The following is a 72,089-nucleotide window of genomic DNA, read 5'->3' as shown; positions in this document are numbered from 1 at the left end:
ATAAAGTACATTTACAGAATAAATGGACAGAATAACTAACATATTGACTTAGATTAATGAATACAATAACTTCAAGGTTAACTGATATAATAACTAATATTGACTAATATAGGAGCAATTAGAACAGATCTTTAGGGAATGTATTAAATAAATCAATACTCATGTTTATGTGGAGAGCTGACAGCTCCAGCCGGCAGAGCTGAAAACTTTCAGATCAAAAGAATCAATCAGCCCTTCAGGCTTTTTACTGAGCTGATCATTCTGTGATGTTTCCCATAATTGCTTCACTAACTTGTTCTGAAGAATGGTCTGGAATCTTCAAGGGTTTTCTTAACTGTAATGCCACAAGAACTCCCTCAGAAATCAATGACTAACCAAGCTCTTCATTACTCGCAAAGTGCTTTTTACTTGTATTTTACCTGGAATGGGAATTGACTCCACACATCCTGTTCTATCCCCAGCCTTTTCATGACATTGTGCTGTCCGTAAACATTACGTAAAAGTCTTTCGGATCATTGATTCCAAAGGCTGTATTTGGTATCCCTTCAGATGAACAGATGCTGTCCAGGGTCACTGATGATGGCACATGCCCTACTGAGGCAGTGGTGAGTGGCTAAAGATTCAATGGAGGGAAGAGCAGTGCCAGTCATTTTTCTGTAGCGTATGATTTTTTCAAGGGTGTTTCTTTTCTTTTTTAGTAGCATTTCCAAACCACATGTTTTCAAAGTACAAAACAAGATGGGATATTGATCTTTGACTATTCCATTTACTACATGGGAGAGCTCAACCCATGATAGACAAAAGGAGGCCACATACAAACACCAAATGTGATTAAATGAAGACAGAGTAAACATATTTACAGTTTTTGTTGTGTAATTGCTGGGTAGCCGATTGAGGAATTGAATACACCATCCAGAAAACTCAATCAATCCAAAAGATTTAGCTTTAGAGATCTTCCCATACCACATTCCTTAATGTGACTGTTGGTAAATTAATGTTTGTTGAACCCCAACGACATCATACGTTTGTGACCATAATGACACTGCATGCTAATGTTACTTCCTTTGGTAACTCTTTACAACAAGGTTCCTTAGTAACTTCGAAACTATGCACCAACAGGTCATGAACCAACATGGAATTTCAGGAAGTCTTCTTAACTGAAGTACCACTTATATTTGCTTGACTATCTGAGCTATTCATTACTCACCAAGTGCTTTTTATTTGTGTTTCACCTGCAGGTCTGCAAGAAGCCAGATTTTGCAAATTTTAGTGGAAAACTACAAACAAACAAAGGCTACAAGTTTACATGAGATTCCTTAATTCCCTTTTGCAAGTGTACCATCTCAGAAAAAAAGATACATCTTCAATATCTTTAGTTAGGCAATATAATTGTATTATAATCCATTGCAATTCTATTTTTTTAAACTGTACTGATTCCCCACATTCTGTTTTATCCCTAGCCTTTTTATAATATTGTACTGTTTGTAAACTTTGGTGAAAGACTTTCAGGCCGTTGACTCAAAAAGCTCTGGTAGCGTTGAGTGGCTGAAGACTCAATGGAGGGAAGAGCAGTGCCAGTCATTTTTTCTGTACAGTGTACAATTTTTTCAAGGGTGTTTCTTTCCTTAGTAGCATTTCCAAACCATACTGACATGAGAATCATGTGTATAGAGTGAAATTATGTGTATAGAGTGAGAAGACTTTGGGGCTCAGGTAGCAGCCCTGAGGAGATCCAGTGCTGACAGCCATTTGAGCAGAGACTCCACTCCCCACTCTCTAAATCTGTGATCTGTTGGTTAGAACGTCCAAGATCCAACTACAAATGGGAGTGAGTAAACCACTGCCATCTAGACTCCTGATGAGGAAGTCTTGTGTTGAAGGCCAGGCAGTAATCTGCACCTAGTTATTCCTTTTGTCCAGATGCTCAAGGACAGAATGGAGAGCAACAGCCCCCTCATCGTCCATGGACCTGTTAGGGCTATAGGCGAGCTGCAGGAGGTCAGTGGACTTCTGAATAATATTACAATATGTCCAAGCACAATGGAGGTTGAAAACGCATGGTACTTTAATAAAGAAGAATTTCAGAAAAAGTTTTACTGAACATTATTTAAAGCATGTTAATGAAGTAGTTTTGGGAAAAACTCCCTACTGTCAATTTGAGTTCAACATCCATTGAAAGTCTGAACTCTTTCATGCCTGTACATAATCCTCCATCAGTATGCTGACCTTAGAGAGGTCTCCAGTAAGAGCAAGGCTATTAAATTACCACCTCACAGGGAATATGATTGCGCTATCAAGATGTTGGAGAATGAGATACCCCCCAAATCTAGTGTATATCCTTCAACACAAACTGAGGAGAAAGCTATGGAGGAATGTGTACAGGAAGCCCTAGCTCCAGGTTTCATTAGTTCGTCTATATCGCCTGCTGACACTGGGTTTTTCTTTGTTGGAAAAAAGATTGTGCATAGATTATAAAGGGTTGAATAAAATAACCAAACCCTGCCCTTATGTTATCATTGGTACCTGTAGCTTTAGAGCAGCTTAAAGGAACTACTGTTTTCACCAAATTGGATATTCATAGTGCCCACAATTTGTTTACAATCAAGGAGGAAGACCGCTTTTCTCACCGCTAAAGCGCACTATGAGTACTTGGTCATGCCATGCGGATTACATAATGCTCCATCAGTTTTTCAAACATTCATCAGTGACGTCATCAGGGACATGCTTGGTCGTTTTGTTATTGCCTATATTGATGATATACTTGTACACTCTCCAGATTTGGAGACTCACATTCAACATGTCCGTCAAGTGTAGTCTCACTTGTTGGAACATCAATTGTTCATTAAAGGAGAAAAGTGTGAGTTTTATTCATCATCTGTCTCATTCTTGAGGATTTTATTAGCACTGAGGGAGGAGTCAGGTAGCTAGTACGGTTGATGCAGTAGTTAATTGACCAATTCCCACCTCAGTGAAAAAGTTGCAGTGTTTGTTAGGATTCGCAAATTTCTATTGCCACTTTATTCATAATTACAGCAGAATCACGGCAGCTTTAACCTCATTGTTAAAAGGAGGCACCAAGAAACTAACTTGGACACAGCAGGCTGACTCTGCTTTCTGTTTGCTCAAGCAGATCTGCACATTCTCAGATCTGCCACTATTCTCAAATGTCCCAGTCTGTCTGAACACCTTGGAAGCTTCATCCCATCATTTTTTTCTCACAACCTATCCCTGCAGAACATAAGTATGGAATAGGTCATTGTAACTTGCAGTCAAATTGGCTTTTGAAGAATGGCGCCACTGGTTTGAAGAATTTGTGCATCCCTTTGTGGTCTTAACTGACCATAAAAATCTGGACTACCCATGCTTCGCTAAATGTCTTAACCCTTGTCAGGCACGTTGGTCATTGTTGTTCTCCAAGTTTCAGTTCGAAACACCTATTGCCCTGATACGTGCAATACCAAAGCTGATGCCTTATCTCGCATGTTCCCCAAAGAAACTAATCACAGTGACCCATCCAGCGCTGAGATTATCATGACCCAGTCTGTTATATAGTTGCCCCAGTTAGGTGGGATATTGACACTGAGATTGATCAATAGCAACTCGTCTCCTCCTGAGACTTATCCCTGCTGATAAGACGTATGTTCCTATTCAGTGTGAAGACCATCTCATAACTTGGGCCCACAGATCACTTACCTCTGGACATCAGGATGAGACTCATACTTGTCAGTTATCAGCCAGCAGATACTGGTGGGAGAACATGTTCACCATGTTGGCTGATATAAATCGCTTTGTAGCTTCTAGTACCATTTTTTCTCAATGCAAAAATCCTAGAGCCCTACCAGCTGGAAAGTTGCCTCTACCTGTACCATCTCTCCCCTGGTCACACTTAGCTATTGATTTCGTTACAGGTCTACCTCAGGGAAATGCGGTAATTCTGACTGTCACTGATGATTGCGTCTCTAGAGCTGTCCGCTTTGTTTCTTTTCCACAATTACCTAGTACTTTTTAAAACTGCTAAGAGTTTGTTTAATCATGTTTTGTTTTTATGGTGTACCTGAAAATTTTGTTTCTGATCGAGGTTCACAATTTATTTCACAAGTTTAGTCAGCCTTTATGTAATTTTTGGGTATTTCTGTTCTGTTCTTCAGTCTTATATATGGTTACCATCCACAATCTAAATGACAGTGTGAAAGGATGAACCAGGAATTGATACATTTCTACATGTTTATTGTCATAATAATCAACATGATTGGGCACAATACATACCCTGGGTTGATATTGCCCTAAACTCCTTGACCAGTTCCACCACGGGTAAGACTCTGTTTCAATGTATATTAGGTTATCAACCCCCATTAATCCATACACATCAGACAGTCAAGTCATGCATGAATTACATTATTGGAGCTTATCTGTTAAAACTAATCCAGCTCCAATAGGTTTTTAGTTACTGTATCAGTTAATGTTAGTGAGTATATTAGTTAATCTGTTCGTTCATTCTGTAAATGTACTTTATCCAATGATAACTGATTCCTCCTCATGTTTTTTCATTAGTAACGAAGCATAACACATTATCAGGTCTGGCTCATCTTTTTTTATGGGTGCATGTCCACGACTCTGAGCCACTAGGGGGCCCCATCGAGCATTTATGACACATTGTCCTAACAGCAAGTGACACAAGCAAGAACAGCAAAACCAAAATGCTTCCATTATAATCAGTGAGAATGTCTACACCAGCTGCAGGCGGCAGAGCATGATACAGTGTAATGCGATGCACCGTTTTTGACAGATGCCCTGCTTTTTATGGATGCCTCGTTTCTGATTATGACATTGTGTGTGTGTCTCAAAACCTAGTGAGCTCTCTAAGTAGCCACTGTCTACATAGGCAGCTGTCTAAGTAGGCAGCGTTCCAACCGTCATCTATCCTTATAAGGTAGATAAATGAGACGCTCTAGTTAGACAGCAGTGACGTCGCCGCTTGTTCCCTGCCCACTGCACGAGACCAGCGTTTACTGACCTCAGCCGTCAGAATCACATTTAGCCAACATGGATCCTGCTCTGACAGTTTATATAGCGATTTTAATTGTATTTCCTCTGAATGAAACAGCAAAATAGACAATAGTTGTGGTCAAACGTGGAAAGTATAGGCTATTTGTGCACCTTTATGACTAGAAAACAGATAAATACCGCAGAAAATCAGAATAACTTACATTTGAAGATGACGTTGCAGCTTGGTGAAGCGCTTCTGCCCGCCATCTTCGAACAAAAGTTGCGCCGCGCTGCATCGCGGGATTGCCTCGGCTGAGGAAACATCCGATGCTCTTTTGATATTCGGCCAAAATGAGAGACCTCAGTAGGCAGCATGTTTGGGATATCTAAGAATTGGGACAGCCTTCTTGTCGGGAGCGCGCATATTGTGACATAAAATGCTGTCTATGTAGAGCTCACTAGGTTTTGAGACACACCCATTGTGTTGCTCTGCAATTCTACCTTAAAATAAATGGTAAGAAAGTCTTACGTAAAGCGAAGAAGAGAGGGATCTCTATGACCCTTAGCCATGTGCTTGTGTTTTAGTTTCCCTCTCCCAGGTGTTCCACATTTGTTGAAGCCTTTATCAAGCGCTTTGTTTCAGTCAGTGTTTGTCTGGTCTACTTGTCACATGTAGTGTTTGCGTGCCTACCTCATGTTTTGCTTGCTTTGTTTAGACCTTGTAGTTTATTACCTTGTGCTTTGTATGTTTGCTAGTTTTGTTTATTTGTTATTAAAGTCTGCTCGCACATTTATCCAGCCGCCTTGCTCATTCCATCTGAATTCCCCAACCTGCCCAAGGCCTCTGTGTCTCCTGATCTATTTACCCCTGTGTGTCATGTGTCGGCTCCGCGGTGTGTTCCAGTGCCAGCATCCTGGCGTGTTCCAGTGCCGGCTTCCAGAGTTTCAGTGACCCGGATGCCTCCTGTTCCTGTTCCCCATGCCCCAGCCGCCCTTGCAGTCCACTGCCCAACCTAAGAACTTTCAGTCTGTGTTTTTTCCTTTTACCCCAGGTTTTGTTTCCATTCCTGTTTCTGTTAGAAAGTTTGTGCCTGTTACCGTTACTGTTTTTGTACCCATTTCTAGATTTGTATCTGTCCCTGTTCCAGTCACTATCCCTGTCCTTGTTACTTTCATTGTCTCTGTTCCTGGTTGTTATTCAGTCCCCTATCTAGTCTCTGGTCCTAGTTTGGTGTCCTGTCCCCTGTCTAGTTTCATGTTTTTCTGGTGCCTCCTCTTACCTGGCTCCCTCCATATATGCCTTTTGTATTTGTGCCTTGGGAGCTGTGCGTTAGGAGAGGGATTCTGTCACGATCTCCTCTGGCCCTGTCTTCATCTGTTTTTTTTTTGCCCTGTGTTTTAGCCATGTGCTCTTTAGCCATGTGCTTGTGTTTTTGTTTTGGTTCTTGAGCTCCGCCTTTTCCACCGCCTTCCATATTAGTATTGTCACCTGTCTGTAGTCTCTGTCTCCTCCCTCTCCCAGGTGTTACCCATTTGTTGTAGCCTTTATCAAGCCCTTTGTTTCAGTCAGTGCTTGTCTGGTCTACTTGTCACTATGTCACATCTAGTGTTTGCGTGCCTACCTCGAGTTTTGTTTGCTTTGTTTAGACCTTGTAGGTTGTTAAGTTGTACTTTGTATTTTGCTAGTTTGTTTCAGTTATTAAAGTCTGCTCGCACATATATCCAGCCGCCTTGCTCGTTCCACACATAACCCACAGCTGACAGCTCTGTCTGTAAAGCAGCTATCTTTTGATAGGTCCATGGTATGTTTACATTGTGACCTGACGCGCACTTGAAGTTTCCAGTATAGACATCCTGCAGGCCTTGCGATGCAATGTGATATTACAATTGAGCAGTTGGTGATTTGTGGGCAATCTTAGGTGATCTATGAGTGACCTGTGGGTGATCTTTAGATGATTTACAGGCAATCTTGGGTGATCTGTGGGTGACATTGTATATGGTTGATCTATGGGTAATCTAGGGGCTATGTGAGGTCATTTCTGAGTAATCATGGGTGCTATGGGTGACCATATGTGACTTGTTAGCAGGGTTTGTATAGAACAGAATACAAGTATTGTAAATACATTTTCAGGATACAAAATTAGTTACAGTTTTAACATTTTAAGGAGAACAACTTTACAATACATACCCACTAAATGTAAAATATTTATACCATCTTTAAGAGAGACATCATCAGTGACTGTTTATTACAGACCCCCTCCAGTGAGAATTAAGTTTTAAACGTGTTAGCATGTCCATGTGGTGTCTTATGTGACACATCAGCAAGATAAGTAGTCAACACCATGGCTGAGTATTTCCGCTTTGAAACTGCAGTGCACCAGTGACAAAAAGGCAGATTCAAAAGGCCAGGGTTTCAAACGTCACAAACTTAAAGAACTAATCCTGTACACCGGCGGGCTGAGGTGTATCAGAGTCAGGTGTAGCTATGTGTCATATTTTACAAGCTAAGTTTTGCTTTTTTTTCAACACAATGACAGATGTGTTCTGTTTTCATATGTTGCCAAAGGATCTGAAAGTCAAAGAAAAATGGGTGCAGTTTATTTGGAAAAATCGGACTGTCCCAGCCAAACTTGGGTTTGCAGTAGCCATTTTTCAGCAGACTGTTTCATGAATTTTACTCAGAAACATATGGGGTTAGATGATGGCTATGTTCATTACGTTAATGCAGCCAAAAAAAATTCAAGACTTTGGGGTTGTTGTAACAGGACAGAATAAGTTAGACATGTGCGGATTGTGAAAACAGAAAAGGCTTTACTTGAATCAGGGAGTTCCAAAGTCGTGGTCAAAAAACAGGCCAGGCCAGTTCCAAAACAGTCCAACGCCAGAAAAACACAGTCATAATCAAACCAAGGGAAGAAAGCAAAACTTCAATACACAAGAAAACAAACCAGATTGCACACAGAAACACCCAGTAGCTCTGTAAACTGCAGCAATACCTCTCAAAGCCCCTACTCTAACGCCAGGCCTTATAAGGCTAACAAATCAGGTCACATGTCGGACAAAACAGGTGCAAATAATCAGTATTTAGGTCAGGCTGATCTATGACAAGTTGTGTGTGGTGGAGACAGAGTCACATGACCACCCAAGGGATTCTGGGAAATGGAGTCTATGCTAATAAAGGTCATCCTCATAACCTGCATGTATAGCATCAGCAAGATAAGATTAGCTAATTCAAGTGCGTATGGAATGTTGAGAAAGCTGCATTGCCCTGCAGGCAAACTCCTATTTACACATTCAAAGATCTGGACACACTGAATAAAGACAAATGTGTAGAGTTACCTCTAAGCAACCTTTAAGGCTTTAAGGCTTTTTTCTTGCAAATAACTTCTAAATATGTCATTTTGATGAAAAGAGATGAGTTTTAGGGGTTTCACTGATGTCTGGAGAGGGTCTTTGACCATTTTAAAATCAGCATAACGCTGTATGGTGTGTAAAGACATACATTAAAGAAAATTTCCTAAAGCCTGAGTAGAATCACCTGAGTAGAATCACTGTGATGAGCCAGTGCAAGATTTTGTTGTTGGGATTTGGCAAATCGTTTGCTTAGATCATGAGACAGCAGTGGGATTGTGGGAGCAGCAGTGGACTGACGCAGGCGATGATGATAAAGTTAAGAATTTTGTGGTTAATTTCTATGAAACATTAGTCATCATTCATACAGTATTCAACCGTACGTACTTTTTCAAATTATTCTGCCCAACCCTGCATGTGAGCAATTTGTTTTTTATCTATGGATGATCTTTGGGTGATCTGTAGGTGATCTTTGGGCATCTTTGGTGATGTATGAGTGATCTGTGGGTGATCTGTGAGTGATTGTGGGTAATCCATTTAATGATCTCTAGGTAATCTATTGGTGATCTACAGGTGTCATTCAGTGATCTTTGGATGATCCATGGGCTATGTGTGATCTATGGATGATCATTTTTTGTGATCTTTGAGTTAAACTGGAATTAGTTTTGCACCTGTCTAGATAGAGTGTAAAAAGCGCGTGAGATGGCATAGAAAACAGTGATGTCACAGAGTTGTGAGAAAAATGATATTATGAAAAAAATACTGGGGTACTACTCACTTACTTTATGAAGAAAACCTTAAACTGTAGTCACACTGCGTTTTATACTGAATCTTGATAGCCAGATGTCTGAATATCACAGTCTGTTTGTGTCTCTCTCTCTCTCTCTCTCTCTCTCTCTCTCTCTCTCTCTCTTTCTATAGACCTGCTTACCCAGTTTTCTTGTTGTTTAATAAACACAATCTCTTCTTCCTGATCTGACCTGCAGCTCATTCACTCCAGTTCCAGTTGGACTGGTCTTTACCCGAACACAGCAAGACCTCCATACCTTGAGGAGACGCAAACATCTCTGAGTGATTAATCATTTCCCAGTGTAATTTATCTGGAGTGCCATCACGCTTTATCAGTGAAAGGATTCTTTCAACAAACCACAAGAACCTGCAAAAATGCTCTGCAAATATCTTTAACTGGAAAAGCCTGTTTGGTGTGCCGGTACATTTTTTTGAAGTCTCCTCAGTCTTCCTTCCTCAATCAGGAAAAGCGCAGAATAATTATTAAAGCAATATATCCTTGATAAAAACAAATAGCACAATTGAGTGGCCAAGACATGTTTGGTGTCTAAAGTTTGCTTCTTTACTTTTTGCATTGGAGCTACGAATAATCAAAAGCGAATGCAGCATTTTATGGAAGATTACGCTAACAGCAACTAGCACAGCACTTACAGCACTTCAGTGAGCACTGAGTTAAGTATTCATTGTAGTGTATTGTACTGCACTTATTGAAATGTATTGTATTGCTTTGTGTTTAACTCTGTTTCTTTTCTCTGGGTGTCAACATGGGTTTCTGTTTCTAGCAGTATCTGAGCTCAGGACTGGCTTTCTCTCTAACCTATCTGTAACTAGCAAAGATACTTTCTCTAGATAGACAAAGCACTTTTTCTAAGTCACTCTGGATAAGAGCGTCTGCTTAATGCTGTAAATGTAAATGTACATGTAAACTAGCATGGTGCTACCTGCACGCCTAAATCATTCTACATTATCCTCAAACTTTGACTCGATTATGTGGTTTCTGACACTGTATAATTTATAAACATGGGCTAAATTGCAGATGGCTGCTTGGGTTTTTAACTATGCTATAGGACTTTCATGTTTCGCACACAACCACCTCCAAAAATGCCTTGGCTGATTGGCTACCCCATCGATTAGCATTGCGCAAATGGCATGCCAAAATCATTACAAACCAAAAGTACAAAAAATGATAAAATATAAAGCTCCAGGTCAGAGATATAACCAATCATAAAGCAGTACAAATATTGCCACCAACAAAACAAACTGAAATTAAACACAAAAAAGGAATTAATTTATTAATGTGAGTGACTAAAATGTAACGGAGTAAAAGATTCCTTTACTCACTAATATATTATAGTAGAAGTAAAAGTATCATGATTCGAAAAACTCAAGAGAGTAAAAACCTTTCAGTATTTTAGGTAGGTACATGGAACTGTAAATATAACTAGTTACTACTCACCTCTGAGTTGGTTTATAAAGACGTGTCATTAGCATGACATGAAAGGTCATTTTAGTCATCACTCAGCCAGATGTTTTTTTGTAAAATAATGTGATTTGACCCACCACATTTGGAGGTGATGGTGGTCAGTTTATCACTTTAAAGAAGCATTGCAAAACACAAACCAGTAAGGAAGAGCTGTTTCACCAGAATGTAAACATTTAATTGTTCGATAGTGAAATCTCAATAGTTAATACAACTTTACCCAGCTTAACTTTACACAGCTTGAACATAAAACTTTCTCCACATTTTAATGCACAAGATCCATTTATTTGCTGGCTTTAACATATTTAAAAAATAGAAAACCTGAAATATTTCATTTTATGGTTTGAATTCATTTACTATTAATTATAAATTATACAACAGTCAGTTTCAGCCACACAAGCTGATTGGTTGAGAGGTGTTCTAACCGTGCTGTTATTTTGCCATAACATCACAGGTTTTTCACAAACACTGTATCACTCCACTGAGACACCGTTTCTAAGCAACGACTTTGACAGCTGTAGGAGACGCTCAAGCTATCTGAACGTTTTTACTTCTTACTTTGCCCGACAGCCGATTTGGTCAGACTCTGAAGATGAGACGACAGTAAATTCCCAAACTGTCAGTTCGTCTGTGTGGAGCTGGAGAACGAACTGCCGGCTGTGCAGCGAGTGGGCGGAGCTCGTTACTCTGACGGAGCAACAAGCTGCTTGTTAAGGAACTATAATTTGGTGAAGGAACTGCGAACATTAAAACATATTAAACGCCGCGTTCACGGCCCAGTTTATTAATTTATTACTTTATTTATTTTATATAACTGTTGTATAAAAGCAACAGAACACTCGAGGAGTGTGTTATCACCAATAACATCACGGCTGTGATTTGGTCGCAGGCACAAGCCGAAGGCGTGTTAACGACATGTAATTTGACCAGGTGGTGTTCAGACTTACAATCATATGTGAATTTGTGTAATGTATGTCTGCAAACCTGTATATTAGCTTAGCATTATTGATTGTGTCTTTAGATATTCTTTAGGAAGAATTTAAATTACACTGCAGGCCTTTAACATAAAACTACTTAAGCACATTATAGACAGTCATCTGTGAATGCATACTGAGGAAAAAAAAACTTGAAAACTACATTTAGTGAAGTCATCAAATCAGTATAAAACACATTTAAAACATATTGGCTGTTGTCCAAAAAGAAATTTACTAACAATAAATATAAAGAATAAAAAACACAAGTAACACAAACAAAGTAACAGGAAGACAACACATACGCCACAGAGAACAAAATGGGTTTTTAACCCCTTAAAATCAATTTTTGGGCTTATTACATACTAAGGCTTATTATTCAGTAACTACAGGGACTTCAATGCAAACTGGTCGAGCTATTCTTATTACATCGAAGTGTGTTGGCCCACCAACAGGCCCTGGCTGTTTAAGGGGTTAAATAGGATTTTATAATGTCAGACTTAGATGAAGACCCAATAAAACATGTCAGACTCTTCCACAGTTTAGGAGCAACCACAGAAAAGCCACACTTAAACGGGACTGTGGAACAATCAGAAGCAATTTATCAGAAGATATTCACGTTCTGGGGTTAGAACAGTGCTTAAAGGGGTCAGTAATATAATGCTGCTACAGACATGTACAGCTTTGAAAACTAACAAAAGAACTACAGAGATGTGGTCTTTCTTTCTACTTGCAGTCAGAAAACTGGCCGCTGCTTTTTGCACAAGCTGCAAACAAGATACATTTGATTGTGAAACCCCCACATAAAGGGGCTTACAGTAGTCAAGTTATGAAAAAATGTACTCAAATCACAAAAAGAGAGAGCTGGTTTTAAGTGGTGTCTGTAAGGAGCAGTCATCCACAGGGTTCAGTGGTAAATAAAACTGTATCATTCGTATAAGAGTGATTAGAGATATGTCTTTGGAAGATGAAGCCCAGGTGAAACATAAACAGCAAAAATAAAGAAGGACCTAAAATTGAGCCTTGAGGAACACCATAGGTGATAAGAGTATTTTTTTTTCGCCTAAGACATGAGGCGGACCAGCCTAATGCTGTATCCTAAACACACTCCATGCATTTAATGATACATGATGTCCACTAACCATTTTTAGTGTGAAAAATGACCAGTCTTCTGTTTGCTGTCCATCTTTCAGAAGAAGATGAAGGATTTCCTTCTATTCTGAGTGCTCTTTCTGGGTGGACAGAGTGTAGAGGATCACTGTGTAAACTGTCTCATCATCATCTGTAATGGGACAAACTGAAGGTTATAATAATCAAAGAAATAAGTAAATGAGTAAAGAAACACTTGTTGATTGCAGCAGTACTACACCCTTTTAATACAATTAATTATGTTTTCAAAAAGAATATTTATGACTAGCACATCTGTTTATGCTCCTTTGTTACGTGATTGAAGGAAAATCAAATTAATTAATTAAACCTATTTGGATGAACTCACTGGACAACGTGCAGATCCAGATGGTCAGTCCAATCAGTAGAAGTCCAGCAGCACTGACACACAGTACTACAGGCCGCCACACTGAGATAGAGAATATTTTAAATGAGACTTCTGTAACTGAAACTACAGTGATTCTGTAGAACTGTGAGCTGCTCTCATGAGAATAAAATAATTTCACAGTACTGGCCACTGAGGACCTGAAAAGACATCCTGACCATAATTACAGCACAGCTTCAATATAAAATGTAAATATTAGTATCAGTTGTGGAAAGAAAGTAACTCACTCAGAGTCATTTTCTCTTCTGCTATGAATGGCTGAGCTGATAAAGAAGGGACATTGTGAGAAACATGGAGCCACAGCTGCTTTGGTGTTACTTGTTACTAGTTTATGTCAGCAGAAGGAAGGGCTGAGTCAGACACTCACAGCTTGTAGAGGGCAGTGTGGTCTCACTGTGAAGTGTAGGGACTGCAGACAAAGCTGCTGAGAAGGAAAAACATCCACATAAACACACCAGGGGTATAACCCTATAAATAAGGCAATACTAGCTTTTCTCCTCAGTAATGTAGACCATGCATAAACTGAAAAAATCATTTTTTTCTCAACCTTGTTACTTTTATTATAATTTAATAGCATAATTTAGCATAAAAAAGTAAAGTAATAACTCATGAGGTGGAGCATTCAGACAGCATACAGACAAACCTTAAAAACATGATAAACAAGTGCTGAAACTTCATTAAACACCACAGAGAAATGTTTAGTGATAAATATCACAGTGCCTGATTTATGATGAAGGAAATGTGTGTTAGAGTGTTTCTAGGCTTTAAAGTGCTACATTAAAAACCTTCTGTTACTCACTATTTGTTGACTGTGTTGTGGTGATGAAGTGTGTAGAGGAACCTGCACCATAAAGATCCACAATCAGACGATGCAGAGAGAATCAGACAGTAGATCATAAAGAGCAGCTCTGATATTCTAACTGAGTTCTACAGTGAGAGAGAGAAGAATAAACTGACCTGCAGTAGATTTCTCTACTGTTGTGGGGGGCAGTGTTGGTGCTGGAAGGAAATCCAAATAAACAAATAGATAAATAAAATAAATAAAAACAAAACAAATAAAAACAAATGTCCAAATATATTCAGTCTGCATGTATTCAGTAAGCCCATATGTGTAGTTATGAGCTTATTGTATTACATTTAAATCAATTAGTTGAATCAAATAAACACACTTTAAATGTATAAAGAAGGAGGATGCAGAATATGTTAGTTCCATTCCTGTTCATCATTTCAATCCATATGTTGGTGGGAGTGGGTTTTACATATACAAGAAATATCTGTTACATCTGCTGTAATGTTATATTGTAATTAATGTTTAATACTATTTTAAAGAAATAAAATTGTGTTATTTGACAGTGCTTTGTTCTTCTGTTATAAATGTATACACACATTTTGAAATGTAATTCATGTATAAATAAGGGATTATTGTTTTTATGCACAGAGAATGTGTGTGTGTGAAAGTCTTTATTTGTAATATTTTAAAAGCACCTGCAAAGTATTTTTGTAGAGAGTGTGTTCACTTATTACACTTAAAATAATTAATTTGATTAGGGGCGTCTAAATAATGCTGGGTTTCTAACAACTGTTATATTGCCTGTAAAATTGTCTCTAGGATTGAGAAAAAAAATGAATTTGTGATGTTACTCACCAGTCGTTGTCTCTGTCATGGTGATGAACCGAGTGGAGGAAACTGGAGAAGCTGCAGAGAGAATCAGACAGTAGATTATAAAGAGCAGCTCTGATATTCTAACTGAGTTCTACAGTGAGAGAGATGGAAGAATAAACTGACCTGCAGCAGATTTCTCTTCTGTTATGGACAGCTGTGTTGGTGTAGGAATCAAACCTTACAACAAATAAACAAATAAACACAAATATTTAATTACAGAATTGTTAAGTAGTACTACTACAAGAAGACAGTTCTGGAATCAACCACTCTGTGTGTTCAATCAGCATCAGTTTAAGTATTTGACTATCGAAAAAAGAAACTTTGGCCTTGTTGCTTGCTTTGCAGCATTTTGAAGTTTATGTAGGCACCAGCTCACTGCCTGTTCAGGTGTTTACAGATCACAGTCCACTTGTGTTTCTGTCTCGAATGTATAATACTTATCAAAGGCTGATGCGGTGGGCTTTGCGTTTTTCAGGTTTTGACATAATTTGAAAAAGCCTGTTGGCTTTTACATTGTATGTAAATTTCATGATGAATGGACCAACAGAAATAATCCAAAATGACTTGGAAAAAAGTCTGGTTCCATTTGACTTACATTAAAAGTAAAGTAGGTTTTTTCCTTCTCCTGTAAAGCGATATGATGAACTAAACAACACAGTACAGCTTGTGAACACACACTGTGTCTGCAATCCTGTTTTGCAAATCACGTCTTTCTGTCGTGCCGTAGCATGTAAAAAACACTCATTACTCATTCACACGCATGCAATTAAGCTAGCAATTTGTGCTTATCGCATCTCGCCAAGAAAAGAAGAGAAAAGGTGGCGTGGAGAGGGAAAGGATAAAAAAAAGAAAAGCACTCGAAGAAGAAGCTGCTCAGTGTTCAGAAATTACTGATTTATTCAGCAAAGGAGCAGCAGGTCAGCCATGCAAGGACTATTTTGGTAGTTTAGGTTGCTTTGGTTGTGTTTCATATCTTGACGTTAGCTAGCTAACTAGCAGTTAATTATTCTCATTTGAATAACTACAGCAGTTTCATTTGTGACTCTCCAGAAGATACATCTTGATGCTTGTGATTAGCATGAAAAAGTGTGCTTTTCAGCTGAGGTACATTTGTGGCTCATTCGTGGATGTTTCAAAAGCATACGTTATATGAAACATGTGTGGATCTGATTTAGAGGCATTTTTTTTCAGTAAATCATACAGTATTTTTTTTATCCTGGCATGATGTAAAGCTTGAGCCACATAGTGTACATTGCATACATAGAAAGCATAGTAACTTGTGTTTTCAGCCTGTTAAAAGTTGGGTTCTTAGAGAGCTTTAAAACTTCATATATCCAAGTGTTTCAAGTACTGTATGATCAAAGCATTATTTACATCATGAAGTGTATCAAAAAATCTGGAACACTTTATGTGACTAAGCTGGTAATTGAGGAGTGAGCAGTTATGGAGGGTGTTTTGTGCTATAATAAACACCTATTCATGCTTTCATGTGTAACACCTCTCTTTTATAGGGCGGAGTGTTACATCCCTAGAACGTATGTTTTTATTTTGCTTGTTTCTCTCTTGTTCTCTAGTTCTCTCATTCTTGTTCTTGTTCTCGTTCTCTCGCTCTCTCTCTCTCTCTCTCTCTTTCTTTCTCTCTCTCTCTCTCTCTCTCTCTCACTCTCGCTTATTAGGAACCCGCCCACTGGTGCGTGTGATGATGGCATCTGATTGGCTGGCTGCGAGTGCATGGGGTATTTCTTTCACAGCTGTGCCTGATGTCCTCGAGGCTTACCTCTATGGCGGCTTGAAGCAAATGTTTTAGATCAGAACTGCAACTCAGCTAGATGTTTATTTTATGGCTAGTGTACAGTCTCTGTCTCTTTCTCAAAGCTATTAGGTTAGCTCAACTATGTCCTCTGCCCAATTACTTGTACTGTTTAGCAGTAAACTCATGATCTTTCTCTGTAACTTTCATTTTTATGCCAACCAGGGTGCAGGAGTGGGTGCCATTTCTTTTTAATCTAATATTTTCTCCTGTTTTAGGTATAGTCGGGGAGTTAGGGAGGACAGTCTGTATTTTTGTTTCTTTATTTTGGTGTAGGTAAGTTAGTTTTCTAAAATCCCAAGCTAGCCTGGTTATGTTTGTTGTTCTGGTGCATGCCCACTCTGAGGTTTGTCCTGTATTGTGCACACAAAAGAGCAGTAAAAAAAAAGAACGTAACATGATTTGATCTGTTGAAACGTTAAATGTTATGACCATCACAAACCCCTAGGACAGGTCATAAGAAGAATACATATACAACATTATAATGGTAAATGTTATTTATATATATATATATATATATATGCATGCAGTATAAAAGTATAAATAATGCACATATAAGCTGATGTACTTACTCAATATATCATATGTGTGACTCATTGGAGAGCGGGCGGACGGGTCAGAGTTTAGTGAATAATCACAGCTCACTTCTCTGCTCATTACTGACTGCAGACGATTCAACAGATCAGTTTCAGATGCTGTAAAAATGCAGCTCCACTTCCCAGAGTTCCCTCTTCTAGATTCTCCCTTTAGGTACAGCAGGTGTCCAGTGTAGACATTACATCTAAAATCAGCTCTTACTGACCCTGACAGCGGTGTTTCACACGCAGCTGTTAACTCTTCATACTGACTGTCATAACGGACACTCATTTCTGGTTTCTTATCTGCAAAGCAATAAATAACACCATTGTACTTTTTAACAAGTGAACAACTAACAAAAATATCCACTGTGTTAATAGTAAGCCATTTGATTTATATGAGAATTCCAATGATTTTTAAAAATTTCTGATGTAAGATTTGTCATTCAGAGTGGGTTGGTGTGAAATGCTCCGTTCTACACTGTAAGCCTGTAAAATAAGTTGAATTTACTTTTAAAATTTGAGGAAACCGGTTGCCTTAAAAAAAAATTAAGTAATATGTAATGAAAGCTTGAGTTAGAATAAGTATGATTTTTGAGTTAGGCTAACATAAACATACGTGTGCGCAACTCGTAAATTCTAATTATTTTAATTTAACGTCTTGAAATTGAAATTTAACTATATGTTTCATTAGGCAATTGATCATTTTCTATTTAAGTGATATTAACCACTTTGCTAAACACTGAAGCGTTAACCTTTACTGTGAACACGGTCACTGACCAACACAAACGCCACTCATCAGCAAAGAGTAACAATAACCTTCACTCTTAGCCAACAACACAATGTCAGGCAGCTAAATAAAGCATATATAAAAAACATTCGGCTGAGGAAAGGCAGCCTGGGTGGAATGAAAGCACACTGACGGTGAGTAAAACAAGGGGAAAGAAACACTCGTTATGCAAATAGATGGAGCCAGGAGCCAATGGGAGAGAAATATATGTTTTATCTAATAAGATCGTGTTAACAAAACAAACATGTAATTGCATTTCAAAGCTTACTTAGTTTCACTCAGTTTCACACATTTGTTCAGCAACCTTTTGAATGTGGGTTTTGCCATAGCAACAAACTAAACTAAATAGCAATAAGTTAATTCAACTTAAAAATGTCATTTGGGTGTAAAAATTGTTGAGCAATGTGTGGGATATACTGAGTTTTATGTACAACTGACTTCATTTATTTCAGTTAAAACAAAATGCTGGATTACAGTGTAGAGAAACTTACAGAGACAGAATTGTTCAGATGTCTACTTCTAAAAAACTCCTTCACAGAAAGTCATAACATGAAATGGTTATGAATACACTGCCTAATATCTGACACATTATTTTGTGATAGTTTTGTGAAGGTTTTGACCTAAAACATATTTGTTTAAACCTATTTATGATAGAAATGAGGAATACACAGTATTAGAAGGCAAAACATTACCCAAAGAAAACTTATTATAGTATTTTTATTTATTTATTTATTTATTTATTTATTTTTTGATTCATCATCATGATTCAATATATAAACCTCAGAAGACTCGTGTAGGTTCACTGGTGGTTTTGGATAATAAATAAAATGTCTATATTTGTGTTGTAGTCATGGCGACCCCTGGTTCCTATCACCACCACTGTAAAGACATCTGAGTGTCTACAATCAACCATTTCACACTAAACCACTCTGAATAACTCTACATTGCAAACACTGAATGAGGCAAGAATTTTGAAAAATTAATAGAACTCCACTTTAAGGAGATAGTAATACATACATTACAAAACTGAGTCAGTATCTTACCCAGGACTGTGACTGGAGCTGGTAGAGAGTGAGGAGAAGATTTAGGAAGTCCAGATTTACTCACAGTGTAGAAACAAATAACACTGACTGGTTCAGGTGATCTGTAACTGCGTCCTGTCCACCTGGTCAGTTCAGAGTCAGTGAGTGAGAGCTGACAGGATGGTGAGTGTTTTATATTTGTCTCGTCTCTCTCTGGATAGAAATAACACTGAGATACTCCAGCATACAGAGTCTTACAGTCCAGCTGTACTGACCCTCTCTGTGAGAGAACTGCAGGAGACACTGAGAGCTGAGGAGCCTCTGCAGCAGAAACAGACAGATCCACCATCAGAAATACACACTGGAAAAATCACTGGAGATAATATAAAAGCTGATACCAAACTCTCACACTGAAAAGCTGCCAAATTAATATTTGATGCAAAAATCAGATCATTCAGATCACATTCTTTTTGGTTTCATATGCACAGAACACATAACATCATAAACTGTAAAAAAAAAAAAAGCTTTTTAGAACGGAAGATCCACCAATAGTGATATTATATGCTGATCATGATTGTCAATAAGAGATTATTTCTGCATAGCAAATTTGAGTTTTAAAAAGTGTTTTTCAGTGATGTTTCAGATTCAAGATTTTAGTATTGAGAGTTGAAGCTGGAGAACTGATAAAACTCAGAGTCTGGTGTTAGAGCGGAGTGTAAGCACACGGCAGATTTGTCAGTGTTAAAATTTAAAGTGGTGTAAAATACCAGGACTTCATCGAGTGTAACTTTAACTCAAATTGGTGTGGACCCATATACACACTGAGAAAGTGTTAAATTTAACACTCACAGTGTAGATTTAACATTTGCAAATCTGCTGTCTAGAAGATATTGATCCAGTATCTTACCCAGGACTGCAGCTGGTAGAGAGTGAGGAGAAGGTTTAGAAAGTCCTGATTCACTCACAGTGTAGAAACAAATAACACTGACTGGTTCAGGTGGACTGTAACTGCGTCCTGTCCACCTGGTCAGTTCAGAGTCAGTGAGTGAGAGCTGACAGGATGGAGAGAGTTTTACATTTTTATAATCTCTCTCTGGATAGAAATAACACTGAGACACTCCAGCATACAGAGTCTTACAGTCCAGCTGTACTGAACCTCTCTCTGTAGAAGAGACCACCAGCTGAGGCTGAGGAACATCTGCAACACACAGACCATCAAACAATTCACACTGGATACACACTGGATATAACATTAAACCATTTCTGAACACAGTGTCAAATGTTATTACTTCCTTTGGTAATCTAACCATTTGTCTGAATACACAAGCAGCTCTGGAACCATAGAACTATGGATCATAATTTATCCATCATCCATACCAGTACGATGAGCATTATATCACAGCTCTCAGTCTGCAGTTATTTGTTACTGTAGTGAACACTGGCTGAAACTTTACCCCTAGGCTGAGTGTTTCTAACGTATCACCAACCCAAAGTTAAGGGCCTTTTGGCTCCAGCAAGTCTGTCGGCTTAACACCCCCCAACCCCAGACTCAGTCAGATTTACAGCTGAATTAAGAACCAGCACCCCTCTCCCTTGACCCAGAGGGCAACAGGACAACACCTCCTTGGAATATTGACCACATGGCCCCCCAAAATCCTGTGGACAACTTTATCCTTAAGTAACAGAAAGTACATTTCTAAGGTATATGTCCACTCCAAACTGCAACGATCCGTTAGAACTCTTTTTAACTAAACTAGACATACCAAAAACGGAGCTTGTACGACTTTGGACGGCAAAGTTGCAACTTTCTAAGTTCCCTAGGGATCTCAAGCATGGCCCCACAGCACCCCCAAGGGGTGAAACCGCGAATTACCACATCACCACCGCAAGGACTTGTGCTTATAAGGAACCCAAGAAACTTCTTGCTTTGTCTGCTTAATTATCAACATTTATATAATCTGTAAGCAATACTACTTGTTGTATTAATCTTGTTGTTGGGTAGTACCTAAATATTACCTGTATCTTTTTCTACTATTAAGTGCTAGAAATACGTAGAGTATAACTTTGATAACAGTCAGACCCAACCATTTAATTGCTGTGAGTTTAGACCATTGACCAAGATGTATCCTGAATGTGGTTTTCTTTTCTTTTCTTCCTTTGTTCCTTTCCTTTTATTATCGATTTGATTTTTCATGCGTTGGGTCATGTTCAGATATGCAAATAGTACCTGTGTTCTTTGACATGTGTTGTGTATCAGGTAACAAAGGTTAAACTCTCTCTTAGAAACATGCCTGAATATCCTAGTTGTTCATTCCTTGATTTTGAAAGTTAAACCAATTTGATGATATAGGAATGTTTCTTTTTCTTTGTTTAAACTAGCTGAAACAAAGGAGGCAGTGATTCTGGGGAAGGCATTCCTAAAATTATGCACAACCAATCAGAGTTGGAAACAATAAGTAGCTAGTTAACCTTAGGTGAGGAGAACCTATCAGCACTCTGGCTTCACTTCCAAAGGGCCTCCAGCCGAGCAAAACCAGAGTGCACCGCAAATTTGAGTTCAGTTCAGATTCCTGTGTTCACAACAAAAGGATAGCTAAGTTTCTAAGTTTGTGCCGGCCTTGGTCAGAAAGACAGGTCAGTATTATTAGAACGCTAAATTTTCAGATCTGAAACTTTTATTTGTTTTGTAACTTGCCTGTTTGTCTACACACCTTAAGTTTAAACCACCCTCAGAGAAGGAAGGAGGATATTTCTTGTCGGGCCAGGGAGAATATATCCTTAACTTTCGATTCTGCTAAAGAGAGGTAATTAGTTAAATTTGTATCACCTGCCTCAGAACCCTGATTGCAACCTGAACCTCGCCAGTGGTGTGGGAGCGGTTCTGACACCATGGAGACCCAACATCACACCCAGAGCCACGCACTGATCTGTGAACAGATAGACCATCGAAAGGCTGCCCAAGCTCCACCGTCAGACGGCCACGAGACGCCTCCGCCGAATCATTGACGGAAAGGCGCGTGCCCGCACGGAGATGCAGCATCCACAGCCAGCGAGGAGAGGAACCACTGCGTGAGCTCCAGCCTTCGATCGAGTCTGTCCTGAGACGACCCCGCCTGAAGTCAGCCCCCGACTCCAACGTAAGCTGATTCCATCAATTTGCAGTCAGGGCCCTGACGCCAATTTATTTAATAAGAGAACTTTTATAGGTACATCCAGCTATATAGTTCTTCCCGTCCAGGCTTAGGTTAATTCTCTAGAGGCTCTCCCAAGCGACTTCCCAAACCACACTGCCTCATACCATTTAGCCGTGAATCACTCTAACTTATTCGAGCTATTTTGTCTTTCATTACTATCACTTTGTTTTGTTTTGTTTTCTGGTTTTATTTTCTATTGTTTATCATTGAATGTAGTCCAAAAGTAGTTTGATATTTAGCTAATAAAATCCCTTTTCTGAAGCATCCTTGGTGCGAGCGTTTCTCTCTCTTGCCCTGGTCTGTAGACTTCAAATAAATCCGGGTTACCTCACACCCTCACATAAGGTTCTAGCAATAATAATATTAAAAATTGCAAAACCCGTTACATTACCTACAAGAAAAATGCAGTTAAAAAACTGGTTAAACAGACTCACATTGAGGATGAACTTCCAGAATCAGACAGAAGGAGAGGAGGATGAACAGAGCCATTTCACCATCACCAAGAGAGAGGAGAGAAGAGAGAGGAGAGACGCTCGACTCACACAGATCACAGAGCGACAGGAAAACCACCACTGATCACTGCTGTTTATTTTTTTCAATGCAAAATTCATTTCCCCCTTCAGCTCTTCATTTTGGGTTCTGACCATCTCACGCATCTCTAAATCTAGCTGTAATGTGTGAATATTATCTGCTCTACAGAAACACAGCATCATTTCCCATTTATACAGTTTACAGTGAAAAAATACAACATGAAGATCTTCATAATAGAAACTTTTGTGTAGTTGTTTTTAAGTAATTAAACCATTTTTGGGAAATTAATGTATTCAATGGTTCTATGTTTATGCTCGTACTCTATAAGATAATAATAATATGTGACTGTTTTCAATAAAATGTAGGAGATGAATGTATAAAATGATTTTGAAATTTATTAAAATGCTGTGCTATATAGATTTCAGCTCTTTTGTAGGAAGCTGTAAAAACTGAAGAAATGTTAGTTGCGTCCAGAAAGAGAAACAGAGCTGTAGATGTTTACAAAATTACTGAGGAAGCTGTAGAACTGTAAATGACAGGGGCTCACAGCTTTCATTAAGCATGTCTTTGTTGTAAAACTTGGCCAAAAACAGCTGATTGCTGTTTTGAAATGATCTGTTAATACTTACTGCCATAATTGAAATGATAATTCGTTAATAAATTAATGATGTTGTATATGTTTTTATGTGCATCACTCACTTTCATCTGGGGTAAGTTGTTGAACATACTGAACATCCATGAATCTATTTTGTCCAAACAAAAAAGTCTTGATTCCCCAAAACGCACAACACTTCACAGTATTCATCAGTATCAGTGTTGTACAAAAAAAAACATTTAAGTTGTTAAAATAATGAAAAGGTTTAACCCTCTGGGGTCCATGACATGTCAAATTTGATGTTTCTATATCTGTTTCTTTATCTTTTGATGATCCAGCACAGAAATCTGGTTCAAACATTTCCTGAATCTGTAGTGTCGCCTTTTCCATTCCATCTTATCACGAGATCATAGGAGACTCACATCTGGAGTTATGAGCCTATGAAGAGGGGCTGAGATACATGTCATCTGCCTCTCACTGTGTGGAACTGGTGGATTTGTGTCTCCGTCTACATTTTGTGTGAAACTGACCAATGGACACTCAGGAAATCACTAAGGATTGACCATCATGCCAGAAACCCTTCATTCTTGGGGCAGTCATGGGCTGGAGGTTAGGGAACCAGCCCTGTGACTGAAAGGGCGCCGGTTCGATCCCCTGAGTCATCAGTATGTGACTGAGGTGCCCTTGAGCAAGACACCTAACCCCCAACTGCTCGCCGGGTGCTGTGGATAGGGCTGCCCCCCACTCTGGGCAAGTGTGCTCACTGCCCCTAGTGTGTGTGTTCACTCATGTGGTGTTTCACTGCACGGATGGGTTAAATGCGGGGGTGAAGTTTCCCCATTGTGGGACTAATAAGCGCCACTTAATCTAACTTAATTCTTCATCCACTCCAAATCGGAGACACATGTGAAACAGCGTGCAGAGAGTTTACAGCTACAGCAGTTTTGGAAAGTAGTGATGATGATAACAGAGCTTTTGATATGAAACATATGAGTATCATGCTATATGGAATAGCCTTTAAAGGAGAATTTGATATTAAGAAGATATGCGAAAACTGACAAACTGCCCTCAGACCCCATGAGGTTAAAAATGGTTTACATGGTATGTGTGACAATATAAAACTCGTAAACTGCTTTCATGATACCATAGATGCACTGATTCTGACAGACACAGCAAACTTTATCAGGATATTAAAGATTATTTTCAATTTCACCTCCAATTAGAATTTTTATGACAGTTTCTTTCAGGTCTGGAAGAGTTATGTTTGTTTTGAAGTCCTGCAAAAGACCACAAACATCAAATGTGTAGGATTTAAAATAAATGCAGCAGCCAGTGCCCTGAAAACAAACCACATATCGAGATCAGTCGTTTTGATAAAGGCCTCTCAGGAGCCTCACTGGTGTCTGTGTGAAGTTCAGCTGTGTTTTTTTCTAACGCACCATTTATAGAGCAGTTTCAGTCCACACAGCTCCCACTTAACCACATCACATCAACTGAACATTCTCACACTGTCCAGCTGAAACACTTTCATTTCACTGTCAGAAAGTAGAAGTAAATATAATTCAATGCCACATGATAATATTGAAAATCTAAACTGCAAATTTGAAATATTAAAATACTACATTGTTTATTATTAAATGTTTTACCATTAATGTTACTGTAATCCATGATGTTACTCTAATCTTAATTCTATGCAATGAGTCACAATACAAAACTGTATCATACATTCAGTTTCAGGAATTATGGATCATAAATGATAATAAATCAAGCTTAACTCAGAGAGTAAGCTTAGAGCTCGGTTTATATCTCTGCTGTTTAAACGTCAACATCTGTTACGCTCCGCTCCATATTGTCTTGCTGTTTTTCTCTGTGCCTCTGCTCTGTCTCATTCCAAGATCCAGTCCAGGTTTTTAACTCACCCCCACTCGCTCCAGTCCGTACTCCAGTCCGTGCTCCAGTTAAGGTAGGTTATGACATCATCAGGGTGGGAGAACAAAAGAGGCCTCCTCAGCTCCACCAACAGCTTTTGCTCATTTGTTGCCTGTGTGATTTAATCTCTGACTGTTGGGCCTTTTGACTGCTTTGTTTTGACCTCAATTCAGTCCATTTAAACCAGTTAGCTTGTTGCATATTTTTATATAGAAGCCCTTTTTGTAGATTTTTATAAATAGGTGTAGGTTTAGGTTGTCATCAGATGTAGGTTTGGCTGTCATTTTTTTTTCTTTTTGAGTTGTGTGTCAGTTTAGGGAGTTAGGTAAGCTGTTTGTTTTATTTATTTGTTTGGTTAAGGCCAGTTAGTATCTGTCTTGGAGGCCAAACCCAAAGACAAACCGGTGATTGCACTGTACAGTTGTATAATATAGTGTGAATTTGCTATTAACCCTTATGTGGTGTTGATGTTGTTGCTCAGTGGTCTGCTGGACCCACCACATTACTGTTTTTTAAATCAATACAGCCACAACAATTTATGTAAAAATACTAGATGTTTAAAATATCACACATGTCCAACGTAGGGTTCTCCTTTAGCAGCTGTAGCCAGTCAGCAGCCTGTCCATGTTGTCCACCCTCACACACACACACAGACACACACACACACACACACACACACTAACAGCAGGCCATGTAGGAGGAGAACAGAGTGAAGGACACAGCACCTCCACACTTCTACGCCCCGCAGGTTCACCCAACACCACATGTGTAATATAAATGTGTGGGGGGTGAACAGAGTGAAGACGCTGAAAATGGGTTATTTTATATGTTCTTCACAGAAAATGAGGAAAGGCCAAGAATCTGAGGTTGAAATAATAATAAATTGCATCATTTTTGATTTGGTAACCACTGAAAATGGGTCCCACAGACCTGAACACCTAAGAACTATTTGCTGTTTGTTTTGGTCCTATTATGACACACTACACACATTCACAAAGCATACATTTTGCACCACACCATTCACTTACGGCATGAACCTAGACTGGGTCGTAAAAATCTGCAATGGGACATTTTTGCGCAGTAGGTAAGATTAACCATTCACTCTACATTTGCTGGTGTAGTCGAGTGAAGTGTAGAAGATACATAAATGATACATGAAGGTGATGAGAGCTCACCTGCAAACCTGCAAAGTCACACCATCATCAGTCCAGTCAGACCAAACAGCAGGACACACAGCCGTACACAAGGTGATGCTGGACACCAAAGTTTTATCAAATCCTTATATGTTTTATAGCAGAATTCACACATAATTGTGGAAAATGTGGGCCTGTTTCATAAATCCTAATCTGTGTACTGTGACACTAAGAGTACATAGTGTGGAGGTGGAATGTTTGCTCCTTCATAAATGAGGATTTCGGGTGAGTTTAACATGTGTGGTGTGAGCTGCTGCCACATGTTCCCTTAATTTACATGCATCAGTAGCAATTCATAATGCAACATAAAATTCTACAAAAATAACACCTGAACCTCTCTAGAAGGAAGATGATGTGGCCTAAATTATATTTTCTACAAGAAAACAACAACCTATGCACGTTCACCCACTCAGCTGATTAACCAGGATGTTCAAAAGACACATTTTGATGGTTTTGGAAACCTTCTACCTGCTGTTGGGGGAGAACATGAGGAGGAAAGGAAACTGGCTTGAGACAAATTTAACTGGCACTGAACTTAAAACAGCCTCTTCTTCCTGCAGCAAATTTAATGTTTCATGAATCGCCCTCCTGTGTGTGGACAGCAGGTGTAGCTTGTAATTCAAATAATTTGATATGTTGAGATTCTAATTACATGTTCAAATTGATTTTTATTGCGAACAGTTTTAGCTTTTAATACTAATTTTCAATTTGAAAAAAATGATTCCACAAAGAGGTTCATTTACACATGTGAAGAGACACATTTACTGGTGAAAATTCATTTCTATAGTAAAAGTAAAACATCTTGTAACTGACTTTTAGACCCACACAACAATACATAAGACAGTGACTTATGTTATTCGACTCGTACTGTAAGATGTTATACAAGCTATGCTCGTTTTGATTTGATACAATATCACCATCATTCCATGTTGTAACTGCACCACCCGCACTGCACTCTCGTGAATAAGTCTAACATATCCTCGTGATAGTGTCCCTGTTGTCCACCAGACGAAATTAAAGCTGCTGTTATGCTACGTACGGTATAATGGACACTGGTTTAGGTCCTCTTACTGGTGTGCAGTTAGTGACTGTTGTTCAAAGTGTGATGCACAGTTTGTGTTAGTCATCCTGTTAGTCGTCTTTTCATTAGTATTCAGTTTCCCACCACAGAGTTGCTGTTGTCTGGATATTTTTGGGTGGCGTTTCACTCTCAATCTAGCAGTGACACTGAGGTGTGTTAAAAACTCCAGCAACACCGCTGTGTCTGACACTCTTACCAGCACCACACGCACCACCACATCAGTGTCACTGCTATGCTGAGAATGGACCACCACTCAAATAATATCTGGACAACAGCGGCCCTGAGGTCAGAAACTGACCTATGATGAATGTAGTAGACATTTTACAGCGTAATATAAGCCTATATAATGGAGCTATAAGGTAGATGGCCAGTGAGTGGAAGCACAAGGCAGATGTTTCCAATAAGGTGGCCAGTGAGTGGAGATACAAGGTAGGTGTAAAATGGCCAGTACGTGGAAATACAAGGTAGATGTTTCTAATAAAGTGGCCAGTGAGTAGAAGTACAAGGCAGGTGTTCCTAATAAAGTGGCCAGAAAGTAGAAGAACAAGGTAGGTGTTTCTTATAAAGTGGCCAGCGAGTGGAAAAACAAGGTAGGTGTTTCTAATAAAGTGGCCAGTGAGAGGAAATATAAGGCTGGTGTTTCTAATAAAGTGGCCAGCGAGTGGAAGCACAAGGCAGGTGTTCCTAATAAAGTGGCCAGACAGTAGAAGAACAAGGTAGGTGTTTCTTATAAAGTGGCCAGTGAGTAGAAGTAAAAGGTGGTTGTTTCTAATAAAGTGGGCAGTGAGTGGAAGTACACGGCAGGTGTTCCTAATAACGTCATATCAAGCTCATCATGACAACTGACATAAACCTGCATTAAGATTCTTTCATATGAGTCAGTTTTGATTTTATGATGTTACAACATCGTGATATTTCAAAGAGATTTAAGCCCATAGACGTTTGTGTGTGAGTGCACAGTGTATATTGACCATAGCAGGGTATTTTCACTGACTGCTTTAAAGCCATACAAAGAGCGTGGACGGTGTTTACAGCTTTCAAAATGAAACCATCCGCCCCTCTGTAACATCAGATCATCTAAAAATAAGCACGTCTAGCAGAAATAATACCTCTGTGGTAAGAGCTTTTAAAACCACTGTGTTAGGAGATTCATTGTATGATGGTGTGCAGGACTTGTTTTCAAAGTATTTAAAAGACCATTTATAGTGAACTTTATGTCAATCTTATACAAAATCAATTCATAATACAGATGAAATGGAGAAAATCATCATCTTGGAGAGACTATTTCAGTGTCTATTTAAGTGATAGTCACTGCTAATGCTAATACAACGAGATGAGAAAACCATGCTATACCTGAGCTCTGTCTCATAGTCTCTACACAAAAAACAACATCTGCATGAAACCACAAACACTGATCAACAGCAGCACTGTAACGTCAAACACACTGCATTTTATTTAAAGCATTACAGTTTATTTATTTACAAAGATTAGAAATATTAGAAATATTTACAAAGATTAGAAATAATATCAGACTTCAAAATATTCAAAAGAGGGAAGACTCCTAAAGATATACAGGGCTTATAGCATGTATATATACAGTATATATACATACATATAGCATAAAATATACAGTGGTGCTGAATCAGCTGCAGGCCGTAGAGCTAAGAGTCCGTCACTGTGTCCGCCATGCTGCAGTACATATGATACTCGACATCCTGCAGAGATAAAAGAAGACGTGAAATAACAGATAAGGAATGAATTAAGCTCAGTCTCAAGCTCCATTACATCATCAGTGGGATAAATAAAAGCAATGCATCATATAATACAATATGATACAAAACGAAACCATTAAACAACGTTTAATAACTAATGTAATATTCATTAATAATAATCACAATAAACAATTGTCCCATTAAAACAATATCATTCATGAACAGACATGTAATCAAGACTGGACAAGAGATGGACACTAGTGCAGTACGCTCTTAAAAAAGAAGGTTCTTCAAGAGTTCTTTAATAAAGGCAATGGTTCTATATACAATCATGAACACTCAAAGAACCCTTTGTATACTAAAAGGGTTTCTTGCATGATGAAAAGGTTCTTTAGATTGATGGAGAATGTGCTGTATATGGTTCTAAATTGCCCCAAAAAGGGCTCGTCTTTTGTCACAAGCTTGACTTCATCACAATAGAAGAACCCTTTTTGGTGCAATATTGAACCAAAAAAGGTTCTGTATACAACACATTCTCCATCAATCTGAAGAAAAGAACCATTTCACCAGGCAAAGAACCCTTTAAGCATACAAATGGTTCTATAAGTGTTTATGGTTCTCTATAGAACCATTCTCTTTACTAAAGAACCCTTGAAGAACCATTTTGTTTAAGAGTGTAGATGCAACATGGAGATACAAGTAGTCATAGAACGTTAAGCTAGGCTAAGACTATTATGCAGTATGTGTTACTGCTACTGAGTGCTGATTGGTTGGTGAGCTGAGCTCATTGGCTGAATAGAAGTGTTTCACATTGACAGATATCGTGAATGTAAGACTCTGTTAGAAAGTCCTGTAACTGGAGTATATTACATTAAAAATGCTGCAAAATATAACAGCTGCATTGAAATATTTCATGTTGACTGAAACCAGGCGCATTTTTCTGTATAAAAATGATTAAGCACATTCGAACTTTGATGTTTTTTGAAAAGCTCCATAGGAGCCCATTCATTTTGGACTCGCTCAAGAGTGACCTCTAGTGTCAGACAAACCCGGAAAACATTACTGAGTGGCAGTTCTCCTCATTAGAAGTTCTTTGGCATAACAAAGAGCTAGACTAGCCAAGACTGAACATGATTGTAGCTAACAATGAAATAACAAAGAACCAGACAGTGTCAGACTTCATAACTAGAATAACCATGAATCCACTATGTAAACAGAAACAAATGACACAATAATAACATGCAGAAGTGAATGATGCTTAGAAGGAGGTTGCATCGTAGGACTGAAGACTATAGAAGACCAATCTTCTATAACTTTGTAAGGGGGTGACATTTTACTTCTGAAAAAAATAGAGTTTGCTAAACAATAAGATGAATTGCACACACATATTTTGGCTGCATCACACCATATTCTGTGCTGAGTCTCATTCCTACGTCTGAAAGCTAAGAAAATGTTATTCCATGGGAAATATTTAATCCTTTGCATGGCCCACCCTCAGCATACACGGGGAAGAGACACGCACTTCGCATTTTTCCACGCACACGGCCCATAAACTGCGCTCTTAGGCTTGTGCTGTATCTAAGCAATAGAACACAAGATGGAGTGTGTTATCGCGAAATAACATCATCACAGCCGTGATGTTATTGGTGATAACATACGACCTTGAGTGTTCTATTGCTTTTATACAACAGTTAAATAAATAAAGTAATAAATTAATAAACTGGGCCGTGAACGCGGCGTTTAATATGTTTTAATGTTCGCAGTTCCTTCACCAAATTATAGCTCCTTAACGAGCAGCTTGTTGCTACGTCAGAGTAACGAGCTCCGCCCACTCGCTGCACAGCCGTTCGTTCTCCAGCTCCTTACACTAAATTCCCTAACTGTCATCACCACTGAGCAGCTTTTTTGATTTTTATTGCAGCAGTTTTTTGGCTCAGTCCAATTTGGTCAGACCCTGAAGATCAGACTACACGTTCGGCGAATGGTATTGGGTTCATTTCTGGCTGATTCCAGGTTGTTTAGCTGTTCTTCTGTCACAGCTGCCGACTGAAAAGCTGCTCAGTGGTGATGACAGTTTGGGAATTTAGTGTCGTCTCATCTTCAGAGTCTGACCAAATCCGCTGTCGGTCAAATATGATCTTAAAAGTATTCATTTTCTGTTTGTGCTAAGTAAGAAGTAAAAGCATTCAAATCAGCTTGCGTGGCTGGAACTAACTGTTGTATAATTTCATACAGAACACGTGGACGGAAGTCACCTGATTTGCACCTGAACCTGGCACAAAAACTAAAACATCAGATGATTTTGCTGTTTGTAATATGGGTTTAAGGCATGACTCAGTGAATGCAGTGGTTAAAAACACTCTTGCTCACCTGTTTGCCTTCAGAATGGTCTTGTGTGTCTCCACTGGGGTCCTAAAAACAGATATTCAGTACAGTAATAGATTCTATTGCTTTTATTTACAAGAGCAGCTCTGTGGTCAGAAACTTCATTGATGAGGACAATAAACAAAACAAACTGTGCATCAGCAGATGGACAACAGTGTCTAATTGTACACCAGCAAGGTGGAGTATGGTTCATAAAGCTGCACTATGTAAGATGTGAGGATTTGAAGACCTCTCTGGTGGAAATATGTACTGCACACAACCTGGTAAAGAACATTTTGTAACGTGGGTTGTGCTTCGGTCCCCTTGCTGATGGGATGAATCCGATGATGAAAGAGAGATTCAAAGAGAACTCAGTCTAACTTGGTAAAGGAGCATCTTCTGAGGATGTGACTGAATTATCTACTATTGTCATCAGATCTTCATCAGTGTAATGTTGATTTTGTAGCATGTGAGGTCTAAACATTGAGCCGGATCTTTTTGAGTCTGTGACGCTAATATGTAAAGACGTCTGACGTGGTGTGAAAAATTCCCCAACTGACACCTCTGACTTTTAAATGATTATTTTAGGCCTTACAGGGTGACTTGCAGCAGCACATAAACACTGTATTTCAGCCTGTTTTTATCATCCTCACTCAGTAATGATACTTCTTTCAGTTTTGACAAGAACATCCGACAAAAACTTACATAGTGCCCCTTTTGAATTACATCTCTTTCATCTCAGATTTGGAGTGTAATTTCTCCTGAGGAAGTGACTGGAATGAAAGTTAAAGGTAGGTGGTGTTATGGTTGTTCATTATAGATCTGCACCTTTAACATGCTGGCTCCTCCCCAGAATGGTTGTTGTGGACCATTCAAGTGACATTTATTATTCAAAAACTACTGTTAAGTTGACATAAACTAAGTATATTTGGTAAATGTGTCTTACCTGAAGGCTGAGATGGTGTGGGCACAGATTCAATCATTGAGTAGTTAAAATTTGGGATGCTGTCCTAAAGAATGGGAAACATAAAAAAATACTGTAATCTTGGTAAAATTTCAGTTCTGTTCATTTTTTGTTTGTTATTCTACTCATGCAGAGTGAACCAACAGTCAGGAACAATCAAAATATCTGTAAAATGTGTCTTACCTTGAACTCATAAAATTGACATAAATGTACCATAAACATGTCACAGCAGGTGTCATACGCTGTCATTAGTTGTTGTGACAGATGTTATTCAGTTACATAACAGTGTCATGTCACCATTACCGGCAATTGCCATGACAGATTCCATAATATTTCTGTTCAAACTGTTTTTGTGACATGATAATTTTGGCTGTGTACTCTATTAGGGATGCACTCAAACTGGAAATGTGAGTCAATATCCAATTTTTTTAGTGTATATACCTACCGATGCATAAACTCTTAAAAAATATAAAATTTGAGACTAAACCTACTTGCATTAGCTTTTTAGAAAAACAGACAGGAATAGCCTCCACCTAAACAATATTAACATTTCACAATATTATGGAAAAAACAAAATAACATATAAAACATAATAATGACATGAAATGAGCATCAAATAACCCAAATATCGGCATAACGCACAAAACAAAAACATGTGATTGTATAAGCACATGGCTCATGGACGTCCGCATGTACACACATGAAATCAGATACATATGAAATATTGCTTTACCACATCAGCCAAATCATTTTTCAAATCATCAAAAATTTTATACAGACTTTTTTTAAGGAAACTGCCGATAACGATATAATTTCGATATTATTGTACTCCATACTCCATACTGTAGTTAGCTATCACGACATAAAGAATTATAACATCTGTTATGACAATTACTGGTGACCCTGCTGTATTACTGGATATAATCTATAATGACAGCTCATAACAGCGTATCTGCCGTGACATGTTTATGATGCAGTTATGTCAATGTTATGTAGCAGAGTTCATGTAAAGTGTCACGAAAAGATGTATAATGTTACATTGATCTCATGTATTGCACCAAGGACTGTATCTATTACACGTTATTCATTGTTCTTATATATAATGATGGTGATGAGATATAATGCTAATGAGGTCAATCTAACAGTAAATGACTCACAGATACTTGAGTGGTACACAAAGCTTTTCTCACTAATCCCACTGGGCAACATCAATGATACTGAAATAAGAAGTGAATTAAGCAGGAAATGTAAGAAAACCAGCACTTACGTCTTCCACACTGACCATGGTGATCATGTCTCCTGAAAAAAAACACCATCAGACCTCGACCATTTTTGATTTTTGTTTTAGTAATTTGCTGAATTCATTTGGACAGAAGTGTGTATGTGGTAAACATACCTTGATTGCCACCCTTTGAGTTGACCTTAAATGATCTGTTAAATATACAGATTAAAAAATTTTAAGAAATTCCAATTAACATTATTAAGATATGGTCCAAAGTTTTATTACACACTTCTATAACCTAGGAATAACTCCATTAGCTTGCATGTAATAAGCCTGTAATGTTAAGGGGTTAATCAGGAAACTGATACAAAGACATGCACATATTGCTATAGATTCAATTTATGCTTTAACATTTTTAGCTGTCATGCTTTATTTGCATGGTCCCCAGTGGAAGCTCAAAGCTCTCTGGTGAAACTCATGACTTTCAATAAAATTAGGTTTAGGGTCAGGTTTAGTATTATTTTAGAACTGGGTTTAGATTTTAGGAATGAGAAATTTACAGTTAGAGAAAGTTTGGGTGAGCTTAATTAACATATCCTTTGTTCTGTTGTATCGGCTAGTTTAATTAAACATCGTTCGGACATTTCTCACCTCTCTGTCCTCTGCTTTCCTGAAGAAGAAGAAAGAACAAGTAAATCAAATGTATTGAAAATATTAAATTACAGTGATATTAATTCAGTTTCCACAACGCTGAGCTGGTTTGTTCTTGTTCTTGTCTGTATGAGTGAAATCAGCTGATGGACTCACTGATAAATCTGCACAGACAGACGATCATCACTCCAGCCAGTAAGACGCTGACAGAGGTGGTCGACAGTAGTAGGACGAGAAAAGTTCCTGAAAAATAACAAGACTAATTTTGATTACATTTTTTGTAATTGACGAGTCAATTAAGGCCTAATGAGTTAATTAAGTACTGAGACTTAAAGGGTGTTCAAACTTGTGAACATGACATTACAATTACTGTTTTGTTTTGTTTTTTTTCTATGCATTAACATTAGCAAAAAATATACATTTAAATAGTTTGCTATGAAGTTTGTAGGGTTTTTCTTGGCAAAAATATTGACACATATTGTATGGAACATATTTGTTGTTTGATATATTTGATATTTTTTATGATTGTTGATTATAAAGAAGGTCGGTTCTACTGCACATAAGCAGAAAGACTCCCTAGTCTGAAGCCCTAATGGAGAGAGACCATGACTGATCTCTGGTTTAAAGATACGCTAGACTAACATCTCTTCAGCAGGGTTAAAATGTGATATGATCGGACAAACTGGAATTTGAAGCAAAATCTATAAACGAGAAATGAATAATACATATAATGTTGTTTGTTTAGCAGGCAGATACAATCACTCACTCACTTCTGGACAATTTTTGAATGTAATCATCTTGTTTGGAATGCGTTGTTAGAGCTATAAAGGAAAAAGCAATATGTTATTATGTACCAAAAACTCTATTAACTTCGGAACTAATATACTGTCATTTCTACCAATTATGACTGAACAGTTGTTTATCATGTGACCATATTATTCACTTCAGCAACACAGAACAATGCAGAAACTCACCGTCTGTTGTGGTTTCAGCGGGGAGTGTGGCCACAGTATATGAAACTTCTGAGAACAGAGACAGAGAACACGTAGTGGTTAGACAGCATGAAGAACAAAGTCATGTAAGCATATTCTGATATGTTGCAGGTGCTGTATGGTAAACGCCTTTACAGCTTTGCAGACACTAAGCGTTAGATGTTTTAAGAAACATTACGTACATGACATGACATTACTGTACTGTGACTTGATGCTCTGTAATGCACTTCTTTACTTCACAATATTATTGTATGATTTTCAGATGACTAACCAAAACCACTATGCAAATCATCCATAATACCAATAATAAGAGTAGAACATAATAATACTACTATCAATTTGTGCTCAAGGCAATCCAGTACTTATTTTACATGCACATTGGTATAAACAAATGCTGCAGTTATTCCATGTTCCATTTAAAGACATTACACTGTGTTTTATACTATTGAATCCACCCACAAAATAAACAATACAAAACTCAGCTAGTGCAGAGGCATCTCATACATGGCAATTACAGTGTTTAAATATGTTATTTTAGGGAAATAATCATGCTACACAATCACATCGTTCTACTGCCATGATAAAAACTGAGATGCACTTGTAATTTTAACACTATAAAGTTTCATCTCTAGGAGGAGCAGTGCACTCACTGCTCAGTCTCAGACTCTGCATACAAGCACAGCCATTGGCTCATGAGCTGTTGAATGCTGTGATTTTATTGGCTCCCTAATCATCTGCATGAATTAGGGCGTGCTTTATGTAAATGATATGTAAATGGGGTACTGGTGGGCTGGCGCTTGATTTCACGCACTGCTGATTCATCATTTGTGCTCAAATCTCCGCTGGTTTCCGCGTCGTATGAAAGTTTAATAAATCGGATGCAGAGCAGTTCGTATTTCGTTATGTAAGAAAACTTGTATCGGCTACTACATTTCACTCAATAATCATCTCACAATAGCAACACCTGAAATCACTCACAAACTTTTAGTTCTAAGTTTTAGTCTAAACTAGCAAATTAGGACCAACAGATGAAGCTGCTACAAAAATGTAAGGCTCAGTTTAGAATATATAATAATTGATTTTTATACTGCTACAGGTTTTTAGGCCTCTAATCTTGATTAGGACAGTGTATGGTTAAGTACAATCTTGCAATAATGTAAAGTAAAATGAAACAAAAAGCTTAAAAATATAGATAACTACTATAAAAGTGAAATGATACATCCAGGGTAGGATAAAGACAGACTAACCTGTGGTGGATTCTGGTTTTATCAGTTGTGTTGGTAAAGTTGGAGTTGGTAAAGGAGGCAGTTCTGGTGAAAAAGAAATAAACACACACAAACAAAATGAACTGAATGGTTCAGCTTAGAATAACAGACTTAATGCATAAAAAGAAATGTGTCCAGTTAACAACATAGTTCAGCAAAGCATCCATGAAAATGTAAAAGTAAATGGTAGCACTTTATTTTAAAGTGTACATAGAGTTCATAACACAAGACAACTTATGAATAACAAATTTAAAAAGCAATACTTCGGTATTTTTGAACACTTTATGTCAGTTTTCGCAGAATGACATGATGTTTTTTAAAGTAAATGACACTAGATTGACATAACAGGACTTTGAACTAAGGTGATGGACGTTTGTTCCACTTTTAACTATATTATAAAGCATCATTCCCAATTAATTATATTATTATATTATTATATTAATATATAATATTGTATTATAAGGCAAAGGCCCAAAAAAGAACACCATATAAAGCACCAGTTCCCTGTACTGTTTTAGTTTGAGGGCGTCTTTCATATAACTGATATACGGTATTCTTAAATAGGCCTCTAAGATTCATTACTTGGAAACAAAGCCTAATGTCACTGTTATAAAAGAAACAACTGTCTATCAGAACCTTGTGTAATTCGAATATAAGCCGTTTATAAATGGTCAAGTATTGCTTCATAAACTACCTAAGTACTATGTGTTATGAAGTCTCTATGTACATATCCTTCAAATAAAGTGTTACCAGTAAATGTAACAGTGATATTCAGTATAAGACACTCACGTGTGAGGCTGTATGAGTCACTGAGTGGAGAGTGGACGGTTTGGTCAGAGTTCAGTGAATAATCACAGCTCACTTCTCTGCTCTTCGCTGATTTCATACGACTGAACAGAAAATCCTTATGAGCTGTAAATCTACAAGCCAGTGATCCAGATCTCGTCCTGTGAGACATCGTCCACTTTAACTTCTCATCCCCAATGTAGAAATCACACCCAACATCAGCGCTGAGTGACAGTGATATTTCACACACAAGAGTGAACTCATGACGTTGATCATCATGACTGACTGTCACTGTTGGTTTCTTATCTGCAGAGAGGTCAGTGGAACAGTGAAGCTCATTCATATGACTGTATTTATGATTCCCAGCAGTGATATTACAGTCATATAAACAGTGACCTACCCAGTATTCTCACTGGAGCTGGGAGAGAGTGAGGAGACAGAAGCTGTCTATCTGATATTTTCACAGAGTAGTAGCAAATAACGTTGACGGGTTGGAGTGAACTGTAACTGTGTCCAGCCCATGTGGTCAGTTCAGCTCCAGTGAGTGAGAGCTGACAGGATGGAAACTTTAAATCTCTCTGATGTCCTTCTGGATAGAAATAACACAGAGAGACTCCAACATATGTAGGTGTGCAGCTCAGCTGTACAGAGCTTCTCCCTGAAGTGAACACTGAGAGCTGAGGAGCATCTGCAACATAGAGACAGATCCACCATCAGACAACCTACTGGACAGATCACTGGATATAAGACTAAAGCGTTCATATTCTATATTCTCATGCGTTTTCTCTGAAATTCATTTCTGTGTTTTTTGTGCTAAAAACTGTAATGACTCATTTTCACATGATCATTTTCCCAACCTCATTTCCAACAGTACATTTTAACAATAATGTTCACATAGTAGAACTTTTTTCCAGGCACGTTTTCAAAGACCAACATATGAATCACTCCAAAATCAGTGTTTGATACAAAAAAATCATCAAACAGCATCTTAGAATAGAGGAACCCAGAGGAGCACTTGACTCATCCATGACTGTAAATAAGAGATTATTTCTAGTAGAGATTGATCAGTAACTTACCCAGGACCAGGATTGTGACTGGAGCTGGTAGAGAGTGAGGAGATTCATCTTGAGTTCTGAATTCATCCACAATGTAGTAGCAGGTAATGTTGACTGATTTAGGTGACCTGTAACTGCGTCCTGTCCACTTGGTCATTTCAGAGCCAGTGAGTGAGAGCTGACAGGATGATGAGTGTTTTAGATTTGTCTCATCTCTCTCTGGATAGAAATAACACTGAGACACTCCAGCATACAGAGTCTTACAGTCCAGCTGTACTGACCCTCTCTGTGTGAGAACTGCAGGAGACACTGAGAGCTCAGGCTGAGGAACATCTGCAACACACAGACCCTCCATCATTCACTCAAATGATTTCTGAATACAGTGTCACAAATCATTACTTTCTACTGTAGTTTTGCCACACACTCTCAGAAATGAAGGTACTAAACTGTTACCCTCTTGTCACTGGTGTGGTTCCCTCAAGCGTACATCTCAGTACCTTCAGTCAGGGAACATAACTGAACCATAATCCACTGAAATGATATGTTCTAAGCTGTACTGACTCCACACACCCCGTCTCGTCTCCAGGCTTTTATTTTACTGTTCTGTTTTAAAACATTTGGTTATGAAAAGATACAAATACAAACTTTTCACCTGGGAAAACTTATTTAAGGTTCATAATTAGACCTTAAAACCACTGTTGTACCTTTGAGGGAACATTTACATTGTTTGTACCTTGATAAATGAAAAATGTACCTGAACAGAACCTTTATTACTAGCAGTGCACCACTAAATACACACGCAGTCTTTCAAAATAAAAAATTACGGTTCAAAAATTCACAATATGCATCATATGTAAAGGTTCCTAAATACCATCACATTATAAAACATACATAATTCATCCGTTCCAGTGATACTGGTTACAGTGTTCACTACATTAAAGTCCTCAGTTTGAAGTTATTTGTTCCCCAACAAACATAAACACAGTGAATCAAAACCTCTTAGTGCTAAAATGAAACTCACTTTGTAGCTGAACTTGCAGAATCAGATGGAACGAGATGAGGATGAACAGAGCCATTTCACCACCACCAGATGCAAAGAGAGCATCGAGACGCTTACTTTAAACACAGAGTCAGAAAGGAGGTCACTAAATAACAGGAAAACCACACCTGTCTACTTCTGGCTTTCAGTAGCAAATGAAACCCACTTCTGTCCACTTCTGGTCTTTCAGCAGAACAATTTCTGCTTTTATTTCTTTCTATATGGGTCACTTACAAAGATGTCTATCATGGCAAAAACCAGAACTGAACAATAAGACTTTTCATTTGAATGTAGCCTTGATTTGGGGAACATCCATTTTATTATATCAGTATCACCACAACTCTGAAAAGGTATAATATCAGAGCTCGTGTTGTCCACTAGGTGGATTCAAAGCCTTAGAAATCTATATGAAAATGCACTGTACTGTACAGCAGCAGTTCTCCTGTCCTGCTCCTTCCCTGTTCTGGTTCTGTACACTCTTTAAAAAGATGGTTCTTCAAGTGTTCTTTAGTAAAGACAATGGATCTGTATAGAACCATGAACACTCAGCGAACCATTTGCATGATTAAACTTTCTATGAATACCGTGTCTATAAGAACCTATAAACTTATTTGTGACGCATTATAATGGCTTCATAAGGCATCATAAACATGGTAGTTATAAAAATGCTTTACACCTGATTGCCACGCTTATTATGCATCATGAATAACAACATGCCCTATGATGGACCGGCGACCTGTCCAGGGTGTTTCCTGCCTTTCGCCCACTGAGCGCTGGGATAGACTCTTGACCCCCCACCACCCACCCACGTTTTTTTGTGGATCTGGGTTCTTTTTAACAAAGCATATTCGGCTTAGACAGGCTTTATGAGTTTTAGCTTCACAAAATTAAACAAAAACAGACTCAGTTAACTTTACAGTAGCAGTTAATGACTTTGTGAATAATCCTCACGAACAGAAAGAGCATGAAACAACAGAGCTGAAATGCTGGTTGCCAAAGAAGGAGGAAGAAATCATGCAAACCTAAATATGTAGAAAGTAAAGCATGCATAATAATAAAAATCAACACGGTCGCCACAGCTTCTGGGGTTAGAGCCAACTTAGCCAGCTGGACAAGCAAAGAAACTAACTGGATCCAGAATAATGAAAAGGTAAATCTGGAATTTAAACTATATCCAGTCATCAACAATATGCAAATTATTCAGTTGTATATGTATTTAATTCAGACAGCTTGTGGTAGACATTTTTATTATATGGCCTTTAATTTTACAGGACATCAGCTTGTAAGAGGGGAGCCCCAAAATCCTGCTTAGCCCCCAAAATGCAATAACTTTTTAGCAGATAAAAATAAATTAAGACTTTGTACAGAAATAAATTATAACTGAGGATATTATATATATATATATATATATATATATATATTGCTGAAATGAGATGACAGATAGCTATAAATAGAAAGAACATGATCCCTTAAACTGCACATTTTTCAAACATCACAGCTGGAACTGAGTTTGTCTTCTGATAATCACTCCAGAAATGATGACTCCAAAAACGAAGCCAAGCAGACCAAACACCCACCAGAAACTTGGTTTAAATGCAGAAAATTCAGGTCCTTAAAAGAGGAAAAATGAGTTAGTTCATATAACAGATTGTATATTATTTTTGTCTTTATGTTTTTTTTTTTAACAGAACAAGAAAATTTTGAGGAACCTGAATAGAAACTAGGATATACAGGACAGTTCAAAATCAGAAACCACCCTTCAGTTATTTAATTTACAAAAACAGCCATAAAGTACAAGTTATTCATTTTTCAGCACCTCCAAAGTTCAGTCTTAGAAGCTGGTTGATCATTTTCTAAAGTAATCAAACACATTCAGTGGTGTTGAGGTCTGGACTCTGGGGTGGTCAGTCCATCGTTCAGCTTCTTTGTTTGATGTGTCCGTCTCCTTTTCTCAGTGAGGTTCTTCTTGACAGCTACACATCCTTTCAGACCCATAGAGCTGAGTCGTCTTCTCACAGTGGAAGGATGGACAGAAACACCTGTGGATGTCTACCAGGTCGTCCACAGATGTTAGCACAGTCGTGTTCAACTCTATTTTTTTTTTTATTTTATTTTATTTTTTTTTTTGACGTTCTCCTTTCTTATGCAGGTGCAACTTATATCTAATCTAAAATGAATACTAATGGCTTTTTTGGCTGGACGTTAAACAAATGAAGGGTGGTCTCTGACTCTCACACAGTGCTATTTATCATGACATACTCACTCCATGTGGACATCTTGGGCTCTGCCATGCTGCTGTGCTTCACCTCACATGTATATTCCTCACCAGGGCGAGGAGTGATGGCCATGTACTTATAGACTCTGTATGTCCAGTCATCACCATACATCAGGTCAGATGTTATACCTTTGTCGACAGATGGATGACCATTGAGGAAAAAGTTGATTTCTATGTCTCCAGGGTAGAACCCAGTGGCATAGCAATAAAGAACATTAGCTTGACCTTCTGCCACAGGGAACTGGGCATACACATTGACCGAAGGCCGAACTGTGGACCAGAAAAAACATTTTAATTTGAAAGTTGGCATTTCTAAATACAACCCCATTTCCATAAAAGTAGGGACACTGTGCAGAAAGTAAATAAAAATAGAATGCATTGATGAGCAAATCATGTAAACTATTTTTTCAAAGGAAAATACTACAAAGACAACATATCAAATGTTGAAACTGAAAAATATATGCCCATTTTGTATTTGATGCCAACAACACATTTCAAAAAAGTTGGGACGGGGGCATGTTTACTACTGCGTTTCATGACCTCTTCTTTGAACAACACTTTGGGCATTTGGGAACTGAGGAGAGACACTGCTGTAGTTTTAAAAGTGAAATTTTTTCCATTCTTGTTTGATACCAGATTTCAGCTGCTCAATAGTTTGCCGTATTTGCCTTCATAAATGTTCATGTCACCCATGCCATGTGCACCAACTCTCCTCTATACCATCATCAATACTGGCTTTTGAACTGTGCACTAGCTGGGAGGACACAGTGTCCATGATTTCAAAAAAACTTTCAAATTTTGATTCATCGGACCACAAAACATTTTTCCACTTCCCCTCAGTCCATTTTAAATGAGCTCAGGCCCAGAGAAAGTGGCAGCGTTTCTGTATCCTATTCCTGTACAGTTTCTTCTTTGCATTTTAGAGTTTAACTTGCATTTGTGGATGCAGTGATGAACTGTTTTCACAGACAGTGGTTTTCAGAAGTGTTTCTGAGCCCATGCAGTGATTTCCACTCCAGAATCATGTCTGTTTTTAATGCAGTGCTGTCTGAGGGTCCAAAGATCACGGCCAGCAAATGCTGGTTTTTGGTCTTGTCCCTTACATACAGAGATTTCTCCAGATTCTTTTAATGTCATTATGTACCGTAGATGATAAAAGCAAAAGTTCTTTGCTATTTTATGTTGAGAAACGTTATTCTTGAATTGTTGCACTATTTGATCGTGCAGTCTTTCACAGAGTGGTGAACCGCTCCTCATCTTTACTTCTGAAAGACTCCGCCTTTCTGAGATGCTCTTTTATACCCACTCATGTTACTGACCTGTTTTCAACCACCAGGTATTTTTTTAGCATTATACAATTTTACCAGCCTTTTGTTGCCCCCATCCCAACTTTTTTGGAACATGTTTTTGGCATCAAATTCAAAATGGGCAAATATTTTTCAAAAAACATTTGAAATGTCTTTTTGAAATTTAAACACTTGTTGTCTTTGTACTATTTTTAATGAAATACAGGGTTTAAATGATTTGCACATCATTGCATTTTGTTTTTATTTACATTTTGCCCAGTGTCCCATCTTTTTTGGAAATAGAGTTGTATTTAAATGTACAGTTACACAGTAAAAATGGCTTGTCAGATCAACCTAAAAAAATACTTGTGGTAACAAGTCAATTAACCAGTTTTATTCAACCTAAATAAATACTTTGGCTGTTTGTTTTTTTTTCAATGAATGTAATTTTTTAAATTGAATAAAACTAGTTCGACTGCTTGTTACCACATGAAGTAATTTTTTAGGTTGATCTGACGAGCCACTTTTTACAGTGTGTATTTAATTCTAATATTTTGAACAATTTCAGACAAATAATGCTCTCATTTTTTTAAGTACAAGTAAATTAACACATCATTTACAGGGAACAAACATAAATATTAGCGCAAAATGTCTATTTATTGCTGTTTAATATAAAATGTGTCATAACGTTTGCACAGTTTACACTTTGTTTTTTTCCCAATATATTAAATTCAGCAAATAAACAGTAATTGTGTATTAAAATGTGCAGAAGTGTGTTCTCTGTAGGAGATGCGTTCACTTACTTTTACTCAGAAAATCAATCAAACATGTCATTTGCAGAGGGACACACAAACTGTTGCAGATAAGTGTATATAACAACTGCCCCATTGGCTTTAGCTACTTTCCATAAGTAAAATCTTGGTGTAAAATTTTCACCATGCATTTGAATTGCTTAAAACTGTGAAACAGGCAGGCACCAAACTCAGAGGTGCTTGAGTTCCTAGGTCCACTTTTACAATAACAGCCAAGATCACTGACATTCTATTTACTTTCCAAAACCACCAGTGAACCTACACGTGTCCTCTGAGTTTATATGTAATGTTGATGATGGTAAAATAGTGGAAAATCTGAAAAGCTTTTGGTAACACTTTCTATGAATGTCACGTTTGTAAGCATCTATAAACACATTCATAACATGTTCCCTTCCACCATTACAGGACTGTTGAAAAGGCTAAAATTTTCTTAAATCTATCATAAAATAATGTTGTAGGCATCAGGCAGTGAATTCATAACCATTTCATGTAGTAACTTTCTGTGGAAGAGCTTTCAGAGGTGGACGTCTGGTTCCTATCACCACCACTGTGAGCACTTCTGACTCGGTAAGTGACTCTGTTTACATCTATAGTTATATAATTATGCAGACGTTTTGAAGAATTGGTGGAAATCCCCTTTAAACCAACACTTCCCCACAAGCTTTGATGTCATATGATGCCTTACGTCCTGTGGTATCTGTGGTAGCACAACTTCCTCTAATACCCTAACTAGCTACTCCTTTTTTAGTCTAAAGAAATGTAAAGTATTTAGTAAGTTTATGTGTGATATCTACACACTGATATCCCCACTGAGCTCAGGGGTAGATCTCAGCTTGCTAAATCAGCAAAGTAAGCATGTGATTACCCAAAGGAGGCCTGACAGCCCCTGTTTGCTCTCTGAGCTTGGAGAGATATTCTTCCTGGCGATGAAAACCATGTAGAACTTCGTACATGCAGAAGGTCTGATCGCTGTCGTCCAGCACGGAGAAGCCTGTGGTCGCACTGGGGCGCAAGACAAATGTCTTTTTTGCCTTGTCAAAGTACGCAAATGTGGCATCGTTCACAAGAACCACCACTGCCTGGTCTACAGAGCCGTTACCCTTCATCCGAGTGTAGGCCTGGATATTCACCGTCTGGTAATCTGGAGAAAGACAGTGATTCAGAAGGTTATAAGTTCTAAAATAAGGAAAAGAGAAGCAGGTTCATACAGAGAGTGCTCACCTCAGAACCTTTAGCATGAACACGGTGTTAGAATTCACAAACAGGACAGAAGGCAAAGCTCTAAAACTGATCTTACCAATATGGTCCAAATTGAGGAAAAGAAGGGTTCTTCTATTATTACAGTGTCAAGCTTGCAAAAATATAAGGTCCATGTTTGGTGCTATATCAAAAAGGTTCTATGTAGAACCATATATAACACATTCTCTGTCACCATTTTACCATGAAAGTGAACCATTTAAGCACCATTTAATTCTGCATCCCATTTATGTACAGTTTCTTCTTTGCGTTTTAGAGTTTTAACTTGCATTTGTGGATGCAGTGATGAACTGTTTTTACAGACAGTGGTTTTCAGAAGTGTTTCTGAGCCCATGCAGTGATTTCCACTCCAGAATCATATCTGTTTTTAATGCAGTGCTGCCTGAGGGTCCAAAGATCACAGCCAGCAAATACTGGTTTTTGGCCTGAATCTTTTAATGATATTATGTACCGTAGATGATGAAAAGCAAAAGTTCTTTGCTATTTTATGTTGAGAAACGTTATTCTTGAATTATTGCACTATTTGATTGTGCGGTCTTTCACAGAGTGGTGAACCCCTCCTCATCTTTACTTCTGAAAGACTCAGCCTCTCTGGGATGCTCTTTTTATACACAATCATGTTACTGACCTGTTGCCAACTAACCACCAGGTGTTTTTTTAGCATTACACAACTTTACCAGCCTTTTGTTGCCCCCGTCCCAACTTTTTTGGAACGTGTTGTTGGCATCAAATTCAAAATGGGCAAATATTTTTCAAAAAAACAATAAAAATTTTTTTTTAAATTTCAACATTTGTTTTCTTTGTACTATTTTTAGTGAAATATGGGGTTTAAATGATTTGCACATCTTTGCTAAAGAACTCTTGCTATCTTTTTTAAGAGGGTATTTAAACCCAAGGCATTAATAGAGATAGTAACAAGCTGAACATATACAAAATCATCATTTATAGGGTACTATCTGTTGGGAGGTGTTCGTCCCAAACCATAACCCCTAAATTTACACTTGTGAAAATAACACATTTTTTGTATTATTTTTCAAATACATGAAAAATATCATTGGTATTTCAAAGTGAAGTTGAGCTATTTAGATTTATCATGATTTTTAAATAAAAACTTTGTCACTACCAAAAACAATTTTCTGCAGTTAAGTAAACTTTTTTGTGTTAAGTAAACTTTTTACGTGTGTAGCTGATCAGAGCTGTGTTTGCTAGTCATGTACTGGTTGTGTTTTTGAGTTCTGCTCAAATTAGCTAAAATTGTCACCACTGAAAAAAGTCACTACTGAAACATTTGGTAGTTTCAGTCGTGTTATAATTGTTTTGGTAGTGACAAAATAGGTGTTTAAACATTTGTGTCAATAAAGTCCAACTAAATTAAAAGTCCTAAAACTCTGACTTTGATCCAAATCAGTAGAATGATTCATATAGTACCAGTCAAAAGTTGGGACACACCTTCTCATTCAGTGTTTTTTCTTTATTTATTTATTTTTTTATTTTCTACATTGTAGATTAATATAGAAAATAATAAAAAAATAAAGAAAAACTTTTGACTAGTGCTGTATATTTAACAGAAACCAAATTCAAATTCACCAAATCCAAGGCTTCTTTTGGTGAACTGGAATTCACTGCATTTTTCACGTTTCATATGTAAATAAATAAATAAATAATAGTCAGTGTGTTTACTTTCAGTTGCACTTTGTCATTTTGCCACTAGAGGGCAGTTAATTTGCACAACATTTTGTAAGTCTGGGGAATTAAGCTGTCATTTTTTGAAAATCTAAGTACTAATTGTGCAATCTAACATCAAGACTGTAAGATTTAAGGTTTTAGTCCTGAGCTGTAGAGTTCCATTACAGAACAGCTCCTTACCAGAGACGAATGGGGAGCTAGTTGTGTTTCTCAGTTCCTTATGAATTTGTAATGGGTTTGTATCATTCAGAGCATTTCAGAACTCTAATATTAACTATCCACTTCTACTCAACCACATTTGACAAGAAAACAATTGAAATTTTTTTTCTTCACAATATTTGTGATGCTGGATGTACTAAGAAGGTCCACTGCACTTCTGAAGGGAACTTTAGGTCTTCAAACTGAAACTGTTTGCTACTTTTACTATACATCAGTCATTATTTCGCTGAGGAAACAACATGATTTCAGAAGCATTGAGACTAATTAACCCACCTCCACTCCTTACCTGTCCACAGCAGAACGGCAGGAGCCTGAAGTAGCATAAGCACAAAAGACTTAAGAGACATTTTGGCTGGAACACCACAGTTTCATTTGCCTGGTTTAGTGTCGCTCTGGGGAACAGAACAGCCTCCGGATATCAAGTGGCTTATGCAATGTAGTTTCACTTTCTCTTCTTGTCTGGTGACAGTGTGTAAAATGGCAGCTACACTGACGTCTCTCCTTTTGTTGTATGTTCTTAATGCACGGCCTTCTCTTGGAGCAGGTAAAGTATCTAACAAGCTTTATTTTCATATTACATTCGATGACAATGCATGCAGCCACTTTCCCTGTTTTATTTATGCTTGTGGTTTGAAGTTGGATGCTTTGTTTCAGTTAGGCAGACATAGCTCAGTGCTAAAATAAGTTGCTTAAGCACAGGCATTGAGATGTGTGAGCAGGAGTAAAGCAGTCTGGGAGCTGAACAGAATGAAAGTAAACCCAAAAAGGAATTAACTGACCAAAAATGGAGTAAACATGTTTAAATAGATATTAAAAAAGTACAAATTAGGACAGAAAAGTGGCAACTAGGGTGGTCAAGTTGAAATTCATTGCATTATTAATTGCAGTGTAATCATGATTTGTTGTGTTTGTCTTATTTGCTCAAATTTGAGCCCTAAAGGATAAAAGAGGGATGGTGAGATCGGCCACAGGCTGGGACAGGTGGTAGCAGTACTGCAGTCACTGTCGTTTATTGTAGTGGTGAAGAAGGAGTTGAGCCAGAAGGCAAAGCTCTCAGTTTACCGGTCAGTCTACATCCCCACCCTCACCTGTGGTCACGAGCTTTGGGTAATGACCAAAAAAAGGAGATTGCCGATAGAAGGAGCGGAAAATGGGCTTTTTTCACAGGGTGGCGGGCTTCACTCTACTTGACAGGGTGAGGAGCGCAGTCATCCTAGAGGAGCTCAGAGTAGAGCCGCTACTCCTCCACATTGAGACGAGCCAGTTGAGGTGGTTCGGACATCAGATCCGGATGCCCCCTGGCCGCCTCCTGGTGGAGGTTTACCAGGCACAGCCTACTGGGATGAGACCCTGAGGTCGTCCTAGGATCCACTGGAGGGATTATAGTTCCAGTTTGGCCTGGGAGCGGCTCAGAATGAGCTGGAGGAGGTTGTGGGGGACAGGGTCATCTGAGATTTCCTGCTCTCCCAACTGCTACCTCAACCCTAGCCGGACCAAGCAGTTTAAGATGATGACGATGATGAAATTAGGACTGGGAAGTGGCAACTATGGTTGTCAAATTGAGATGAATAGCATTATTAATTGTAGTGTAATCACGATTAATTACTACTGGCTTTGCGCTAGTTGTGCCAAAGTTAAAGTGTTAACACCTTTTTTTTTTACACTGTTAATTTATTGTGTTAACATGTTGACACGTTAACCTTGACACCACTAATTGAAAGCCATCAAAACTGTACTTTAAGCTGGTTCTAACCCAGGCCTAGCACTAAAACTACTACAGTAAAGCACTAAGAAAAGAAAGGAACCCAGCAGCCTGTCCTACGATAACCAGTAGGCTAGTAAACTATCACTAAAAGCATGAATATAGACTGCTTTGTTTAGTCCTGGAGTTGGACTCCAGTGGGCCCAATGCCACACTCCCCATTTTGTATTGCAGATGAAAATGCATACCAGCAGTTTATTGGATGCGCGTTCAACAGTCGAGGACAAGTAGGTCACTTCTGGCGTTACGGCTACAACAGCAAGGATATCATGTACATCGATTTGGTGAGGGAAGCCATGGTCTCTACCAGTGAAACAGGCCATTTCCTCACCGAGGAGAGGAAGAGTGTGGAGTACATCAAGTCGAAGGAGAAGCGTTTGAGGAAGCTGTGCACTGCAGTGCAGACGGTTTTCTCCCTTTCTAATAACTCCCTCTCCAGGGCAGGTAGAGTAAACCAACAATACAGACTTACCATTTAATTCACCTAAGCTTTAGTCTACGTTGTAAATGAATAGGACTGAACCTGCTCTCTATATGTTCATCTTCACAGTCAGTACAAAAACAAATATTTATGTTTACAGGCTTTTTCTCATAATTACCCGTATTTACAGACACATTTGGGAAATATTCTTGACAGTTGGGTAAATCTACCATTCTAATGCACTGAAACGAATGTTAATATGTAATTCAAGTTTAAAACTGTTATAGTCATATGCAAATGTTTTAACAACCTGGATCAAGATACATGTTTTGTGGATATATATATATTTCATGTCATCATATTCATACAAAATACAAAAAAAAAATACGAGATTTAAAACATACTATAACTTTAGCACAGGCCACGCTTTATATGTTTCTCCCCAATATGTTAAGTGTAGCAAATAAACAGTATTTGTGTATTAAAATGTGCCGAAGTGTGTTTTCTGTAGAGGATGTTTACTTATTTACAAAAAAAAATCAACAAAACATATAATTGTCATTTCTGCTGCTGTTTTACTGCGGCTGTCTGAATGCCCAGTTTAGACAACCCATGCTGATGTACATTTGCTGTGCAAGCTTAGTTTAAATCGGGTAGTGACAGCTGCACCTTGCCCAAGATTGTGTGGTTAGGGTTAGCCTTCAGCAGACACGCCCCCAGCCTTTAGAGCATACTGCTTATTATGATACGATGTTAAAACCAACTTTTATATAATTTGCATTTCTTTCAATCATTCAAATTTGGCTGGGTGTTTTTTTTTTCTGAAGAAATAACAAATAAAATATAAATATAAAAAATATAAACATAAAAAATTATTATAACATAGGACTAGACAATTTCAATGCATTTTTATGATTTAAACTGAAAAAAAAAAAAAATTCCACATTAAATGAATACTTCATCTGTAAAGTCACTCCTGTGATGTGATTTTCACACACATGATTAAAAATCTTCTAAAAATCTTCCAGAATGATCATATTTTTGATTTGTTGTTATTTTGAGCCCATTTTTATTGTTGGACATTATTTGCCAAAATTGTTAGAATGACCCAAATACTCAAATAACATGTTGTTCATGCTGAGGTAAATTTTATCTCATGTTTCCTTTCAGTCAAACCCGCAGTGCATGTGAAGCTGAGAGAGGAGAAGGGCCGGGAGTTCCTCCTGTGTCTGGTGCACGGTTTCTATCCCAACGTCATCCGTGTGCGATGGACCCGCGACGGAAAGAACATCTACTATGGCACATCGACCACTGGCGTGCTCCCTCACAAAGACGGCACCTTCCAGATGACGAACTACCTCAGCCTCAGTAACACCAGCGTCCACGGAGTGACCTGTGAAATCGAACACATTAGCATAGATGGGAAAATGAGGGCCACTTTGGGTGAGTGTGTCTCTTGGCAGGCCTGCACAAAGCCATGTCCTGAAAAAGAAACTTAGGTAACACTTTATTTGGATGGTGCAATGTAGACGTTTTGTAGATGCTCAGTTTATCGATTAACTAACATTCATCTTAATATCTATTAAATATGACAGAGTTTTAGGACCACTGTTAATAAAAATAAAAATAGTAGACTTTGAGAATAAAGTCGTATTATTTCAAGAAAAAAGTCATAGAATTGCGACATTAAAGTGATCATCAAAGGGAAAGGTTGTAATATTGTGGCTAAAGGCTTTGCAAAGTGAAGGCGGCACCTCCTCGTGTTAAATGAGGGGCGGTGAGTTGGTGGAGTTCTACTTTCATATCGATTCACCCACAAAGAAACATTCAGTCCCCCTGTCTCTCCAGCATATCAGCACCAGCCTGTTACTAGTATAAGAAATGGCTGAGCAGGAAACTGTGTTTATCTAGAATAAAGAGCCAGTCGGACTCGGAGGAAACTGCCTGTCTGTGTTGTTGAAGGAGAATCTCAGGCAGGGTCGTCTACACGGCTCTCGGGGGCTACATCTATCCCCATTCAAAGAGGGCAAGAAGTTTCACAGACAGTGAGAATGATGATCAGAATGATCCACAAAGAGACAGGAGTGAGTGGAGCTCCGGCGCCAGTACAGCAACCGAGACCCCAACACATTATGGCAGCCCCCCTACAGCTAGCCCCCTTTATCCTTAAAATATTACGACTTTTTTCTTAAAATTTTATGACTTTTTTCTTGAAATATTATGACTTTATTCTATTTTTATTTTTATTAACAGTGGTCCTAAAACACCATTGTAATTAAATGCAGCTGAACTTGCATGTGAAAGCTTCTGTTAAACCTGTCTCTAACCCTAAACCTAAACCTAACCCTAACCTTAAAGCAAAACCTACACTTACTTCTAAACCTAATCCTAATCGTAATGTTGTTGATAATCAACTGAGTATTTTTCAGATCTGCATATGTGACACGTTAAGTGACTATTTTCATGGAACTTTTATTATTGATATATGATCCAGTTTGATTGACTGTCCTGTTGATCTGGCTATCACTTAAAACGCTGCAGTAAAATCACTTTTGATATGTGTTTTTATGATTAATGATGCATGCATAGTGGTATACACTCTGATCTGATATATTTTGTGGCTGTTGAATTGAATTAGTTATAATTGTATACAACTCTACCATGTGTGCAGTAGTTGCTCTTTTTTCCCAGTTTTAAAGGTTGTTACTGTTTATATATATATATATATATATATATATATATATATATATATATATATATATACACGTTATACATTATGTCATTAATAACCTATTAATAATTATTATTAAGGATGGAGCTTCATCGATACTGATATTAATTTATGCCAGGATCAGCTCTGTTATCGATCTGGACATCTCTATTTTTTCTTTTTGATTATTGGTAAACATTGAGAAAAAAAATCTTATTTTCCATTGTTATGTTTTCTAAGCGCGTCACTTGTTCTCTTGGGCCCCCTTTAGTGTCTGGGCTCCTGAAAGCTTAAGGGTGAAATCTGTAAGAGTGAAATTTTACACAAATTTATCAATAAAATGTGAAGCATTTGCTGTTGTGTCTCTTCTCTGTTGCAGAGGAAACACCTTCTCTTCTGCTGTCTGTGGTTTTAGCTGCAGCTGCGTTTTTTGCTGGAATAGCATTTCCAGTTGGCACAGTGACACTGATCATCCGTCTCAGGAGGAAACAAAAACCAAAAGACACCACAAATGACTCTAGTGAGGCGTCAACTCCACCGTCTGTGAGCTTAATGCACTTACAGGCAGAGTCCTAGGTGCTGTATTTTGTGATTTTTAATTTGAAGTTAAAGGGAACTTAGAGGCAAATGTAGTTGATAAACACTAGAAGTCAATAGTCACCCAAATCTCCTCTCGCTCAAACCACATGCAGGTCTTCATTAAAGGGGAATTCCGCACATTAAAAGAAAACTGTATAGTTCAGTTGTTCAAGAAAAAAGGAAAGCAATGCAGAGTGGTTTGGTGTGAAATGGTTAATTGTAGAGTCACAGATCTCTTTACAGTGGTGGTGATAGGAACCAGGGGTCGCCATGACTACAACACAGATATAGCCATTTTATTTACAATCCCAAACCACCAGTGAACCTGAGTTTTTATATTTAATGTTGATGATGGTCAAATAGTTCTAAATTTGAAAATACATATTTTCTTTGGGGACTATTTTACCTTAGAACACCCTGCATGCCCCCCTCCACCATGAATGACTTTTAATGAATAGGACGAAAACTATCAGTGTCTCAGACATCAGGCAGCATTTTTGGAATTACTTCATGTAATAACTTTCTGTGAGGGAGCTTTTAGAGGTGGATGTCTGGTTCCTATCACCACCACTGTGAACACTTCTGACTCTGTAAGCTTCTCTAGAACAGGAAACCATTCTGAATGACTTTGTTTACATATTAACTACATAATAATGCAGACATTTTTAAGAATTGGTGGAATTCAGCTTTAAGAGTGGCCCAGACTTGCTGATGGGGTTTAGGACACAGTGTGTCTTACTCTGAGCTATGAAAATGAACAAAGCCATGTAGCTGAACACGGAGCAGCTTAGAGGGTTTGTGCTGAATTCTGACTGCTCTTTGCATTCAGCACCATGCAGACATATGGACACAGTTTACCTGCTGTTTCTCTTTATGAATAACTATTAATCTTGACTTTGTAAACTGAAAATATATATTCATATATGGAATCAACAGAAATAGCATATAGCACATCATATAGAATACCACAAAATCCCATATAGAGTCAATATTTCTGTATTCTCAGGGGAGCACCTGTTGGCTAAAGTAGCTGCCCACTGTGTTCAGCTACACAGTGAAGTTTTTGTATTCATTCATGCATCATTCGGTTTTGTGAACGTATTGACAGATTTAGGTGACTATTGATTTGAAGTGTTTGTTAGCAATGTTAGCCACACTGTGTTTCTTTTCCCTTTAAACAACTGGAAGTGGGTCCACAACTGCCAGAAGATCCAGATGTGCCCTAATGTAGCGATTTCTAACTTGTAATTAAAACATGTTTCTAATTGAACTCCAAAACTTGAACTTTGTTATTATTGTATTTTACCCTTTTAATAAGCTCATTTTAATATCCTCTTTGTTTTTAATTTGCTTTTTTATATTTCATTTTATTTTCATGTACTTAGTATTTCCTTTTAGTGATCTGTTGTTTATATAAGCTATACAATTTTTATTTATTTTTTTTATTGTTCACTTTTAAACACCTTGTTTTCATTTTTTTCTTGTGGTGTTTTTTTCTTTATTTATGTAAAGCACATTGTTTTGTGTATGAAATGTACTATTTAAATAAAGGTGTGTTGCCTTTCAGGGAGTTTTTTGACACTCTGTTCTTTTTTATTTGATCCAAAATGATTAATTTTATTTTTGATAAATTTACTAATTTTACTCATTTTTAACTAAGTTCAGGCTCTGGGCTCCTGAGCTGCCATCTACACTGCATAAATATGTTGGCAGATGACATCATGTAAATTCTACTCTATATATCCAATATTTTTTTATTTTGAGATTGTTGTAAAAATCCTAAAAGATTCATTTATTTCTAGACATTTTATACTTAAGTAATTATATGAGTGAAATGATCTCACTTTGGGTTACAGAGGTGAACAGTAATAAATAACAATTAGTAACTTGTTTTGAGTAACTAATCCAGCACCGGAGCTCTCTGCACTAACATTAACACCAGCAGTAAGTTCAGTCTGCTCTCTTCTTACTGAAAAACAAAGTTAGTTCTAAGTTTTTACTTGTAAAAATGTATTTCTTGATATCAAAAATTAAATATTTACTAGTAAGAATTCAATTCTTCATATCAAAAATTACATTTTCACATGCTAGCAAAAATGTAATTCTTAATATCAACAATTTAACAATTGAGTCATACTGTGTTCTAAACCACATCAACAAGCCTGCGCTACCTTAAGAAATGCCTGGATGTGGCCTGAGTGAGTTGAGAGAAGTTTTGTGAAGGTATTTAGATTTTGGTGATTATTATATTAGCCTCATTGCTCCAGTGTCAGTTTTATTCTTTTTCCTTTAAACAACTGGAAGTGGGTCCAACCAGAACAAACTGCCAGAATATCTCAGATATTTTAATTATTTAATAAATTCAAATAAAATTAATGTCTACCTGTGATAATTCAGTTTTTACTAGAATTCCTGATACCCTCCTCTGTGCTTTACAGAACCAGCCTGATGTTGTGTGTTATGGCATGTGAGCTACTTGTTTAGAGGTCACTGAGGTCACAACATAAAAAGAAACTAGGAGACACGTTTCAAGCAAAGCTTTTTTATTTCAAAACAACATTATCATTTCTTTAGCTCAGCTCAGGACAGATGAGACCAAAATAATAAAGAAATAATAATAATAATGAAGTCTAACTAGGAGAGGTCAACAAAGCTGAATAACCTAACAAAAGAAAGAGAAAAAAGTACAAGCGCTCTTCCCTGACTGCCTAGCTGACCCAAAAACAGGAGAAAAAAGGGGAATTTTAAGAGAAATGGCACCAAAACCAAGATATTAGTCACTGTAAACAGGTAAGAAAGGTGTACAGAGTTACTGCGCTTAGTTCTAGTGTACAATAAAAGCACAAGAATGATAACTGGAGCGGCTTTCTCTAAAACAAAGATCTCTAACGATGGACCTATTCAACAGCAGATTACAGCAGCAGTTTAACCTCTCAAACCTCAGATTTATTACTGAGTTATTAATATTCAGACTTTTTACTGCGAGCTAAGAAACACGTACAGAATTTTTCCGTTTTTCTCTCAATCACTGCTTTCTCTCCAGTGAAGTTCCAGTTATCACTGAAGTTACAACACAGATCAGAGCTGATTTTAATAAGATGTTCATCTAAATATTTGTTAATGTGTTTATACTGAAGGTAAAAGCTAATCGATTACATCTAAACACACAACAAATACATGTTATTTTATTATTTTTAAAGTGTTTAAAAACTTTTATTGATTAAAAGTGGACTGAACACTTAAGCATGTAAGGATGAGCTTTCACTTCACTAGATATTTGGAGGGTCTTAGGACAAATACTCCCTCCTGGGTGGGAACATCCTGCTCCAGGATATTTTTCCTGGATTTGGAACATCAGTACAGAACACTCTGGAACATTGTCTGGTTAACAGTCTCTTACTTTCTTAGAAATGATTTAACAACCAACTTTTTAGTATTTTAATGTATTTGAATGGAGACTCGCTCTGCCCAATACATATGAGTCATAATCACATAATGCTAATTATATGACACACAGCACAACAACAAATCAGCAACTATTATGAATTACTGTGTCTACTATTAAACTAATCTGCAAGTTAAGCAGTTTGGAGAGTGAGGAACTGAAGTGTGGCTCCACATTCAGTCTCTCAGGGTTTAAGAGGTTAACAGCCAACTGTAGTATAAAAAAAAACTATTTCAGTTTTAGAAGAAATTATTCATGAATTTGAAATGAATTAAATTAAAAAGGAAATGTATTGGAGGTAACACTCTCTATGAATGTCAACTTTATAAGCATCTATAAACACATTCATAACTTGTTATAATGCATTCATAAGGCATTATAAACATGGCTATAAAATTTTATAAATATGCATTACACGTTATAGCCATGCTTATTATGCATTATGAATTGTTTACATAATACATCATAAGTACTGATCACAACAAATTATAAGAGCTCATAAGTGGTATTTGTCCACTCTAAGTAAAGTGAAACGTACTGTACTAAAGCCTCCTCCAGTGTTCAGAGTGAGGCTACAAGTTGAAGTATTTACTGAAGAATTTACTGAAACACTAAAACATTCACAGTAAAGCACATTACAGGCTTCAAATGTCAGAGTTTAAACTAGAGCTGCCATCAGTGTTTTACCCAATGTGGGAAAGGTAATGTTCACCACCGTTAGCTTGGTATTTGTCTTTACTTTACGCTCTCCAAGCTGGGACTGACTTCTTTGGCACTGACAGTATAACATGTTATTAACACTACTTATAATGCATTATATTAACAATTCATAATGTTTAATAAACATGGCTATAAAATGTAATCCAGTGTAGTTCATTTTTATAAATGTTTATAATCATGTCTATAATGCCATATGAAGGCATTATAACATGTTACAAATGTGTTTATAGATGCTTACAAACATGACATTCATAGAAAGTGTTACCGTATTGGAAAAATGTATATTAATAAAAACACTTATTATTAAACTTTCCGATGGTCGATTCCATTCTTATCAATCCAGACGCTTGCACCGTACTTCTGGAGCTTGATGTTTTCGCTGCGTGTCACAATAAAGGATCGGTCACTGGGAACATGGAAGTTCATGCAGATGCACTTGAGGAAGACCTTTGGGTCATCCTTATCTTCCACAAGTACGCTGGCAAACAGCTCCCCTTCCCCTGCGAAGTTGGTGAACTCCCAAGAAGGAAGACGTACGATAGCGCACTCGCGAGTCAGGTCTAAAAACCATCGTGGTGCTGACATTTCCCTTTGCTGAGAAGCTTGATTCTGAATAACCAAACCCTGCATCTGCGTTGATCACAAGCTCTTCAAGCGTCATCTTTGTTGTCTGATAGTAAATTCTCAGGTACTTATCTGTTGCATTGGCCACATGTGTGTTTGATCTTGATTGTTCGCTCCCCATTTCCTGCTGTATCCAACAAGGACCTGGAATGAAATGAGTAAAATTAATTCCAGTGATCTTTAATCAATATTCGTTTTAAGCAAAGCAAAGGGCATTTTGAATATTGCTTGATGGCAAACGTGCATCCCTTTTGCTCCCATTGCTCCCTTTTTCCACAAGTTCTTACCAGCTGATCAGAGCAATTGTGAGTTTACAGTAGAACAAATTTATTCTTGATCATAATTTGACATAATATTGTCCACTGAGTGGTACAACAGGGTTGTGTTCCATCAGAGAGACCTGAGTCTAAATCCAGTGACATGGTCATCTGTGGCCAAGAGCTCAGTTGGTGGCAGTTGGTAATGACCACCACTATAGACAAACCGAGCAAAACTTGGACATGAAACATGTTTTAATAACAATACTTTGTAATTTAAAAAATTAGCTTTAAATAAAATTAATTTTGTACTTTCTGTGAGCTGAAACAGTAGAAGTTACAGCCCAAGTGATGTACTTTGTAGTTATAATAGTTAAAACTTCAGATATAGTTTTATCCTGGATGTAAATGACCTTAAAGCTCCTGCTTACATCACAGAGTGTCTATCTGTTTAGGTTCCAGCCTGTGATCTAATTATTATTATTATTGTTGTTATTATTATTATTATTATATTATTATTATTAAGCTGGATAGGAACTGAAAATGACATCTGGTTTGCACTTGAGAATTCTTACTTTGGTAGCTTGGATGGTGCTTGTTTTTATTTGGATCAAAACTGCAGAGAAAGTCGTAAATAACCTTTACAGTAATGACAGCTGCCAACTCCCTGTGACAGTAGAACATATATGAATAGACTGAAAGATCCAAGACCTTCAGTTCATCAGTCTGATTTTAGTTTTTGTCCTTAGCTCTGCTGGGTTTAAATTCCACATGAAATTTATTTAGAGTATGTATTTGAAAATTGTGTTATCTATTTGATTAACCAGGTAAAACATTTTAAGTACATTTTAAAAAATGATCAGAGTAACTTACCTTTGTGTCTGCAGATTAAAGTCAGGGTGTTAAAGAGGCAGGCAGTCTGAGGCTCACACTGGCTGTGCCTTTAAGGCTACACCAGAGAGGAAAGTGCTGACGGTTAAAGTGCTTATCGGCCGGACCTGGTGAGGTGGGGCATATATCAAACAGACATGTATCACTTCTCACAGACGTTGTAAAATGATACGCTTGTTGTGCTCTGTGCACAGTTTTGTCATTCATTGGATTCATCATTTTACTTTTGAGATCAAAACACACAGTTAAACTCACAAATTCCTCCTACAAACTTTGCTACAATGAAACGAGAAAGGAATTAATCAAATTCTGTTCCAGTCAGCATTAAAGGCATAAGTGCTGTCATGATTAAGTGTTTAGTCTCTTTACACAGTAAGTTCAATAAAGCAGTCTAGTTACTTTTCATTAAGATATCATGAAGATTTTCATGAAGATTTCATCCAAAATATCTAATAAATAAATTACCTTGGCAGAAATATTGATCTTCAAAAGCAATGTTAGTGATTTGGTGATGTGTAGAACCATTTTTTAAAAGGTTCTTTAAAGAACCATGCACAACAGGCTTTCTGTCGTGGAAAAGAACCCTTTAACAATGTAAAGAGCCACTTTAACATTCAACTGGTTCTTTAACTTGTCAGGGTTCTATATTCACACGGCCATGGGTGCACAGGAGGCGTCAAGAGACTTAAATGTTGTAAATGTTTGCTGCTGTTAGCCTAACAGGTGTTTAGGTATTGTTTGTGTGTTATTGTGTCGGGCTGTGGGGAAGATCTTGGTCTGTGTGTCTACTAAGCACTGGAGATGTGTGGTTAGAGGTGACCTGCCCCTGTTTCCAGTCGCTCAGCAGTTCTCCCTCACTGCCTGTTCAAAAAAAGAGCATTCGCCTTTACAGCACAGTGTTTCACCCTGTTTTCTTTTTCACTGATGCCACAAAGTCTCCTAACAACCACCTGGAAGACCTGGTAGACACTAAAACTGCCCCCATCAGATAAACAGCACTTAAAACTTTCATCTGTGTAGCTTCTCGTCCATAGAAACCCATTTCATGAAGCTCCCAACACACAGTTCTTGTGCTGATATTGCCTCGAGAAGCAGTCTGGAGCTTTTATACTTGATTTATTTATACTGGTGCAAAAGGCACAGGTGCAAAAAAAGGGGCATGGAAGGTACATTCCACCTCTACATTTGAAATTATATGAGACATTTTTGAGGATTGTGGGTGAAAAAAATGAAAGTACTCATGTAAGGGGCAAAAGAGCTGTCAGATAATCTTTATAGAGCTAACAATTATCCCCATACATTTAAAAACTCTAAGCCAAAACAGATTGAAGATTTTGTTTATCGTCAGTAATGACTATGATTTGTTGACTTTTGCAATGACAGTTGATGAATAATTCTCTGTAGAGGATGTGTGAAATTATTTTCACTTCGAAAATTAACAAAACATGTAATTTGACCAGGGTGTCCAAACTATAGGACTATGTATTAACTATGCTGTATTATTATTAGTGTTATTATTAGTAGTAGTAATCACAGTAGTATATAAACATGATCTTACAATTGTGTGAAAATTTCATGCTTGGGGTTTCTTGGACAGTGACAATATTTTTATAGGGTTTTAATGAAACATATCTGAACCCTATATGAATAATCTTCTTAGACACTGAGTATTAGAGGGTGGTGTCTAATACTTCTGAGGAAGTCAGTATCAGACACCACACCCTGCATCTGTGACCTATTCAAGAGAGCTCACAGACTCTGCCAAACATTTTCCCTGAGGAAATTTGTCAGCTGTTTTCTGCAAACAGCTCTCTTTCCCGTAAGTATCATAAATCTTCTTGATGTAAAGTTTGGGCACAATAGAGTTTTGCTTTAGAAATTGCTATATTTTTTTGTAATACTGCAGACTATAATGATGCTTTGTGTCACTTCGACTCTGCTTTTTTAGCAGACTGAACAAACAGCAATGAGTAAATAGAACAATGTTAGTAACTCATATAAAAAATACAGTCGTATGTAAAAGTTAAGCTACATCCTCTACGGAGGACAAACTTAAAATGTGTGTTTTATTTTTTCCCCCAATATGTTAAATTCAGCAAATAAGTAATCAGTATCAAAATGTTTCCAGCAGAGGATGAGTAAACTTATGTTCACTTAGAAAATCAAAAACATTTTGACCAGTGGTGCACAAACTCTGCATACTTTTGCATGTATACCTTTCTAATAAGTCTGTAAAATTACTGAACATTATTATTATATATATGAATATGGTATTTTACTGTAAATGATTGAGTCAAGAATTGTTATAAAGATTATATGAATGAAAGCAAATAATAAGCATAATGCATAGAATTCTTAATCCATCTTTATGCATCAAGCAAAGAGCAACCCCACTGAGAGGGTTATGAAATTAGCACTAATGATTGTCCAGATCTTCCAGTAAGGGGCATTGAACCAAACAAATAAAAAAAATGACCACATGAAATGAAACCAGTTGAAATGTATGTTGGTTGCACAGCTACTATTGTTGATTTTCAGTTATAATTTTTATTTTTGAGGATGTGAAACTAATACACTAATCAACATTCTCATGAGTATGTTGTCATTTTTTAATCCCTATATTTGTTTTCCTGTTTGAATGATGGAAAATAATAATACATATGTTGTATAAATATATTATCCCAGACTACAAAGCTACACCATGTCTTACTTGGCACCTATCCTCGAAATTGGTGGAAAAGGAGGTACCGCATTTGATTTCAATGGGATTGACTGTGGAGCAACGCTGGAAAAGATAGGTGCGTGGGCAGGAGGCTGGCAGATAAGGTCCATCAAGGTTTGGTTCACCAATGGCCAGTCCATGCAGTATGGAGATACTGGTGATGGGCCTTACTCTGAATACACATTTAAACCAGGAGAACATATCACCTCTCTTTCACTGTGGGGGAACGGAGCTGGAACCCGTCTAGGTGCCATCAGGTTTACGACAACTCGTGACAGTACCTTTTTTGCAAAGATGACTTCATGGAGCCTGAAGAAAGAGTACCCAGTTGACATCGGCTCTGGCGTCTGCATTGGCATTGTTGGAAGATCAGGCGCAGACATCGACAGCTTAGGGTTCAGGTTCATCAACACCATCAAGTCCACTGTCCTTACCAACATCAATTATCCCACCCTTCACAATGTCATTCCTCAGGTGGCTACTGAGGAACTCAAATCTACGTCTTATGAAAATGACACTAGTGTTACTCAGCAGTATACACTAGAAACTTCAAAGAAAGTCATCAAAATGTCCTCCTGGTCTGTGACCAACAAGATAGAATCAACCTTCAACGTGTCGGTGAAAGCAGGAATTCCAGAGGTGGCAAGAATTGACAGTGGATTTAGCTTCACAGAGGGATTCCAATCTACATACTCTTTGGAGTATTCTGAGGAAAAGGAGGAGAAGCTGTCTTTTCCTGTCCAAGTTCCTCCTGGAAAAACAGTGGATGTGAAGATCACCATCGGCCGGGCTGCTGTAGATCTTCCATATACGGGTACAGTGAAGATCACCTGTTATGATGACTCTGTGCTGAAGTTCAACATCAGTGGAATCTACAATGGCCTCACTTACACCAATGCACATGTACACGTAAGAGAACATAATGAAGCCTAGTCAGGTTTCCCCAGCAACTTAAAGAGAGAGATTTAAATGAGGGGAAAAATCAGAATAATTAAGCTCTTTCTTTTCTTTCTGATACATTCTACTGTATAGTATAATATATTTTCTTTGCTAGATTTGCTAGATTGATCAATGAAGGCTGTTGCTTGGTGACTAATTAGAATAATGTAGCTTATAACAGCCTGTAACCATTCAGCAAAATCCAGACACTTGCGGATAAAACTGATAAGATTGGTTTTATTAACTCTAGGCAAAAACGTAGTCAAAATACAGGCGTGGGTCAAAACCGAGAAATGCAAAAGGATCACGAAAGTGATCATAACACAAGGCGAACAAAACAAAAGGGCAAGACAAAAGACAAGGTCAAAAAGGCAGGCAAAAATATTCAAAACACAAATCCAAAATCCAGGCAACAGTACAAAAAGGAACAGGCAAAAGGCAGAGTCAAAAACTAAGCAATGGTCAGAAATAACACTCAGTATGTTCACAGGGAAGCAATACCTCGCACTGATACTAGCTAAAGCCCGGGCTTATATACTACTCTAACCAGATCACATGACATAGGCACACAGGTGAAACCAGTCAATACTCAGGAGATTGAGATCTCTGATAGGTGTGTGAGAACTTGTCATATGATCCCTGCTTGACTTGTGGGTAATGGAGTCCACTTCGGACTCCGATTCCGAAGGGAAGTTCGAAGTTACGTGATCTCCCAAAGGAGCTTGGGAAATGAAGTCCGTTTCAGTCTGGGAGTTTGTACAAGGTGTGACACAGCCTTAATATCAGCAGGTAAAAAATAAGACAAAAAAGCTTTTTGTTGTTTTTTTAAACATTTATTTGTAGTGGAACTTTTTTGTTTGATTGATTGATTTATTAGCGTTCATTACTCATTCATGAATTTCACTTTCTGCATCACTTGTTGAAAGTATTAAATACTGTGTATGTGTCTTTGCATTAGATTGTAATTTTACAGCAAGATTTTCCTCAAAAAAAATGATATTTTCACTTTAATTCACTCGATCATTTATGTGGAAAATAACACATACACACACTTCAGCTCTGTTCTGTGTGAGATGAACAAAACATGTTAAAATAATAAATAATAAAATCAATCCTACTAATATAAAAAGGTGTGAATCGTCTCTTTTCCTCTGTAGATCTGAACACAGTTTCCTCCACATGCTTAGCTAACCATGCTGAGGACTGCAGACCTGACATAGCGTAGCAGTTCATCTGTCTCTTGATTGGTTCTCTGTTGATGTCAGTGTTGCTCCACCTCATCCTGCACAATTTCAAAACTGGAAAACAAATAAATCCAGTATGTTTACACAGTGGCCAAATAAACAAACGTGTACACATTTTTCAACCCATCATTCGATGAATGTGAAACCATCAGTCTAATAATTGCTAAATGTTAAACGGTGCTGCTGTCTAGGAGAAAGGAGCTGGTTACCATTAGCTTAGCATGCTAACAGCTCTGCTCACCACAGAACATATTCAATTCTGGCTGACTAAAGCTGAGCTGATCCATGTTTACATGATAATGATCCAAGTCTGAGTCAGGTTGAAGATGTTGGAAGGACACAAAGCTGAAATCAAACCCGTTATGTCATTTTTGGGTCTGCAGCCTGCTAGCTAGGCTAATGCTAGCTGGCTCCTCTCCTCATGAGCTTAGCTGGTGGGCTACAGATCAGTGCAGTTTCTGACTAGTGGTCTGCTGTCCCATATGGAAAAAATACATATTCCAAATATATTCCAGATTACTGTCCTGCATACAAGCTCTACCTAGTTTTTAATCTCCTCAAAAAGATTATTTTAAATGCACAGAGACTTTTATTATTGGACAAATATTACAAAAACCGAAAAGAAAAAAATAATGGCTAAACCTGATATAAAATGATTTTATAGAAAATGTTGGTGACACTGTGCTAGAATAAAATTATTTACTAAACTAATGTACAAAGCATAACTAAAAAAAGGAAGAATAGAAAAATATGTAAATTTGACTGAGTGGAAAATGAGCGATGATAAGTGAAACTTTGTCTAATATTCTGCTTAAACACTGGTGGGCCGCCCAGACAACGCTGAGCAAGACGCCAGTGGACTGCCAGCTTTTCCATCAGTGGGCCAACAGTGGCCCACTGTCTTTCTGCTATCAGGGAATGTATTTCAAATAAACAAGATATCAAATCATAACTGCATTTTCACAGAGTATCAATACCTACAATGCCTCCTTTTGCCATATTAAAGTTTCATTTGCTAATATTTAAAATTAAGATACTGGAATACAAGTTCATTTCAAAAGATATGCAAACAGTAAAGTGCCTTAGACAGTATTCTGGCTATTTTCATACATTTTCAAACGTATTTGAGAAACACATTTACATACATTTATTTTTGTATTGTACATTTCTAGGTATAATATTTCCCCATATGTTTTTAAATAAATGTATCATGAAATATTAGATGAATTATATGTCAATATGTTCTGAAATATCTTTTAGTGTTTGGACTATAATCTGGTATGAACTGCAATGAATTTAAAATGTATTTCAAATATACAAAAATGCATGTTCATCTATTTTTTTTTCATATGGGGTTACAACAGCAGATGTTGAAAACAGAGAGTCACTGGTGTTGGAGTGACAGGAAACCGAAATCGGTCTGGTTCTGCTTAGCGCTGAAACTGCCAACTACCACAGGCTCAGTTCCATGAACTGATGCTCAAATAACACACAGTTAGAGGATACAGAACCTGAGAGCACATTCAGGCTGATCTCACTACAGGATACTTGTGAGTCTAATGATAAGAAAGTTGGTCTGACTGTAAAATAAAATGTATATGAACAGAAAATACTGTGCTGGATGACAGACTGACACATCTGTAAGTCATTCTTATGGACAAAGCATGTAGTGGAGAGCGAATGTGCTGGGCTTATGATTAACTTGGATCATGAGAAGCAGAAAATGCAATTAAATTGTAAGACTGAACTTTGGAGGCTTATAAATCATTTGTAGAAAATGATCATGCATGCACATTTAGGATGATCCTAAATGAGACACCTCTTGTACAATGCTATTCAATTCTATGGTAACACTGTATGTGTATGTTAGTGCCATCTACTGGCAGAGAATGGAATTAGGTATAAAAAGGAAAATATCATGATTGAGTGTTTAATCTCTTCACACATTAAGTTCAGTAAAGCAGTCTAGTTATGTTTCATTAAGATTTCATGAAGATTTCATCCAAAATATCCAATAAATAAATAAATAAATAAATAAATAAATAAATAACCTTGGCAGAAATATTGATCTTCAACAGCAACGTTGGTGATTTGATGCTATGTAAAAGGTTCTTTAAAGAACCATGCACAACAGGTTTTCCGTCATGGAAAAGAACACTTTAACAATTTAAAGAGCCAATTAAACATTCAAATCGTTCTTTAACTTGTCAGGGTTCTATATTCACAAGGCCATGGGTGCACAGGAGGCACCACGCTCCTGTGCAAAAGTCTCCTAACAGCCACCTGGAAGACCTGGTAGACACCAAAACTTCCCCCCTTAGATAAACAGCACTTAAAGCTTACATCTTTGAGAGAGAGGAGAAAATCAAGCTGCTTCAGATCTGAAAACATCCACAGGTGTTTCTGTCCATCCTTCCACTGTGAGAAGACGACTCAGCGCTGTGGGTCTGAAAGGATGTGTAGCTGATCAAGAAGAACCTCAGTGAGAAAAGGAAATAAACATCATTTGAACCTCTGGAAGAAGAATAAATGGTGGGACATGCAGTCAGCTAGCTACTTAAGACAACTGTTTACAGAAATGTTAGCTATGTTAGCTTTGAGAATCTCGTGTGTTTGTTGTCACAGCTCAAGTAACTGACAAAATGAAAAACTACTGATCTTGTAAAAAGTCGATCAGGTGGATCTCATTTTCAACCGCCCTAAAATGTTATTTTGCATTGTTCAAAATGCATATAAACATAAACATTTACCTCACATACACTGTTAGAAATAAAGGTTCTGTGCAGGTACATTTTTCGTTCATCAAGGTACAAACAATGTAAATGTTCCCTCAAAGGTACAACAGTCATTTTAAGGTCTGATTGTGAACCTTAAATATGTTTTTCCAGGTGAAAAATTTGTATTTGTACCTTTTCATAACCGAATGTTTTAAAACAGAACAGTAAAATAAAAGCCTGGAGGCGAGACGGGGTGTGTGGAGTCAGTACAGCTTAGAAAATATAATCTCAGTGGGTTATGGTTCAGTTATATTCCCTGACTAAAGGTACTGAGATATATCCTTGAGGGGACCACCCCAGTGACAATAGGGGTACTGCCCCAGTAACAGTTTACTAACTTTTTTTCTGAGAGTGTATCAGGTCTTGTTTTCTTTCTTTTTTCTCTTCAATATTATTGTTCAGTGGTCTCCAAAGTGTGACGAGTCAAACAGAATCAGACGCTCGCAGATAAAAACTACAAAGGAGGCTTTACTAGAAAAAGCGCAGTACACTTTCGTGGTCAAGAAACAGGCAGGGATCAATTCCAGAAAGCCGACAAAACACAAAACAGACATACACCAGGCAAACAGTCCGAACAGGAGCAGGCAAAAATGTGGTCAAAAACACAAGCAGAGGGTCTAAGTCCAAAATCCAGAATCAGGTAAACAATCCAAAGGGCAGGGCAAAAGACAAAGTCAAAAAACAAGGCAAAGGTCATACACGATAATCAGAGTCAGAAATAAACGCTCAGTAGATCACAAAAGACGGATACAATACTTCGCAACTGACCTAGTCTAAAGCCCGGGCTTAAATACTACACTAAGTAGTCATATGATCAAACACAGGTGACATTGATTAGTATTCCGGAGATTGTGAACGCGGATATGAGTTTGGGGTCAGGTGGGGAGTCATGTGTCCTTCCTGAGTGTTCTGGGAGTTTGAGTCCGGCTGTCTATCTTCATTGGTTGGCTGTGGGGAAGTCAGGTGATCTCCCAGAGGACTCTGGGAGATCGAGTCCGAATCCAACAAGGCACTCGGCGGATGCGTGACAGTACCCCCCCCCAAAGAGTCCTGGGTGGCCCTGGAACGAGGCCGACCAGGACGACCACTACGCCCACCGCCGGACTCCTGAACAGGGGTAGAACCAGAGCTGCCAAGGCGCTGACCCGAAGGACTCCGCCTACGTGGACCCCTCAGACAAGCAGGGAGCGAGCTGGAGAGACTCTTCCTTGGGCGGCCCCTAGGACGAGGAGCAGGCTTGTCTGGGTGACGACTGTGAAACTCTGCTATGAGAGCCGGGTCCAGGACATCCTTTGCAGGTACCCAGCACTGCTCCTCTGGGCCGTATCCCTCCCAGTCTACTAAGTACTGAAGTTGCCCCCCTCGTCCCCGGGCGTCCAGCAGCCTACGGACAGCGTAGACTGGCTCCCCATCAATCACCTCCGGTGGGGGCGGCATGACATCCGGCAAAGCCTCGTCCAAGGGCCCTGCAACAACAGGTTTGAGCAAAGACACATGAAATGAACGTGAAACTTTAAAGCGAGGGGGTAAGTCTAGCCTATAAGTGACCTCATTGATTCTTTTAACCACCTTAAAAGGGCCAATATACTTAGGCAGAAGCTTCTTACTTCCCTCCATGTTTCTGAAGTCCCTAGTAGCCAACCAAACTCTGTCCCCAGGCTGGTAGATCGGAGTCTCGTTCCGGTGACGATCGGCTTGCTCCTTGTTCCGTCGTAGGACCTGTTCTATCCTCTGATGTGTCTGTTCCCACACTTGCTCACTCCTTTGCATCCAGGAGTCTACTGCAGGAACATCAGAGGAAGCCCCCGTCCAAGGGGCTATGGGAGGCTGGTATCCTAGAATGCACTGGAACGGAGTCAACCCAGTTGCAGAACTCGTGAGGGAGTTTTGAGCCATTTCCGCCCAAGCCAGATATCGGGACCAGTCTGATGGATTTTCGTAACAAAACACACGCAGGAATTTGCCCAGTTCCTGATTCATCCTCTCACACTGTCCATTAGACTGCGGATGATATCCTGATGTAAGACTAACTGAAACTCCTATACTCTCAAAGAAAGCCGACCAAACCTGAGAGGTAAATTGTGGTCCCCGATCAGACACAATGTCTTCGGGTATCCCGAATAATCGAAAAACATAATTGAACAGGGCCTCTGCTGTCTGGAACGCACTGGGAACAGATGTGAAGGGAACAAATCGAACACCTCGGGAAAAACGATCAATAATTGTAAGTATGGTAGTGTAGCCTTGTGATTCTGGTAAGTCTGTTACAAAGTCTATGGCAAGATGAGACCAAGGTCGTTCAGGTACTGGTAATGGAACTAATTTACCGGCCGGCAAGGATTTAGGAGTTTTACATTGAGAGCATACCGAGCACGAAACTACAAAGGAATGAATGTCTTTCTGCATAGACTCCCACCAATATTTGTGAGATAACAACTGACGTGTTCTTGTTTCTCCTGGGTGGCCAGAGGTGAGAGACGAATGTGCCCAAGTTATAAGCTGTGTGCGGAAAGCACAAGGTACATAGATCTTCTCAGGGGGACACTGACTGGGAATGGTGATTTTGTCTAACTCCTTATTAATAGCTTCATCTATTTCCCATCTAATGGCTGAGATACTTCAGGGGGTAGGATGCGAGTAACTGGTTCAGTTACCGTCTGTTCATCTTGATGAATACGAGAAAGCGCATCTGCTTTTGTATTTCTAGAACCAGGCCTGTATGTAATATTAAAACGAAAACTAGAGAAGAATAAGGACCACCGAGCTTGACGTGCATTCATACGTTTAACATTGCGCAAGTATTCAAGGTTTTTGTGATCTGTGAGCACCAGAAAAGGATGATTAGCTCCCTCTAGCCAATGTCGCCATTCCTGTAAGGCTAATTTTACAGTCAGTAACTCCCTGTCCCCTATTCCATAATTTTGTTCGGCGGGAGATAGTTTGTGTGAATAAAAGGCTACCGGGTGTAATTTTGGAGGATTTCCTGTGCGCTGGGATAACACGGCTCCTACCCCAGTCTCAGAGGCATCTACTTCTACGACGAATGGTTCGGACGGATCTGGGTGTTTTAGAATGGGGGCAGTTGTGAACGCTTCTTTTAGGGCCTGAAAAGCAGCTTCTGTCTGTGCTGTCCACTGTAACTTCTTGGGACCTCCCTTAAGTAAGGACATAAGCGGCGCAGCAATAGTGCTAAAATTACGAATGAACCGACGGTAGAAATTTGCGAAACCTAGAAACCTCTGCAACTCTTTCACTGAGGAAGGAGCAGGCCACTGAAGAACTGCATCTACTTTATGGTCATCCATGAGGACTCCTTGTGCACTGATAACATATCCTAAAAAGGAAACAGATTCAAGATGAAACTCGCATTTTTCAGCCTTCAAAAACAAATCGTTATCAAGCAAGCGTCTCAAAACTGACCTAACGTGTTTTACATGTGTGTCCTTATCATGTGAGTATATTAGGATATCATCCAAATATGCGATCACGTATTTACCCAACATGTCCCTGAGGACCTCGTTGATGAACGCTAGGAATACAGAGGGGGCGATAGAGAGCCCGAAGGGCATCACCAAATACTCATAGTGCCCCCTTGTGGTCACGAATGCCGTCTTCCACTAATCCCCCTCCCTAATCCTGATCAAGTTATAGGCACTACGGAGGTCTAACTTGGTGAAATATCTGGCTCCCTTGAGTTGTTCTAAAGCTAAGGGGACTAAAGGAAGAGGGTAGGGATAGCTCTTAGTAATCTGATTAAGCGCACGGTAGTCAATGCATGGACGCAAACCCCCATCTTTCTTCCTTATGAAGAAAAAGCTAGACGAAATGGGAGAAGTTCAGGGTCTAATGAATCCCTGTTCTAATGCTTCCTGTATGTAGGTGTCCAATGCCTTCTCCTCCTCTTGTGTCAATGGATATATTCTAGCTTTGGGAAATGTGGGATTATCTACCAATTCGATGGCACAATCATAGTCTCTGTGTGGAGGGAGTTTGGTGGCGTTCTGCTTACTAAATGCCTCCTTCAAGTCTAAATACTCTGCTGGGATCTGAATATTGAGGCCGGCGTTAGGGCTTTCTACAGATGTGGAGGAGACAGATAAGGAAGGTTTTATAAGACAAGTTTGGAAACAATCATCAGACCATTTGAGAACAGTGTGATCAGACCAGGAAATGGAAGGATTATGTTTCTCTAACCAGGGCAGACCTAAGATTATTTCAAATTCTGACTGTTCTAGAATCAAAAGGGATAAAGTCTCTTTACGTAGTGCACTGGTTTGTAAAACTAGTGGTAGAGTCACTTTTGAGATGATCCCCAGGCCCACTGGTCCTCCATCAAGAGCAGCCACCTTCAACGGAGTCTTGAGTTCTTCTACAGGAATTTGTAGCTGTTCCACCAATCGCGTATGAATGAAATTCCCTTCTGCTCCGGAATCTATCAGGGCTGAGAACACAACAGATTGGGGAGGACAGTATACAATCACTGGCAACATGAATGGTTTGGAAACCAACCCCTTTGTGGGCACACTCACCACATTAGCACGTGGAGTATTCTCCTCGTGCTGTCCAGGGGTCGGCGCCTTATGCATTTGTGGACAGGCTCTGCATTCTCGCAGCTGATGGCCAGCTCTTCCACAATACAGGCATAGATGATCTCTCATCCTACGCATTCTCTCTTCTCGAATCACATTGCATGGGTTCAGACGTGTCCCCTTGCTCTGATGTTACACGCACCCTGTTGGAGGCCCGTCCAACAGTTCTTTCTGATCTTGACTTGTGGCGCTGATGCAGGAGATGATCCAGGCGGATGGCGAGAGTGATTAACATGATTAGAAGTGCTGCCTCATTCCAACCACTGCTAGCAGCTAAGGTACGAAACTCGAGAGAATACTCTACCACAGAACGAGTCCCTTGACGTAACTTGGCCAATAATTCACCACTGACCTTTCCTTCATACTGATGGTCAAACACAGTTTTGAATTCCTTGATAAACTGAGCGTATGAGAGGCGGTTAATGCGATCCCAGCTAGCCGTAGCCCATTCTAGAGCTTTCTCAGTCAAACGTGATGTGATGAAGGAAATTTTTGCTTGGTCTGAGCTGTATGGTGAATTATCGAAATAAATGGCACACTGCAGTAAAAAACCACGGCATTTATCTGGGTCCCCGTTATACTTATCGGGTTTGCTAACCGGAAAAACAGCAGCTGTCGCGTCGGCGCTAGTTCCAGGGTTAGCAACATTAACATCCGTTCCAGCTAGGCTCATGTTCTGAAGCTGAGTGGTTAGTCCTTTCACACTAGCGACTAACTGAACCAACTGAGCTTGCTGCTCAGATTGTTGGTGAGCCAAAGATTCAAGGGAATGCGTAACGCCAGACAATACCTGTTGGTGTCTTCCCAGGAGCTGCCCTTGCTCAGCCAGAGCTTTCTGAAAAACAGAATCAGACGCTCGCAGATAAAAACTACAAAGGAGGCTTTACTAGAAAAAGCGCAGTACACTTTCGTGGTCAAGAAACAGGCAGGGATCAATTCCAGAAAGCCGACAAAACACAAAACAAACATACACCAGGCAAACAGTCCGAACAGGAGCAGGCAAAAACGTGGTCAAAAACACAAGCAGAGGGTCTAAGTCCAAAATCCAAAGGGCAGGGCAAAAGACAAAGTCAAAAAACAAGGCAAAGGTCATACACGATAATCAGAGTCAGAAATAAACGCTCAGTAGATCACAAAAGACGGATACAATACTTCGCAACTGACCTAGTCTAAAGCCCGGGCTTAAATACTACACTAAGTAGTCATATGATCAAACACAGGTGACATTGATTAGTATTCCGGAGATTGTGAACGCAGATATGAGTTTGGGGTCAGGTGGGGAGTCATGTGTCCTTCCTGAGTGTTCTGGGGG

General features: G+C 38.4%; 4 protein-coding genes across 5 annotated transcripts; 2 read left to right on the top strand and 2 right to left on the bottom strand.

Annotated features, from left to right (window-relative positions):
* Positions 1-35,364: 35,364 nt before the first annotated feature.
* LOC118800047 lies at positions 35,365-40,723 on the bottom strand. The gene is made up of 6 exons (XM_036560194.1): positions 39,545-40,723; positions 38,545-38,856; positions 37,869-38,156; positions 37,472-37,774; positions 36,665-36,727; positions 35,365-35,447 (listed from the first exon to the last, which is right to left on the bottom strand). Exons 1-6 carry the CDS (start codon positions 39,597-39,599, stop codon positions 35,365-35,367), a joined length of 1,104 nt encoding a protein of 367 aa, XP_036416087.1. The 5' UTR covers positions 39,600-40,723.
* A 201-nt stretch (positions 40,724-40,924) lies between these two features.
* zmp:0000001138 (uncharacterized protein LOC100002901 homolog) lies at positions 40,925-47,505 on the bottom strand. 2 transcript variants are annotated; one of them, XM_036559424.1, is made up of 4 exons: positions 47,384-47,505; positions 44,801-45,076; positions 41,826-42,107; positions 40,925-41,173 (listed from the first exon to the last, which is right to left on the bottom strand). In XM_036559424.1, the coding sequence occupies exons 1-4, from the start codon at positions 47,442-47,444 to the stop codon at positions 41,055-41,057; spliced, it is 738 nt and encodes a 245-aa protein (XP_036415317.1). In that variant the 5' UTR covers positions 47,445-47,505; the 3' UTR covers positions 40,925-41,054. The 2 variants fall into 2 exon arrangements, with proteins under 2 accessions (XP_036415317.1, XP_036415318.1); XM_036559425.1 differs by having other exon boundaries at positions 41,136-41,173; positions 41,822-42,107.
* Positions 47,506-47,549: 44 nt separating this feature from the next.
* On the top strand, positions 47,550-52,888 carry zmp:0000001006 (uncharacterized protein LOC100002840 homolog). The gene is made up of 4 exons (XM_036559423.1): positions 47,550-47,641; positions 49,034-49,303; positions 50,451-50,723; positions 52,370-52,888. The coding sequence occupies exons 1-4, from the start codon at positions 47,575-47,577 to the stop codon at positions 52,564-52,566; spliced, it is 807 nt and encodes a 268-aa protein (XP_036415316.1). The 5' UTR covers positions 47,550-47,574; the 3' UTR covers positions 52,567-52,888.
* A 7,327-nt stretch (positions 52,889-60,215) lies between these two features.
* Positions 60,216-63,290, top strand: LOC118799499 (aerolysin-like protein). Its single transcript, XM_036559419.1, has 2 exons — positions 60,216-60,325; positions 61,192-63,290. The coding sequence occupies exon 2, from the start codon at positions 61,208-61,210 to the stop codon at positions 62,159-62,161; it is 954 nt and encodes a 317-aa protein (XP_036415312.1). The 5' UTR covers positions 60,216-60,325; positions 61,192-61,207; the 3' UTR covers positions 62,162-63,290.
* Positions 63,291-72,089: the final 8,799 nt, after the last annotated feature.

Source organism: Colossoma macropomum, unplaced genomic scaffold, assembly GCF_904425465.1.
Source record: "Colossoma macropomum unplaced genomic scaffold, Colossoma_macropomum, whole genome shotgun sequence".
NCBI lineage: Eukaryota > Metazoa > Chordata > Actinopteri > Characiformes > Serrasalmidae > Colossoma > Colossoma macropomum.
Note: the sequence above shows the minus strand (reverse complement) of the source record. Positions and strands in the feature narration are given on the sequence as shown.

Coding starts and splice junctions, on each gene's coding strand:
- LOC118800047 (XM_036560194.1), bottom strand. CDS start 39,599: ATGGCTCTGTTCATCCTCATCTCGTTCCATCTGATTCTGCAAGTTCAG. Junction 38,857..39,544: donor TCTGCAAGTTCAGCTACAAA/GTGAGTTTCATT, acceptor TGTGTGTTGCAG/ATGTTCCTCAGCCTGAGCTC. Junction 35,448..36,664: donor AAAACCAGAATCCACCACAG/GTTAGTCTGTCT, acceptor CTCTGTTCTCAG/AAGTTTCATATACTGTGGCC.
- zmp:0000001138 (XM_036559424.1), bottom strand. CDS start 47,444: ATGTCTCTTAAGTCTTTTGTGCTTATGCTACTTCAGGCTCCTGCCGTT. Junction 45,077..47,383: donor TGCCGTTCTGCTGTGGACAG/GTAAGGAGTGGA, acceptor GTCTTTCTCCAG/ATTACCAGACGGTGAATATC. Junction 41,174..41,825: donor GCCCAAGATGTCCACATGGA/GTGAGTATGTCA, acceptor TCCTCTTTTAAG/GACCTGAATTTTCTGCATTT.
- zmp:0000001006 (XM_036559423.1), top strand. CDS start 47,575: ATGGCAGCTACACTGACGTCTCTCCTTTTGTTGTATGTTCTTAATGCA. Junction 47,642..49,033: donor ACGGCCTTCTCTTGGAGCAG/GTAAAGTATCTA, acceptor TTTGTATTGCAG/ATGAAAATGCATACCAGCAG. Junction 49,304..50,450: donor TAACTCCCTCTCCAGGGCAG/GTAGAGTAAACC, acceptor GTTTCCTTTCAG/TCAAACCCGCAGTGCATGTG.
- LOC118799499 (XM_036559419.1), top strand. CDS start 61,208: ATGTCTTACTTGGCACCTATCCTCGAAATTGGTGGAAAAGGAGGTACC.